At 39.1% G+C, this 72,089-nt stretch overlaps 2 long non-coding RNA genes across 2 annotated transcripts; both read right to left on the bottom strand.

Annotated features, from left to right (window-relative positions):
* Window positions 1-50,683: 50,683 nt before the first annotated feature.
* LOC148691290 (uncharacterized) lies at window positions 50,684-52,270 on the bottom strand. The gene is made up of 3 exons (XR_015955418.1): window positions 52,172-52,270; window positions 51,967-52,088; window positions 50,684-51,434 (listed from the first exon to the last, which is right to left on the bottom strand). It is a non-coding gene; the product is annotated as an uncharacterized LOC148691290 (long non-coding RNA).
* A 6,305-nt stretch (window positions 52,271-58,575) lies between these two features.
* Window positions 58,576-59,480, bottom strand: LOC148691289 (uncharacterized). Its single transcript, XR_015955421.1, has 3 exons — window positions 59,382-59,480; window positions 59,177-59,298; window positions 58,576-58,644 (listed from the first exon to the last, which is right to left on the bottom strand). It is a non-coding gene; the product is annotated as an uncharacterized LOC148691289 (long non-coding RNA).
* Window positions 59,481-72,089: the final 12,609 nt, after the last annotated feature.

Here is a 72,089-nt window from a genome sequence, read left to right as displayed (position 1 = left end):
AACTTAAGAATTGTAGCATTATCTAAAGACGTACCTTGATGGTTTTGGGCGGATTGGGGTTGGTTTTGGTCTTGGCCGTGGGGTTTGGTGTAAAACCCCGGGGGTTGCTGCCTAAAGCCTCCTTGTTGGTAAGGTTGTTGAGGCTCCCTCCACTTGAAATTTGGATGGTCTCTCCAACCCGGATTGTATGTATTGGAATATGGATCATTCCTTGGCTGATTTTGGCTTGGAAATCCAATGGCGTTTGCACTCTCCCATCCCCCATTCTCAATCAATTGAGGGCACTTTTCCGAAGGATGACCTTGAATAGAACATACGCCACATACAATTGGACTTTGGATCTTCATTCCTTCGGCCATCTGAGACACAAGAGAAGTAAGATTAGCTAATTGAGTTTGAATGTCGGATTGAGAACTTACCTCATTCACTTGTTGCCGTGGGGGGTCTCTTTGCCCAATTCCTTCGTATTGTTGTGCATTGAGAGCCCGGTTTGCAATAAGGTTCTTGGCTGCCATAGGGGTTTTATCCACCAACGCTCCTCCCGCCGAAGCATCAAGCATTTGTCTTTCAATGGGAAGAAGACCTTCATAGAAGTATTGAAGTAGAAGCTCCTCTTTCATTTGATGTTGAGGACATGATGCAACAAGGGTTTTAAAACGCTCATAGTATGTTGGAAAAGACTCCCCTTGACTTTGTTGAATTCCACTAATCTTCTTTCTCAAGAGAATGACTCTTGAAGTAGGAAAGAACTTTTCAAGAAACGCCCTCTTCATGCTCTCCCAAGAGGTGACCGTTCCGGGTGCTAGCTCGTATAACCAATCTTTGGCCTTCTCCAAAAGTGAGAACGGGAAAGCCTTCATCTTCAAAATGCTACCATCAACGTTAACTGGAGTCATGCTTGAACACACTACCTCGAACTCCTTCAAATGCTTGTTGGGATCTTCCATGGATAATCCATGGAATTTTGGAATGTGGTGCAACAAGCTTGACTTCAATTCAAATTCGTCGGTCTTGTCTTGAGCCGCCCTTGGGTATTGGATGCACAAGGGTGCGGCATTGGCCATTCCCGAAGCCGAAAGCTCCTTGATTGTACGGTTGTCCACTGCCATGGTTTCTTCCTCTTGTGCCGTGGGTTCTTCTTCCTCCCCTGGCGTTGGCTCTTCCTCCTCCTCAAGGTTGGGAGCCGTACTAGATTCTGCGTTCTTCTTCTTCTTCCTCAAAGTGCGCTCAAAATCGTCGTCGAAATCCAAGATGTTTGCACTAACGGGTTGAGAACTACGAGTCATAAACTAGTACCTATAAACAAGAAAAGAAATTAGGTCAGTAGCTAAAACAAAAAAAGAAAATACAAAGAAACAAAAAGAAACAACGGGGGATTAGCAAAATTGCTAATCCCCGGCAACGGCGCCAAATTACCAAGGAGAAGATGGAATTTACACTCTATAACCAGATTTGCGTCTCTAAACTCTTCTCTTTGTTAATTACATTCTGCCATGTTTAGTATGTTTAAGTGCTTTTTGTGTATTTACTTATGCTTTGTGTGAATCTATGCTTAAAACATTGAGGACAATGTTTGATTTAAGTGTGGGGGGGGGGGGGGTAACTAAGTATGTTGATGCAAATTCGTTGAATTTTATCACCCATAACTTCAAGTGTTGTTCCTTGCTGTTTTAAATATTTTTAAGGTGTTTTTAAACTGTTTTAGCGTGTTTTGTTTTATAACTCCGAAAATCACATAAAAATTTGAAAAACATTTTTTTGAAAAGCCTAAAAAGAGTGTTTTGAGTTGTTTTTGTGTCTTAGGGAACCTTCCAACGTTATGATGAGGATTTGGTTTGTAATTGCATGACTGTTAAAAAGAGTTATAAACATGGATGAAAGTTTGATTTACTCTTGGTATATGTTTAGTTATGGTTATAATGTATGACTTCACATGCAATCATAAAAGAAAAATTCGTTTTTGTAACATGCTTGAAGGAAGGAACTCATAATAACGCTACATCCCTGTGAGACTCGAGCCATTACCTTCTTTGGAGAGTTATTTTCTGTGATTCTTTGTTTTCTAAAGTTGTTGCATGATCTCATTATTCCTTGCTTGGTTGCTACTTAGAATGCAATTGTATCATGATAGAACTAAATGCTAGAACTTATATCCGTTTCATTCAAAGCATGTTATTGATTTGCATAACACATATTCAAGAAGAAGTTGTGTAGTGACCACCACCATAGCCAAATAGCCTTACTTCCCATACTTCGTATATGTTGTAAGTCTTAACCCCGTTGAGCCTCGTTTAACCTATTTTCTTTGCTAACCACATCAACCCTTACCTAGCCTAGATTAGGACCATCCGTACCCTTGTTCTTAAAAGATAGTGAGCATGACTTAAATGAATTCCTTTTGAGTACATTATGAAAGAAAATGAGTGTGGGGGAGAGAATATTTTGTTCTTAAGCGTTTATGTATGTTTTGAAAAAAAAAAAAAAAAAAAAAAAAAAAAAAAAAATTGTGAAAAGCATATGTGAAAGAAAAACAGAAAAGAAAAGAAAGAAAGGAAAAAGAACTTGTTCCCCCTTGATCAAAAGTTGAGTTTTCATTCAAAAGTGATTTCTACGTTAATTCAAATGCTTTGCTCGCTATTTCTTTAAGAACCTTTGTTTTCCATATACCTTCTTTGTTATCCACATACCCCAAGCCCCGTTACAACCCTTGACTTCTATCTTGAGTGTTGTGTATTTCAATTTGTGGAGTTTGGAATTGATATGAGCTTATGGTGTCACTGGTTCTCGCATCTAAGTAGTAGCATTCCATTCATGAGATCATATCTAAACATGCTTATTTAACTCCAGAAAATGCTTTCCTTGTTATAACTTATGTGAGTGTTCGTCTACATGTTTACATCAATCTTCTCACATATGACTAGATTAGGGTGTGTAGTTAGAAAATCTGAGTGAAAATCGAGTGCATATCTTGTAAGGAATTGAGCAAATTCTCTAAGGCATGTTACTACATTCAAAACATGGTTTTAAATGCTTAATTGTGAACTAGTATATGGTGACTATGATTAAGAATGTACTTAAGTGTGAAGATGACTAAAATCTGTGGGAATGATGATTTTTAACGTGTCATGTGCATTGGAAATCCCTAAGACAGTTGTTGGAAGGTTTAGGTTGTGTTTTACTTGTTTTGTTTCGTTTGGTTTTGTTTTGTTTTTCTTTCTGTTTTGCTCGAGGACTAGCAAAAGATAAGTGTGGGGGTATTTGATAGGAGCATATTCATGCGACTTAAATGGCTTGTTCTCGTGCATTTACGTTATGTTTCTCTAGTTATTTTAGTCCTTTATGCTTCTTTTGTGTGTTTTCAGGTTCTAAGGGCAAGGTATGCAAAAGAATGCCTTTTGGAGCCTTTTGGAGCAAATTAGAGATTGGAATGGATATCATATGCTTGGAGCCAAGAGGATGGACGAAATTAAAGACTTGAAGTAGGAAAGTTAAATCCTAAAAGACCTCATGTTTAAGCATCATTGAAGACTCCTACGCATTTTAGAACACAAAAACAACATTCCTTGCAACCTTAGGACATTGTCGTGTGTTTCCTTGTGTCCCCCTTCCTTGCCATGCAAGGAAGGGCTTTGTTCCCTATTTTAAACACTTAAAGCATTCACTTATCATATCATTCACTTATCACTCACCACATATCATTCATTTATCACTTAACATATCATTCATTTATCACTTATCACTTCCACTCACTTATCACTTATCAAACCATTCACTTGTCACTTCCATTCACTTATCACTTATCACTTCCATTCACTTATCACTCACCACATATCATTCATTTATCACTTAACATATCATTCACTTATCACTTATCATACTCATAATCATCTACACATTTCAACCATTTAAACACATGCATTCACACACATGCACATCATTCATTCTTCTTCCTAGCCATGCATCCCCTTAGCCATTTCCAACCACATTCTTCCACTTCCCACTTCATCATTACACCACCTAATCCACATGCACTCCCATCCATTTCATCATTGCATTCATCACCAAAGAACCAACAACAAAACCGTGCATTACTCATCAATTCCAGCCACATTCCACATGTTTTCACAACCTAATTCACATGCACATTCAGCCACCTTTCTCCCAAAAACAGTGCACATGCATACATTATTCATTCACTTTGCATTCCCTTTGCAATTACACCCCACATGTCCATTTAATCATTCAACCACATTCCCATTAACCACAAAACAAATCACACAACACACCAACACACATGCATCCTGAAATTCTTTGCCTTGCAATCACATGCATTTCCCTTGACATTTTCAGCCATCACACTTCATCATTACACCACCATTCACTCTTTAACCCACACACACTTCACACAAACAACATTCACATGCATTCACATGCATTTCCAACACAAAACACACTCAAAACCGTGGCCACCTTTGCATTTCAGCATTCCCATTTGCATTTTCAGATTTCCAGCTTTCCAACCTAGCCACATTCACATGCATTCACTCATAATCATTCACCAAACTTGCAGCCACATTTCCACCCACCTCCTAGCTGTCATGTTCCCTCCATTACTCCTATAAATACCCTTGCATTCATTCATTCAAAGAATATCTCATTCCATTGTAGATACCACAACACAAACACTCCATTCCTTCTCTAGCCGTGAGTTTCTCTCCATTTTCTGCACCATTTTCTCCACCACTCCTCACCTATTTCCATAACTCCTTTTCCATTCCACACTTCCATCCCCCAAACCAATTATCCCTAGACCTTATGCTACAATAAAGAGGAAGAGAAGAGGGCCTAAACGTTCATACAATTCAAGTTTGAGTTGTTGGAATGTTTAGGCGTTTCTTTGATTTCAATGTTTAATTTCAATTCTCTTTGTTTTGTATGAGGAACTAAACCCCCTTTTAGCTAGGGGGGGATTCGAAATATATGTTTATGCTTGCATTTTGATTTGATTACTTCTAATTGCGTTTCATAAGTTGTGGATTCAATTTGTTTAACCGTTTGATTGATAAATTATTTATGTATGTTTATTAAGAATGCGCGCTTAATTTTCATGCATGAATATGACGCTAGAATATAAGTGAGTTTCACCTAATCGTTATGAACTTATATTCACAAGTAGTGGAGGTTGCTTATAAACAATCGCGTTAAACGAATTCTTGGCATAAGTTTCATGCAATCATAGTAACGAATGCCTCGTCAACACTTATAGTTTTCATGATGCTTAATGATTCTTGCTTGTTTCTCTATTATGCAATTCATGTAGGGAACTTGTGAGGAATGCTATGGGTTGTCGTATGCAATCATCCAATTCATTAACTTAAGGAAAACTTGACGGTTAATTTAAGCGGACCTAATTAACCCGGGGTGTTGAGAATTCATGGTTTATTGAAATGCAATTGGAAATCATTTTATTATGCAAGTGTAACATGTATGGAGATGAACCCCTTAGCTAGCCATACCATCCATTCATTTCCGTCAAATCCATATTTACAATTTGTTTTGTTTCCAAGTATTCATTTTAGTTTAAATTCGTCCAAATCCAATTCCCCCCTATTTCGTTGAAATCTTAGTCTTAATCTTTCTTATTTTTAGTTTTGCTTTCTTCGAGCATTAAATAGTGTTTTATATTGTGTTTTTATGTTTTTAAGTCAATTTAGAAGGTTTTAGCAAGCCCTCCTAATCCCCGGTCTAGAACGATCCCTCACTTATCCATTCTACTACAATTGTCAAACGAGGGTTTAATTTGAGTGTCAAGTAAATCTCGCATCAGAAGCCATCGGAGCGGAAGCCATCGGAGCGGGAGGCATCGGAGCTAGAGCATTCCAGGCCTCAATACTTGGCCAAGCGCTGGATGACCCAGGAAAAAGGTGCCTCTGGAGATAAGCCGCAAGCCTTTGACGGTCACTTTGGATTCGACCCTCAGATTCGTGCAGCTCATCAAGCTTCCTCTTCATCCCCGACGAATAGTTATTTGCAAGCACATGCAAACTTCTATTCTCGTACTTAAGCTGCTGGATCTCTTGCTTAAGTCTTTCCACCTCTGCCATCAATGATTCCACCTGACGGGAGCGGGCAAGCAGGCGTTGGCCCATGTTGGACACAGAACTCGCACACTGAACACTAAGTGCGAGGGACTCTTGAACGGCCAACTCATCGGACCGTCCTGACAGCAGCCTACTATCTTTTGGAGTGAGGAGGTTCTTAGCTACTATTGTAGCTGTTGTGGCGTCCTGCATCACGGAGTCTTCACCTGTAAGAAGACCGTTAGAAGATAAAAAAGAAGGGCGCCATACGTTACCTTGACGCGGCGCGCCCGTATCACTGCTAAGGCTCAATTCCAAGCTAAGGTTCGATGAGTTTGCCATTTTTTAAAAGTGTTCAAAGAGAAGGGATGAAGTTAAATTTCAAAGGGCCAGAGTCGATTTTCAAGAATGGGAAATCTTCAGAGTGTGTTTGTTGTGTTGATCGATAGCTCAATAAAAAAGCCAAGGCGACGCGTCCACAGATTCAAAAAGCCGGAATTTCCGGCGTAATTTAGGCAACGCTTTCTCGGCTTTTCAGAAAACGCGTTCAACTTTGTCAAAAGATTTCTGACAAAGCTGAAAACACGTGGAGGCCATCATCGCAACTACACGTCTTTAGCCGACAAGCGCAAAGTTCGGCGACGCTTTCTCTACTTTTCAGAAAACGCGTGCAGCTTTGTCAAAAGGAGCCGCATCCGCACTACCACGTGTCGTTCAGAAATCGAAGGGGCGCCTGCTCAGAAATCGAAGAGGCGTCGTTCTGATATCGAAGAGACATTTGTCGACAAGGGTAAAAGAACAGTACCACCACTTGATATTATCTCTATATATGTCGACCTTCGTCTTTTATGGCAAGGCAGACCTGAAGAAAATGCCCAACTCTCCCTCACCTCTGAGGGCGCACTCCCAGCAAAGCCTTTCGAAATACTCAATTCTTTCTTCTTCCCCAAAGATGATACCAGATGCCTGGAGTACATATGACCCAGGAGGAAACGGCGGATTGAAGTGTGCTGATTCATTCACCGCTTCTTCAAAAGCAAAGGTATCTCATATCATCAAGGTCAAAAGCAAAAGTATCTCATATCATGCTCTTTCCCTGTCTTTTTCTTTGTCCTTGTTCTTACTCGCATGGCAAAGTAAAAGAAGCAATCAGCCGGCACTTGGAGTCAATCTTCCGATCTGGAGCCAACTGCCTGGAATCTATTCCTGATTGCTTACCTAGCGTTGCTCTCGAGTAGTCATCTTCAACGGTTGATACACTTCCGGAGAAGGGACCACTTCTGCAAAGGGGAGCGAGTAAGGCAAGTGAAAATGATACATTGAAGCATGTGGAGACAAACATAGGCTGAGTTATCCTCCAACCCTTTTCAATACGAATTGGAAAGATTGAACAAAGAAACAGACCAAAGGGGTAAGCTCAGACCTTCGGGGAAGACCAAAAGAATCCTCCAGCCCAGTAGCACAAAGGAAAATCAACAAGTGGAGGAGACCAAAAGAATCCTGCTGCCCAGTTCAAGAGTAGCACAAAGGAAAATCAACGATGGGCGGAAACCAGTTCAAGAGTAAGCCTGTGGAATCACAAAGATCAAAGCCTCAATGCAATCACCAAGGAGAAGAGGGAATTTACACTCCATAACCAGATTTGCGTCCCTAAACTCTTCTCTTTGTTAATTACATTCTGCCATGTTTAGTATGTTTAAATGCTTTTTGTGTGTTTACTTATGTTTTGTGTGAATCTATGCTTAAAACATTGAGGACAATGTTTGATTTAAGTGTGGGGGGGTAACTAATGTTGTTAATGCAAATTCGTGGGATTTTATCACCCATTACTTCAGATGTTGTTCCTTGCTGTTTTAAGGTGTTTTTTAAGTTGTTTTAGAGTGTTTTTAGTGTGTTTTGTTTTATAACTCCGAAAATCACATAAAAATTTGAAAAACATGTTTTAAAAAGCCTAAAAAGAGTGTTTTGAGTCATTTTTGTGTGTTTGTGTCTTAGGGTACCTTCCAACACAATGATAAGGATTTGGTTTATAATTGCATGACGGTTAAAAAGAGTTATTAACATAGAGAAAAGTTTGATTTACTCTTGGTATATGCTTGGTTATGGTTATAATATATGACTTCACATGCAATCATAAAAGAAAAATTCGTTTTTGTAACATGCTTGAAGGAAGAAACTCATAATAACGCTACATCCCTGTGAGACTCGAGCCATTACTTTCTTTGGAGAGTTATTTTCTGTGATTCTTTGTTTTCTAAAGTTGTTGCATGATCTCATTATTCCTTGCTTGGTTGCTACTTAGAATGCAATTGTATCATGATAGAACTAAATGCTAGAACTTATATCCGTTTCATTCAAAGCATGACATTGAATTGCATAACATATATCAAGATGAAGTTGTGTAGTTGCCACCATAGCCAAATAGCCTTACTTCCCATTTTTCGTATTTGTTGTAAGTTTTAACCCCGTTGAGCTTTGTTTAGCCTTTATTCATTGTTAACCCACATTATCCTAACCTAGCCTAGTTTAGGACTGTCCACACCCTTGTTCTTAAAAGATAGTGAGCATGACTTAAATGAATTCCTTTTGAGTACATTATGAAAGAAAATGAGTGTGGGGGAGAGAATGTTTTGTTCTTAAGCGTTTATGTATGTTTTGAGAGTCAAAAGAAAAGAAAAAATTCTGAAAAACATATGAAAAAGAAAAAAAACAGAAAAGAAAAGAAAGAAAGAAAAAAGAGCTTGTTCCCCCTTGTTGTTCAAAAGTTGAGTTTTCATTCAAAAGTGAATTCTAAGTTAATTCAAATGCTTTGCTCGCTATTTCTTTAAGAACCTTTGTTTTCCATATTCCTTCTTTGTTAGCCAAACACCTTTAGCCCCGTTTCAACCCTTATGCTTCTATCTTGATCGTTATGTGTTCAATAATGTGGAGTTTGGAATTGATATGAGCTTATGGAATCACTGGTTCTCATCCTAAGTAGTAGCATTCCATTCATGAAATCATATTCATGTCATTATCATAAATCCAGAAAATTCTTTCCTTGTTATAACATATGTGAGTGTTCGTCTACATGTTTACATCAATCTTCTCACATATACCTAGTGTAGGGAGTGTAGTCAGAAAATCTGTGTGAAAAACGAGAGTACATCTAGTGAGGAATTGAGGGAATTCTCTAAAGGCATGTTACTACATTCAAATCATGGTTTTAAATGCTTAATTGTGAACTAGTATGTGGTGACTATGAGTAAGAATGTACTTAAGTGTAAAGATGGCTAAAATCTGTGGGAATAATGATTTTTAACTTGTCATGTGCATTGGAAATCCCTGAGACGATTGTTGGAAGGTATAGGTTGTGTTTTGTTCGTTTTGTTTTGTTTTTGGTTTCTTTTGTTTTGTTTTGCTCGAGGACTAGCAAAAGATAAGTGTGGGGGAATTTGATAGAAGCATATTTAGGCGACTTACTTAGCTTGTTTTCGTGCATTTATATTGTTAATTCATAGTTGTTTTAGTCGTTTAAGCCATTTTCGTGTGTTTTTAGGTTCATATGGCTAAGGAAGCAAAAAGATGCATTTTGGAGCATTTTGGAGCAAAATTGGACTTGGAATGGATAGCTTATGTTTGGAGCAAAAGGAATGGACGAAATTGAAGGATTCCTAATCCATTGCAGCCACATGCATCTCCCATCACCATATCAGATTTCCATCATATTCACATGCATTCCATCCTTTAAAACATTCCACATGCACTCCCTTTAATTAATTAAGCCACATGCACTCCCATCCATTTAATCATTGCAGCCAACACATGCTTTCACATGCATTTTCAGATTGTCCCCTTGCACATGCAGCCACATATTCATTGCACATGCAATTTCAACCCACATGCATCCTTTAATCATTCAAACATGCAGCCACATTCCCTCCTAGCTGTCATGTTCCCCCCATTTCACCTATAAATAAGCATTCATTCTCATTCATATTCATTCACTCTTCCATATTCCAGAAATTCGTCAAAACCTCTCCACACCCTTGCAGCAGCCACCAAAACACTTTTCTCTTCCTCTTCAACACTTATAATTTTCATTTTCATGCAATCCATAGTAACGAATGCCTCGTCAACACTTATAATTTTCATAGAGCTTAATGATTCTTGCTTGTACCTCTTCTATGCATTCATGTTGAGGACTTGTGGGGAATGTTTTGAATTGTCGCATGCATCATCCAATTCAATAACGTTAGGAAGATTTGAAGGTTAATTAGTGCATCACGGTTAACTTGGGGTGTTGAGTATCATAGTTTATTGAAATGCAATTGGAAATCATTTTATTATGCAAGTATAACATGTATGGAGATGAACCCCTTAGCCATTCTATCATCCATTCATTCCATTCCATCAAATTCGTTTTACAATCTGTTTAGTTTATTAACTTGTTTTGTTATTTCAATTTTCGTATAAATCTAAATCCCCCTTTAATTTAATGTCCAATTTAGTTAGAAATCAATTTAGTTTGTGCTTTTAAGTGTTTTGATTCATTTTATTTCCCAATTTCGTCCAGATTCACCAAAGTGCTCAAAACTGCCCAGAAAGTGATTTTAAGGCAGTTTTGAGTGTTTTGGGTGATGTTTGAGTCTTTTGGTTTGTTTTAATGTTTTAAGTGTTTAGTTTTACATTCTTTAAGTTAGTTTAGTGTTTTATATTGTGTTTTTACGTTCTTGAGTCAAGTTATTACTTAATTTCGTCCAAATTTGTGTTTGTGCTCAAATCTGCCCAGAAAGTGGTTTTTAGGCAGATTTGAGTGTGTTTGTGTTGTTTTGAGTCTTTTGGTTTGTTTTAGTGTTTTAAAGTTTAGTTTTGCATTCTTTGAGTCTAGTATAGTGTTTCATATTGTTATTTTACGTTTTTGAGTCAAATCCAAGTGGTTAACAATCCCTCCTAATCCCCGGTCTAGAACGATCCCTACTTATACATATACTACAATTTGACGAAAAGAGGGTTTAATTTGTGTGCGTATAAATCTCGCATCACATGCCAAGGGGAGTTTTGTAAGCCGTACGATAGGCCCACAATGCATCGTCCAAGCGCAAACTCCAATCTCTTCTTGAGGGTCCCACGGTTTTCTCTAGGACTTGTTTGATCTCCCTATTTGAAACCTCAGCTTGCCCATTAGTTTGAGGGTGATAAGGTGTTGAAACCTTATGCGTAACGTTGTACTTCTTGAGCAAAGCTTCAATGGTGCGGTTACAAAAGTGAGAACCCCCATCACTGATTAAAACTCGTGGCATCCCAAACTGATGCGAAAATTAACTTAACACACAAATTAACCCTCTTTTGACAATTGTAGCATATAAATAAGTAGGGATCGTTCTTACACCGGGGATTAGGAGGGATTGCTAAACACTCTAAACTGACTCAATTAAATAAAACTGACCTTTAAAACACTTAACTCACTTAAAGAGACTCAAACAAGTTCACAAGACTCAAAATAGGCTAAAAACACTCAAAACTGCCTTAAAAACACAAACTGGGCAGTTTTGAGCCTAAACACAAACTTGGACGAAAATTGGTTCTAACTTGACTCAAAACTCTTAAAAACACAATCTAAAACATATTTGAACCAATTAGACACTCTAAGACAATTGGGGATTTGGTTTTGGACGAAAATCAAACAAACAAAACAATAATGTAAACTAGGCAGATTTGGCCGAAATTGATAGAATTAAGTGGATGGTGAGATGGCTAGGAAGTTTTTCTCCACACATGGCATACTTGCATACAACACAATCTTCAGTTGCTTATTCAATGAATATATGAACCTCAACACCCCAAGTTAATTAGGTACGCTTAAATTAACTCTCAGATTTCCCTTAGGCCATTGAATTGAATGGAATTAGTGCATTCCAATCAAATTATTCCTTAAAAGTTTTCTATATGAAAGCGCATAAAAGAAAGACAATCAAAGATCATTAGGTTCTATGGAAATCATTGGTGTTGACGAGGCATTCGTAACTATGAAAGCGCATGATACTTATGCCAAGAATTCACTTAACATAATTGTGACCAACAATCTTAACTACTCATTGATGCGAGAATTATACGCACACAAATTAAACCCTCTTTTTGTCAAATTGTAGTATAAGTATAAGTAGGGATCGTTCTGGACCGGGGATTAGGAGGGATTGTTAACCACTTGGATTTGACTCAAAAACGTAAAATAACAATATGAAACACTATACTAGACTCAAGGAATGCAAAACTAAACTTTAAAACACTAAAACAAATCAAAAGACTCAAACATCACCCAAAACACTCAAAACTGCCTTAAAATCACTTTCTGGGCAGTTTTGAGCACTTTGGTGAATTTGGACGAATTTATGTAACAAATTTAATCACAACACTTATAAACACAAACTAAATTGATTTCTAACTAATTCGACAAGAAAGTAAAGGGGGATTTTGGTTTTGACGAATTTAAATTAAAAGAACAGATTGTAAGTAAAAACAGATAGTAAAGATGAATGTGATGAAATGGAATGAATGGATGATAGAATAGCTAAGGGGTTCATCTCCACACGTGTTACACTTGCATAATAAAATGAATTCCAATTGCATTTCAATAAATCATTAATTCTCAACACTCCAAGTTAATTAGGTCTGCAAAATTAACTTTCGGATTTCCCTAGATTCATTGGATTGAATGGAATACACATTACAACCAAATTATTCCTAATCAAAGTCCCTAACTATGGAATACGCATGATAGAGACATTCAACAAAGATCATTAAGTTCAACGGAAATCATAAACATCGACGAGGCATTCGTTACTATGGAATACGCATGAAACTTATGCCAAGAATTCGTTTAATGCGATTGTTTATAAGCAACCTCCACTACTTGTGAATATAAGTTCATAACTATTAGGTGAAACTCACTTATATTCTAGCGTCATATTCATGCATGAAAATTAAGTGTGCACTCTCAATAAACATACATAAATAAGTTATCAATCAAACAGTTAAACAAATTGAATCCACAACTTATGAAACGCAATTAGAAGTAATCAAATCAAAATGCAAGCATAAACATATATTTCGAATTCCCCCCTAGCCTAGGGGGGTTTAGTTGAATTTAAACATTGGAATCAAAGAAACACCTAAACATTCCAACAACTCAAACTTGAATTGTATGAACGTTTAGGCCTTCTTCTCTTCCATTCCTCATTCGTACAAAACAAAGAGTATTGAAATTAAACATTGAAATCAAAGAAACACCTAAACATTCCAACAACTCAAACTTGAATTGTATGAACGTTTAGGCCCTCTTATCTTCCTCTTCGTTGTAGCACAAGGTCTAAGGATAGTTTGATGGTGTGAATGGTTTGGGGAGTGGTTGGAGTGGCTGCAATGGAGGAGAAAAGTGTTTTGGTGGCTGCTGCAAGGGTGTGGAGAGGTTTTGACGAATTTCTGGAATATGGAAGAGTGAATGAGAATTTCTGAATAATGGGAATCAGTTTTGTGGCTGCAATGGGTGCTTATTTATAGGTGGAGAAAGGGGTGAAAGTGCATGTGGCTGATTTGTGGTGCAATGATGAAAGGAAATGTGCATGTGGCTGATTTGTGGTGCAATGATGAAAGGAAAAGTGCATGTGGCTGATTTGTGATGCAATGATGAAAGGCAAAATGCATGTGGCTGATTTGTGGTGAGTGGGAATGCAATCTGAAATGGGAGAGCATGTGGATTAAAGGGGGAATGCATGTGGCTGCAATGGATGAATGATTATCAATGCATGTGCAATGTTTTGGGAGAAAATGGGAGTGCATGTCAATGATGGTGTTTGGTGCTGAAAATGAATGTGTTTGCATGTGAATTAAAGCTAGAGTGAATGATGATGAATGCATGTTGATTAAAGAGTGAATGGTGGCTGCAAAGTGAATGAATAATGAAATGGGAAAGCATGTGCAAGGTTTTGGTGTGAATGATTGAATGTGCATGTGGCTGCAATGGATTAGGAATCCTTCAATTTCGTCCATCCTCTTGGCTCCAAGCATATGATATCCATTCCAATCTCTAATTTGCTCCAAAAGGCTCCAAAAGGCATCCTTTTGCATACTTTGCCCTTAGAACCTGAAAACACACAAAAGAAGCATAAAGGACTAAAATAACTAAAGAAACATAACGTAAATGCACGAGAACAAGCCATTTAAGTCGCATGAATATGCTCCTATCACTCATGAATATAAGTTCCCAACGATTAGGTGAAGTTTCCTTATACCCTAGCATCATATTTATGCATGCAAATTAAGTGTGCACTCTCAATTCATATACATAAACAAGTTTTAATTAAAACAGATAAGTAAATTGAATTCATCATTCATGAAATCACAACTGAAAGTAATCAAATCATCATGCAAATATAACCATGGTTTCGAAATTCCCCCTAGCCAAAAGAGGGGATTAGTTCCTCATACTCGCAAAGCAAAAATTCTTGAAATTAAACATTGAAAACACAAGAAAGATTACACCTAGAACGTCCAGCAACTCCAAGTCGAATGGCATGCACGTCTAAGGGCTTTCCTCCTTCTTCCTTGCTGTGGCACTTGGTGTGGGTGGTGGTTTTGGGGGTTGTGAATGGTGTGTTCTTGTTTAGAAGGATGAATAATGGCTGATTATGGTGGTAGGGTGCGGCAGGTTATGTATGGAGGTGTATGGAGTGGATGAAGGATGAAGGATGAAGAATGGAGGCTAGGGTGTTGCGGCAAGGTGTTTTCTGTATAGCATAAGGGGTGGTACGAAATTTTGGCTGATTTTATGCTTATATAGTCCTAGGGTTAAGTAGATTAGGGTTAGGCTTAACAGATTTTATGGACTAGGGCCCTAGAATTCGGCTATAGGTAAGTTAAATCCACTTAGGAGAGGGTTTGGCCCAATTAGTTTCATAAAAGGATTTGTGTAACCCAAATCCACAAGGAATGAGGCCTAATAAATCAGAATCCAAAGGGAAAAAGGTTTAGGAAATTCGTCCAAAATTGGGCCTTCTAGAAACTAGGTGTTTTGTGGCTGATTTTGGGTTTTCTAGAAGAGATAAAAGGGGGAAGGGTGTTGCACCCTTTTAGGGTCAGATAAGGCTTCTAGAAATCATGTTTTTAGGTCCACTTGCAGCTAGGATTAAGGTGGAACAAGATTAGGTTAGGATAAGATAGGATAAGGTTTGGATAAGATAAGGTTGGATAAGGTTTCTGATAATGTTGGATAAGGTTTAGATAAGGTTTTGGATAGGGTTTCCTCTTTTGAGCTACTTCCTTATCCACTTTGTCCTTAGCTTAGTTCCTTCCTCTTCTTATCACATTTCTAGCCTCTTGAAGTCCAAATTCGTCCATCCATGTTGGCCCATATGCAAGCTATCCACATCGTGTCCAAAATTGCTCCAAAATGCACCAAAATGCATTTCCTTGGTACCTTAATCCATAGGACCTACAAACACACGAAATTGAGTTGTAATACGACATTAACTAAGAAATAATAGCCCAAATGCACAAGAATAAGCTAGTTAAGTCGCCTAAATATGCTCCTATCATAAACCTAGCAAAAATATTAGATTTCACAAAATCTGCAACAACCTTAGAATCGTTAGTACGGGTGGCTTTGGCTTCCACCCATTTGGAATCATAATCGACAGCTAGCAAGATGTAAGTGAAACCAAAAGATGGAGGAAAGGGGCCCATGAAATCGATACCCCAAACATCAAAAATTTCCACAAAGGAAAGAGGTTGTTGCGGCATTTGGTCCTTAGGCCCTATGTTACCTGTTCTTTGACACTTATCACAAGCTAAACAAAAGGTTCTTGCATCTTTAAACAAAGTAGGCCAATAAAAACCACATTCAAGACCTTTTAAAGCTGTCCTTTGGGTGCCAAAATGACCCCCACTAGCATATGTGTGACAAAAACTTAAAATTGAATGAAAATCTGATTCATGCACACATCTCCTTATAATCTGATCTGGGCAATGTTTCCACAAGTATGGGTCATCCCAAACATAAAATCTAGCATCCTTTTTAAGTTTATCACGTTGGAATTTGTTTAGGGTGCTAGGAACTTGCCTAGATACCAAATAATTGACCAAATCGGCATACCAAGGGGTACTTACCTGAATGGACAGAAGTTGCTCATCCGGAAACTTGTGTAAAATGGGGGTGGACTCTTCCTCACGCACCATTCTACTTAGGTGGTCAGCCACCACGTTTTCACACCCTTTCTTGTCTCGAATTTCAAGATCGAACTCTTGAAGTAGGAGCATCCAACGAATGAGTCTTGGCTTGGCCTCCTTTTTGGTGAGAAGATACTTCAAGGCTGCATGGTCAGTGAAAACAATTACTTTAGTACCAAGAAGATATGATCTAAACTTATCTAATGCAAATACAATAGCCAAGAGTTCTTTTTCGGTTGTGGAATAATTCAGTTGGGCATCATTCAACGTCCGTGAGGCATAGTAGATGACATGCGGCCTCTTGTCTTTTCTTTGCCCTAAAACAGCCCCTAGAGCATAATCAGATGCGTCACACATTAACTCAAAAAGGAGGCTCCAATCAGGTGGAACAATGATTGGTGCCGTGGTCAACAACTCCTTGAGTTGATTGAATGAAGCCGTGCATTCCTTGGTGAATTCAAACGCCACTTCTTTTTGTAGGAGACGGCAAAGAGGTTGTGCAACTTTTGAGAAATCTTTGATAAACCTACGATAGAATCCTGCATGGCCAAGAAAAGAACGAACCTCTCTAACCGAAGTCGGAGAGGGTAAGTGACGTACAAGATCTATTTTGGATTTATCAACTTCAATGCCGTTCTCAGAGATAATATGACCTAAAACTATGCCTTGTTTAACCATGAAATGACACTTTTCCCAATTAAGAACAAGGTTAGTTTCAACGCAACGTTTTAGAATCAAACTAAGATTATGCAAGCAACCATCAAAAGAATTACCAAAGACGCTGAAATCATCCATAAAAACTTCAATGATTTTCTCAACATAATCAGAAAATATGCTCATCATCCATCTTTGAAATGTGGCAGGTGCATTACATAAACCAAAAGGCATGCGACGATATGCAAATGTACCAAAAGGGCATGTGAAAGTTATTTTTTCTTGGTCCTCGGGTGCTATGACAACTTGATTATAACCAGAGTAACTTGATGGGTGATTTATACGCACACAAATTAAACCCTCTTTTCGTCAATTGTAGTATAAGTATAAGTAGGGATCGTTCTGGACCGGGGATTAGGAGGGATTGTTAACCACTTGGATTTGACTCAAAAACGTAAAATAACAATATGAAACACTATACTAGACTCAAGGAATGCAAAACTAAACTTTAAAACACTAAAACAAACCAAAAGACTCAAACATTACCCAAAACACTCAAAACTGCCTTAAAATCACTTTCTGGGCAGTTTTGAGCACTTTGAGTACTTTGGACGAATTTATGTAACAAATTGAATCACAAACGTAAAAACGTAATATAAAACACTAAACTAGACTCAAAGAATGTAAAACTAAACTTTAAAACACTAAAACAAACCAAAAGACTCAAACAGTACCCAAAGCACTCGAAACTGCCTTAAAAACACTTTCTGGGCAGTTTTGAGCACCTTGAGTACTTTGGACGAATTTGGGAAACAAAATGAAACAAAACACTTATAAACACAAACTAAATGTATTTCTAACTAATTTGACATTAAAGTAAAGGGGGATTTAGGTTTATACGAAATTAAACTAAAATGTACAGATTGTAAATTAAAGCAAAATGTAAATGTGAATGTGATAGAATGAATGGAATGAAGGCTAGCTAAGGGGTTCATCTCCATACATGTTATACTTGCATATTAAAACGATTTCCAATTGCATTTCAATAAATCATTAATTCTCAACACCCCAAGTTAACCGTGATGCACTAATTAACCTTCAAATCTTCCTAACGTTATTGAATTGGATGATTGCATACGACAACCCAAAACATTCCCCACAAGTCCCCTACATGATTGCATAATAGAGATACAAGCAAGAATCATTACGCTCTATGAAAATTATAAGTGTTGACGGGGCATTCGTTACTATGATTGCATGAAACTTATGCCAAGAATTCGTTTAACGTGATTGTTTATAAGCAACCTCCACTACTTGTGAATATTTGTTGTGCTGTTTCCTCCTAGGTCATATGTACTCCAGGCATTTGGTATCATCTTTGGGGAAGAAGAAAGAATTGAGTCTTTCGAAAGGCTTTGCTAGGAGTGCGCCCTCAGAGGTGAGGGAGAGTTGGGCATTTTTCTTCAGGTTTGCCTTGCCATAAAAGACGAAGGTCGACATATATAGAGATAATATCAAGTGGTGGTACTGTTCTTTTACCCTTGTCGACAAATGTCTCTTCGATATCAGAACGACGGCTCTTCGATTTCTGAGCAGGCGCCCCTTCGATTTCTGAACGACGCCCCTTCTCTTTCTGAACGACACGTGGTAGTGCAGATGCGTCTCCTTTTGACAAAGCTGCACGCGTTTTCTGAAAAGTAGAGAAAGCGTCGCCGAACTTTGCGCTTGTCGGCTAAAGACGTGTAGTTGCGATGATGGCCTCCACGTGTTTTCAGCTTTGTCAGAAATCTTTTGACAAAGTTGAACGCGTTTTCTGAAAAGCCGAGAAAGCGTCGCCTAACTTACGCCGGAAATTCCGGCTCTTTGAATCGGTGGACGCGTCGCCTTGGCTTTTTATAGAGCTATCGATCACCGCCAACATACACACTCTGAAGATTTCCCATTCTTGAACATCGTCTCCGGCCCTTTGAAATTTTAACTCCATCCACCCCTTCTCTTTGAACACTTTCGAAAATGGCAAACTCATCGAACCTTAGCTTAGATTTGAGTCTCAGCAGCGATCCGATTGCGCCCCGTCAAGGTAATGTATGGCGCCCTTCTTTTTTATCTTCTAACGGTCTTCTTACAGGTGAAGACTCCGTGATGCAGGACGCCACAACAGCTACAATAGTAGCTAGGAACCTCCTCACTCCAAAAGATAGTAGGCTGCTGTCAGGACGGTCCGATGAGTTGGCCGTTCAAGAGTCCCTCGCACTTAGTGTTCAGTGTGCGAGCTCTGTGTCCAACATGGGCCAACGCCTGCTTGCCCGCTCCCGTCAGGTGGAATCATTGATGGCGGAGGTGGAAAGTCTTAAGCAAGAGATCCAGCAGCTTAAGTACGAGAATAGAAGTTTGCATGTGCTTGCAAATAACTATTCGTCGGGCATGAAGAGGAAGCTTGATGAGCTGCAAGAATCTGAGGGTCGAATTTACAGTGATCGTCAAAGGCTTGCGTCTTATCTCCAGAGGCACCTTTTTCCTGGGTCATCCAGCGCTTGGCCAAGTATTGAGGCCTGGAATGCTCTAGCTCCGATGCCTCCCGCTCCGATGGCTTCCGCTCCGATAGCTTCCGCTCCGATGCCTCCCGCTTCTATGCCTTCCGCTTCTGCGCCTCGTAGTGGGGCTTCACGCAAACAACCTTTGTGAAGCTCCACCTTTCTCCATGTTTAGTATCTTTCTTTTTTTTTTTCTTTTTTTTTTTTTTTATTTTTTATTTTTTTTTATTAACATAAATAAAATCAAATGGCATGGAATTGGTCCTTGAATGGAAGGTGATACTTGAAGTGAACCGGCATTGGTTTGAATTCTAATGTAGGTGCCTGATTCAAAAAAAACAACAAGTTAGTATAAAATGTAATGGAATTTGAAAAAAATGACTTACTTGTTTTGTCTGACAAGAACTCAATGACAAACACCACTCCTTTGAAAGTTTCAGGGATATTGGACTTGGCCAGATTGCATGTGATGGTTATGACTTGTCCAATGTCATCAAATTCAACTTCTTTGGGCATTGTTGTCTCAAGTATATCCTCTTTGATGAATTCATGAAATTCCCTACTTTGCACCTTTGGAAGGTCTTCCAAGATGTCTTTTTCACTTTCTTCTTCCTTGGAATTCATGAACCTGCAAGGAATAGGGATATTAGGTGGAATGGGGTTAGAACTAATTGGAACAACCTTACTTGAATTAGATGGCGTAGGAGCAATAAGTGCTTCCAGCAAAGGTGCTTCAAATTCTCCCTTCGGTTTTACAATGGTTGAACTAGGGAGTTTGCCTTGGTCGCAAAATTGTCCTACGAACTCCGCGATCTGCCCAATTTGCTTTTCCAAGTGGTCCAACCTTTTGTCTTCTTGTCGAGCCTCATTGTCTTGATTTTGTGAGCCCTGCACCAAACAAATTAATTCGTTAAGCTTTTGATTATAATCTATTGACGAACTTAAGTTTGGTTGGGCATATTGAATATGAGGTTGTGGTGGCTACCAATATCCTCCTTGTTGAGCATTTTGAGGTTCCCACCACATAGAGTTTGAATGATCACTCCAATCCGAATTGTAAGTATTGGAAAACACGTTATTCCTTGATTGAAGATTCAATATATCAACTCTTTGCATTTGAGACCTTTCCATGAGCTGTGACAAAAGAGAAGCATTATCAAGTGCCATGTTGTTCTTCTCTAGTATTTGAATTCAACAAACAAAACAAAAATCAAAAACTAAAACTAAAATACATAACAGAAACAAACAATCCAAGAGAATAGCAAATTTGCTAATCCCCGGCAACGGCGCCAAAATTTGATGGGTGATTTATACGCACACAAATTAAACCCTCTTTTCGTCAATTGTAGTATAAGTATAAGTAGGGATCGTTCTGGACCGGGGATTAGGAGGGATTGTTAACCACTTGGATTTGACTCAAAAACGTAAAATAACAATATGAAACACTATACTAGACTCAAGGAATGCAAAACTAAACTTTAAAACACTAAAACAAACCAAAAGACTCAAACAGTACCCAAAGCACTCGAAACTGCCTTAAAAACACTTTCTGGGCAGTTTTGAGCACCTTGAGTACTTTGGACGAATTTGGGAAACAAAATGAAACAAAACACTTATAAACACAAACTAAATGTATTTCTAACTAATTTGACATTAAAGTAAAGGGGGATTTAGGTTTATACGAAATTAAACTAAAATGTACAGATTGTAAATTAAAGCAAAATGTAAATGTGAATGTGATAGAATGAATGGAATGAAGGCTAGCTAAGGGGTTCATCTCCATACATGTTATACTTGCATATTAAAACGATTTCCAATTGCATTTCAATAAATCATTAATTCTCAACACCCCAAGTTAACCGTGATGCACTAATTAACCTTCAAATCTTCCTAACGTTATTGAATTGGATGATTGCATACGACAACCCAAAACATTCCCCACAAGTCCCCTACATGATTGCATAATAGAGATACAAGCAAGAATCATTACGCTCTATGAAAATTATAAGTGTTGACGGGGCATTCGTTACTATGATTGCATGAAACTTATGCCAAGAATTCGTTTAACGCGATTGTTTATAAGCAACCTCCACTACTTGTGAATATAAGTTTGTAACTATTAGGTGAAACTCACTAAACGTAATATAAAACACTAAACTAGACTCAAAGAATGTAAAACTAAACTTTAAAACACTAAAACAAACCAAAAGACTCAAACAGTACCCAAAGCACTCGAAACTGCCTTAAAAACACTTTCTGGGCAGTTTTGAGCACCTTGAGTACTTTGGACGAATTTGGGAAACAAAATGAAACAAAACACTTATAAACACAAACTAAATGTATTTCTAACTAATTTGACATTAAAGTAAAGGGGGATTTAGGTTTATACGAAATTAAACTAAAATGTACAGATTGTAAATTAAAGCAAAATGTAAATGTGAATGTGATAGAATGAATGGAATGAAGGCTAGCTAAGGGGTTCATCTCCATACATGTTATACTTGCATAATAAAACGATTTCCAACTGCATTTCAATAAATCATTAATTCCCAACACCCCAAGTTAACCGTGATGCACTAATTAACCTTCAAATCTTCCTAACGTTATTGAATTGGATGATTGCATACGACAACCCAAAGCATTCCCCACAAGTCCCCTACATGATTGCATAATAGAGATACAAGCAAGAATCATTACGCTCTATGAAAATTATAAGTGTTGACGGGGCATTCGTTACTATGATTGCATGAAACTTATGCCAAGAATTCGTTTAACGCGATTGTTTATAAGCAACCTCCACTACTTGTGAATATAAGTTTGTAACTATTAGGTGAAACTCACTTATATTCTAGCGTCAAATTCATGCATGAAAATTAAGTGTGCACTCTCAATAAACATACATAAATAAGTTATCAATCAAATAGTTAAACAAATTGAATCCACAACTTATGAAACACAATTAGAAGTAATCAAATCAAAATGCAAGCATAAACATTTATTTCGAATCCCCCCCTAGCAAAGGGGGGGTTTAGTTGAATTTAAACATTGGAATCAAAGAAACACCTAAACATTCCAACAACTCAAACTTGAATTGTATGAACGTTTAGGCCCTCTTCTCTTCCATTCCTCATTCGTACAAAACAAAGAGTATTGAAATTAAACATTGAAATCAAAGAAACACCTAAACATTCCAACAACTCAAACTTGAATTGTATGAACGTTTAGGCCCTCTTATCTTCCTCTTCGTTGTAGCACAAGGTCTAAGGATAGTTTGATGGTGTGAATGGTTTGGGGAGTGGTTGGAGTGGCTGCAATGGAGGAGAAAAGTGTTTTGGTGGCTGCTGCAAGGGTGTGGAGAGGTTTTGACGAATTTCTGGAATATGGAAGAGTGAATGAGAATGAATGAGAATGAATGCTTATTTATAGGTGAAATGGGGAGAACATGACAGCTAGGAGGGAATGTGGCTGCATGTTTGAATGATTAAAGGATGCATGTGGGTTGAAATTGCATGTGCAATGAATATGTGGCTGCATGTGCAAGGGGACAATCTGAAAATGCATGTGAAAGCATGTGTTGGCTGCAATGATGAAATGGATGGGAGTGCATGTGGCTTAATTAATTAAAGGGAGTGCATGTGGAATGTTTTAAAGGATGGAATGCATGTGAATATGATGGAAATCTGATATGGTGATGGGAGATGCATGTGGCTGATTTATGCATCTGAATGCATGTGGCTGCAATGGATTAGGAATCCTTCAATTTCGTCCATTCCTTTTGCTCCAAACATAAGCTATCCATTCCAAGTCCAATTTTGCTCCAAAATGCTCCAAAATGCATCTTTTTGCTTCCTTAGCCATATGAACCTAAAAACACACGAAAATGGCTTAAACGACTAAAACAACTATGAATTAACAATATAAATGCACGAAAACAAGCTAAGTAAGTCCCCTAAATATGCTTCTATCATAACTGTTAAGTCACATTTTGCATGCATTTATATCTTCTTTATTTGGCATCTTTGTGATTGTTTTGGAGTAAACTAGTTGCGTTTTACATTGTTTTGTGTTAGTGTGCAGCCAAGTGTGTAATAATATCAATCGGAAGGCAAATGATGAAATGTGGTGCAATTCGACCACATTGGATGGTTCTAAACAGAAAGTGATGCATTGGAGTCACTTTGGGTGGTTCTAAACAAGGCAAAAACATGCAATCACATGCATGTCCACAACCTGCCCGTGCACTCCCATTTGGTTCCAAATCAGATTATGCACCTCTAAAACATCAAAACATGCATTCACATGCATGTCACAACCTTGTGCCGTGTATTCCCTTGCTTTGTCCAACTCCCATTACTTAAACCATTCAGCAATATTTACACCAAAACATGCATTCACATGCATGTTCAAACACTTTGCCGAACTCACATGCAATTCCATTTCCCTTTTGCAATCATCTTTACAGAAATTCACATGCATTGTGATTAAGCAAGTAATTCCTTGCATCCTTTATTCCAGAAATTCCATTTCATGCCATCATTTCTGAAATCCAACCCATTCCTTTGTCCATGCCGTGTGTTCTTCCCATTTTTAGACTTGTATAAACATTTTCTGGTGCTCCAATTGACCTTTGCAGGTTCCACTCCCTTGTGGCAGACTTTGCACATGCATTTTGATTAAACAAAACACATCCTTGCAGATCTTGTCCATGCCATGCGTCCACTATCTCAGAAACACAATCATTCCATCACTTATGCACTGCCATCTGAGTTAAACAAAGCCAAGATCCAATCTGATTGTCTCCCCATCATTAGACTCATTCAGAAATGCACCAAGACTTAGGGATTTTCGGACTGAGATCAGGGGGGATCACACACAGCCTATTACACTCCATTTTCTGTCCATAACACTCACTAATCTCCATCTCGGATCCATTCCATTACATACACCATTTTGCTCCATTTTCTGCCCATCATTCACTCTTAATTCGTCCTCTCCATTGCATTGCATTCTACATTCTTTTCCTTTCACAGAAACTGCTCATTTTCCCCCCTTTCCCATCCGCAAGGTTCCTTCTTCATTTTCAGTACATTACACACTCTAAAACCCCCCTACTTCACTCCATTCTCTGTCCATTTCTGTCCTCAGGGCAGAAACCATCCAAACCAAACCAATCTACTTCATCCGCACCACATTTGGAGAAGCAACACCAAGGAACTCTTCAAGGACTTCAACATCAGTTTTGGCTTCAAGGGTTCATTCTTATCAATTCTATGTTCATTCATGTTTCATATGTTTATGTTAAATCTTTTGTAGACATGAATTGTAACTAAGCTTCCTCTAGGGATTCGATGTAACCTTGCAAAGTTTGCTATGTAATTAAGTTAGAATGCTCAGTTTGTCTACCTAGTTCTTGATTCATTCTCTGTTATAATTGTGAATTTGTGGGTTGATTTGTATGCTTGATCGCCATTTGAGCTAACCACAAGTTATTTAGCCAAGATTAAAACATACATCATGTCTAATATTGGTGGATTTGTGAATGAATGAAGGGAAAGATTGGCAAACATCCTGCCAAGTGTTCCCTTTGGTTTAGTGAACGTTTCTTGTGCATTACATACTCTAGATTATGAACCAAAGTTGCACATCACAATTAGGTTCAAGATTATAGACATTTGATCAAATCCACACATCATATGGTTGATCATATCCAAGTGAAACAAACTCAAGAAATTTGTAGATGAATGAGTATAAACCAACTTAACAAACATGGATTTAATTGAGCAATGGTGAAATCGAATCCCTAGTTTCATTTCCATTGATACTATCTCATTATATTGGTTGTTGATTCATTGATTTGTGTTTACTTCATTCTCTTAGGCTTTCAAGTTAAAACAACAAATCTGCATAGTTTGATTAGTTTGATTCAAATCTGCCTATTTAGACTAGTTTGATTCATTTCTTAGATTTCTTGCAAACAAGTAGTTACATAGGTCCAATTAGTCCCTGTGGATTCGACACCCTTGCTTATGCCATTATACTAAATATATTCTTGCATTAGGAAGGAAATATACATCAACAGTAACCATCAAGAAAACAAGAGAAAGCATAACCCGCTAACCTTTCAAGCATTTGGTCAATGAACGGCAACGGGAAGTGGTCCTTCCTTGTGGTGGCATTTAGCTTCCTATAGTCGATACACACCCTCCAACCAGTTTGAATGCGCATAGGAACAAGCTCATTCTCGGCATTTTCCACAACCGTCACACCGGATTTCTTAGGCACACATTGGATAGGTGAAACCCACTTACTATCCGAGATTGGGTAGATGACTCCACAATCTAGAAGTTTGATTATCTCCTTTTTCACAACTTCCATCATCGGAGGGTTAAGACGGCGTTGAGCCTCTCTAGTTGGTTTGGCCCCCTCCTCAAGAAATATGTGATGCATGCACGTTGTAGGGCTTATACCTTTGATATCGGCCAATGTCCATCCAAGGGCAGATTTGAATTCTTTCAAAACATGGACTAGTTTCTCCTCTTCTTGGGCCGTGAGGGATGAGGAGATAATGGCAGGTAGGGTCTTATTTTCTCCCAAGAAAATGTACTTCAAATGGCTTGGTAATGGTTTGAGTTCGAGGACAGGTGCCTGAATGACGGACGGAAGCAACTTGTTAGTCGAAATAGGAATTGACTCACGATTAGGAAACTTACCATCATGCGTAGGCAACAACTCAAGGGCAGCAACCATCTCCCTAACTTCCTCACTAGGAGGCACGGCATAGTGTGCTTTAGGTGTGCCGGGGGTTAACCTAGGTGTTAACTCCTCGTTGTTGTGTTCCATGCCTCACCTCGTTGTTGCGTTCCATGCGTTCCATGGCCTCTCCTTCCTCACCTCCTTCGTCAAACTCAGATGTAGAGCTAGGAGACGGTGGGTTAGGGCTTTGTTGATTCTTTTGCTTCCTCAAGGTCCGCTCAAAATTATCGTCAAAGTCAAGGATGTGCTCACGAACAGGTTTTGAACTCCTAGTCATAAACTAGGACCTATAAACAAAAACAAAAATAAGGTCAGTAACTAAAACGAAAATATATGAAAAAGAAATAAAAGAATTAACGAGGGATTAGCAAAGTTGCTAATCCCCGGCAACGGCGCCAAAATTTGATGCGAAAATAGTTAAGCACACAAATTGACCCTCCTGTTGTCAAATTGTAGTAAGGATGCAAGTAGGGATCGTTCTGGACCGGGGATTAGGAGGGCTTGCTAAAACCTCTAAACTGACTTAAAAACATAAAAACAAAGTTAAAAACGTTCACAAAGACTCAAAGGACTCGAAACAAGTTCAAAAGACTCAAAACTGCCTAAAAACACTAACTAGGCAGTTTCTGACCTTAAACACAATTTTGGACGAATTTAAGATTATAGGTTGATTCAAAACACTTTAAAACAGAAACTAAACAGATTCTAAACACTATAGAACAAGAAAGTAAAGGGGGGTTTTGATTTGACGAAAATTGAAATAACAAAACAAGTTATAACACTAGGCAGATTGTAAAACGAATTTTGGAAACAAGATGATGGATGGATTAGTTAGAGGTCCATTCTCCACACATGACATATTTGTATATGAATCGATTTTCCAATTGCTTTTCACTAACTATGATGCTCAACACCCCAAGTTAACCGTGATGCACTAATTAACCCTCAGATTTCCTTATGTCATTGAATTGGATGATGCATGCGACAATTCAAATCATTCTCCAACGGTCCTCAACATGAATGCATAGAAGAGATACAGTGAGAGATCATTATGCTCCAGGAAAATCATAAGTGTTGACGAGGCAATTGTAACTATGAATGCATGATACTCTTGCAAAGAATTCAATTAACGCGGTTGTGACTAGCAACCTTCACTACTCATGTTTATAAACTTGTGACGATTAGGTGAAACTCGTTTATAAACTAGCATCGAGTTCATGCATGAAAACTAAGTATGCATCCTTAATCAACATACAAAAACAAGTTTTGAATAAAACAGATAATTGAATTGCAATCACAACTTAACAAATCACAATTGGAAGAAATCAATTCATATTTCAAACATGTTCATGGCTTCGAACTTTCCCCTAACTAATTAGGGGTTTAGCCACTCATGATTACAGCAACCTTAGAGAGTAATAACAAAGTAAACATTGAAAACAAGAACGAAGTACACCTAAGAACGCTCCAATTTGCAAGCATGAAACGTTCAAGGCCTCCTTCCTCTCCTAATTGCTGCGGCACAAGGGTTTTGGTGAGTTTAGGGGGTTATGGATGATGTAGAATGATGGATTTAGGTTTGGGATGGATGTAGGGGACGGCAAGGAGTTGTTTTGGGCAAAAAATATAGAGAATGGTGAAGTATGGATGTGTTAGAGGGAAGGGATGAATTTCTGGCGTGAATGGTGAATGAATGAATGTTTTGTGGCTGCAACAAGGAGGTTTATTAATAGGATTTCAGGAATTAAAACCCTAGGTTATTTAGGTAATCAGAAATTAAGTCAAAAGCTCTTTGAAATAGGAAATCAAATCAGAAATTTAAGGGAAAGTGGTGAATAGGTGCGGCAAGGGAATAAAACACAAAAGGAATGTGTTTTAATGCAAGGAAATAGGAAAGAACTATCTCCCTTGCACGGCAAGGGTTTGTAAGAAAAGGGATGCTTTTTATTTCTGAAATTAGGCAAGAATTTTGGTATAGAAGGGTATGTGAGTTATGGCTGAGCTAGGTATGAAATAGGAATGTGTTTAAATGGTTTAAAACAGGGAACAAGGCCCTTCCTTGCACGGCAAGGAAGAGGAAAGGTCAAGGGAAGTGCACGGCAAGGCTTTTAAGAAAGGGATTGTGACATAATCTTGCAGATTTTGGGAGAGAAAAGGAAGGTAACTCACGGCACAATTTAGGACATGTCTAGGGCTTCTAGAACATGTGATTTAGGCAACCAACATTATTTGGAAACTTGCACAATTGGAAACCTTTCAAGAATAGAAACTCCCCATAATGGAAACTGGTTTCCAAATCTTGATTCCTCCTTCTTCCTTCGATTCTAGGCTCACTTGGTCTTCAATTTCGTCCAACACTTTGGCTCCAAGCACAAGCTATCCATCCTTAGCCCAAAAATGCTCCAACAGGCTCCAAAATGCACTTCTTTGCTCCTTTAGCCCTTAGAACCTGAAAACATACGAAAATGGCTTAAAAGACTTAAAGAACTAAGAAATAACAACGTAAATGCACAAGAACAAGCCAACTAAGTCGCCTAAATATGCTCCTATCACTGGTTTAAGAACGATGCCTACTTACATATCTACTACAATTGTCACAAGAGGGTTTAATTTGTGTGTTAAGTAATTTTCACATCAAATTTTGGCGCCGTTGCCGGGGATTAGCAACTTTGCTAATCCCTCGTTATTTCTTTTTATTTATTTTTCGTTTGTTTTCTATCTTAGTGATAGGAGCATATTCATGCGACTTAAATGGCTTGTTCTCCTGCATTTACGTTATGTTTCTTTAGTTATTTTAGTCCTTTATGCTTCTTTTGTGTGTTTTCAGGTTCTAAGGGCAAAGTATGCAAAAGGATGCCTTTTGGAGCCTTTTGGAGCAAATTAGAGATTGGAATGGATATCATATGCTTGGAGCCAAGAGGATGGACGAAATTGAAGGATTCCTCCTCCATTGCAGCCACATGCACATTCAATCATTCACACCAAAACCTTGCACATGCTTTCCCATTTAATTATTCATTCACCTTGCAGCCACTCCACATGCATTTCTAGCTTTTCCTTTGCATTCCCCCTTTAATCAACACATGCATCCACTCACCAAGAAATCATTCATTCCACATGCACCCAAAACACCACCAGAAATCATCATTGCCGTGGGTACCTATCCCATTTCAGATTGTCATTCCACTTCATTGCACATGCATCTTCATAATTCAACACATGCATTCATTATTTATTTACTTTGCATCCTTTAATTTAATCACATGCACATTCAAACAAACACAATCATTCCAGCCATACATTGCATTTTCAGATTGTTCCTCCATCATTGCACCACAATGCAGCCACATGCACTTGTTCCTCTAACATTTCAGCCACTTGCACTCCCATTCTCTCCCAAAACCGTGCACATGCCTTCTCCTTGCATTTCCAGCCATTCCACATGCTATTTCAGCCACATGCACTCATAATCATTCAACCAACATGTGCACATGCAACCTAGCTGTCATGTTCCCCCCATTTCACCTATAAATACTCATTCATTCACACTCATTCATACACAATTCATTCACAACAGAAATTGGTCCCTTGGGGCCGTGCCCTTCACAAACACCATTCATTCCATTCATACACTTCATCCATTGCAGAAATGTAGACCATAAACCCCCCTTTGTGCCGTGAGTCTTCCCTACAAATCCAAACACCATCCTTCCATTCCTCCACCACTACCCAAACCATTCACACCATCAAACTATCCTTAGACCTTGTGCTACACCGAAGAGGAAGATAAGAGTGCCTAAACGTTCATACAATTCAAGTTTGAGTTGTTGGAATGTTTAGGTGTTTCTTTGATTTCTATGTTTAATTTCAATACTCTTTGTTTTGTACGAATGAGGCATGGAAGAGAAGAGTGCCTAAACGTTCATACAATTCAAGTTTGAGTTGTTGGAATGTTTAGGTGTTTCTTTGATTATCTTTGTTTTGTATCATAAGGAACTAAACTCCTCCTTGGTTGGGGGGTGATTCGAATATATGTTTATGCTTGCATTTTGATTTGATTACTTCTAATTGCGTTTCATAAGTTGTGATTCAATTTGTTTAACCGTTTTATTGATAACTTATTTATGTATGTTTATTGAGAGTGCATGCTTAATTTTCATGCATGAATATGACGCTAGAATATAAGTGAGTTTCACCTAATAGTTACGAACTTATATTCATAAGTAGTGGAGGTTGCTTATAAACAATCGCGTTAAATGAATTCTTGGCAAGAGTTTCATGCATTCATAGTAACGAATGCCTCGTCAACACTTATAATTTTCATAGAGCGTAATGATTCTTGCTTGTACCTCTTCTATGCATTCATGTTGAGGACTTGTGGGGAATGTTTTGAATTGTCGCATGCATCATCCAATTCAATAACGTTAGGAAGATTTGAAGGTTAATTAGTGCATCACGGTTAACTTGGGGTGTTGAGAATTCATGGTTTATTGAAATGCAATTGGAAATCATTTATTATGCAAGTATAACATGTATGGAGATGAACCCCTTGGCTAGCATCCATCCATTCATTCCATTTCATCACATTCATATATACTATCTGTCTTAATTCGAATCTGTACATTTTATTTAATTTCGTATAAAACTCAATCCCCCTTTACTTTATTGTCCAAATTAGTAGAAAGTGTTTTAGTTTATGTTTATAAGTGTTTTGATTCATTTTGTTACATAATTTCGTCCAAATTCACCAAAGTGCTCAAAACTGCCCAGAAAGTGATTTTAAGGCAGTTTTGAGTGTTTTGGGTGATGTTTGAGTCTTTTGGTTTATTTTAATGTTTTAAGTGTTTAGTTTTACATTCTTTGAGTTAGTTTAGTGTTTTATATTGTGTTTTTACGTTCTTGAGTCAAGTTATTACATAAATTCGTCCAAATTTGTGTTTGTGCTCAAATCTGCCCAGAAAGTGGGTTTTAGGCAGATTTGAGTGTGTTTGTGTTGTTTTGAGTCTTTTGGTTTGTCTTAGTGTTTTAAAGCTTAGTTTTGCATTCTTTGAGTCTAAGTTAGTATTTCATATTGTTATTTTACGTTTTTGAGTCAAATCCAAGTGGTTAACAATCCCTCCTAATCCCCGGTCCAGAACGATCCCTACTTATACATATACTACAATTTGACGAAAAGAGGGTTTAATTTGTGTGCGTATAAATCACGCATCACTTAGTTACTGATTTTTTTTGTTTCATTGTTTTCAGGTACTAGTGTATGACTCGAAGTTCCCAACCTGTTCATAAGAATATTTTGGACTTTGACGACGATTTTGAGCGGACCTTGAGGAAGCAAAAGAATCAACAAAACCCTAACCCACCATCTTCTAGCTCTACATCCGAGTTTGACGAAGGAGGTGAGTGATAGGAGCATATTTAGGCGACTTACTTAGCTTGTTTTCGCGCATTTATATTGTTAATTCATAGTTGTTTTAGTTGTTTAAGCCATTTTCGTGTGTTTTTAGGTTCATATGGCTAAGGAAGCAAAAAGATGCATTTTGGAGCAAAATTGGACTTGGAATGGATAGCTTAAGTTTGGAGCAAAAGGAAGGGCTTTGTGACCTGATTTGCAAGCTGTGAAAACAAGAAAAAAAACGCTCAAAACACATGCCATATGTGGAAATACCATTTACATCAGATTTGAGCCATTTAACTTACCTTAAATACTTACCTTGTTTGTCATCCTCTCAGCCATATTTTAAAGTAATGAAAACCTGATTTGGAGGTGGAAAATGAGGAAACAAAGTTCAAAACAAATGCCATTCTCTTTGAATCAGATTCTAGCCTTTTATACACACTTCATTCCAGCCACTCCACATGCATTTCCAACCCACATGCACCTTTAATCATTCAACCATGCAGCCACACATTCACCCACATGCATTTCCACCCACATGCTCTCCCAATTCATCATTGCAGCCACATATCCATCCCACTTAATCATTTCAGTCACCAAAACACCCACATGCATTCCTAATCACCCTTCCACACAACTTGCCTTCATTCATTCAAAAAATACATCCCTTGCCGTGGCTTTCCACCATTCCACACCATCATTTCAGCACATGCACTTCCCCCTTTCTTTAATCCATTGCAGCCACATGCAATTCCCACTCCAGATTTTCAGCCATCCCAATTCATCATTGCACATCAACATATTTCAGCACACTCCACATGCATTTCCACAATCACATTCACTTCATCATTGCACCACAAATCAGCCACACATTCACCCACATGCACCCTTTCATTTCTGTCAAAGCACATGCACTCCCACCCTTTAATCACATGCACAAATCAGCCACATGCATCTCCCATCACCATTTCAGATTTCCACCAAGTTCCTAGCTGTCATGTTCCCCCCATTTCACCTATAAATAAGCATCCATTGCATTCATTCTCATTCGCTCTTCCATATTCAGAAAACCATCTCATATACACATCCATTCACGCCAGAAATTCATGCTCTCTCTCTAACACAGCCATACTTCACCATTCTTCATATTTTCTGCCCAAAAACACTCCTTGCCTTCCCCTACATCCATCCCTACCCTAAACACATCATTCTACATCATCCATAACCCCCAAAACTCACCAAAACCCCTTGTGCTGCAGCAACTAAAGGAGAAGAGGCCTAAACGTTCATACAATTCAAGATTGAGTTGTTGGGATTTTTAGGTGTTCTTCGTTCTTGTTTTCAATGTTTACCTTGTTATTACTATCTAAGTTTGTTGTAATCATGAGTGGCTAAACCCCTAATTAGTTAGGGGAAAATTTGAAGCCATGAACATGTTTGAAATATGAATTGATTTCTTCCAATTGTGATTTGTTACGTTATGATTGCAATTCAATTATCATGTTTATTAAAAACTTGTTTTTGTATGTTGATTAGGGATGCATACTTAGTCTTCATGCATAAACTCGATGCTAGTTTATAAACGAGTTTCACCTAATCGTCACAAGTTTATAAACATGAGTAGTGAAGGTTGTTAGTCACAACCGCGTTAATTGAATTCTTGGCAAGAGTATCATGCATTCATAGTTACAATTGCCTCGTCAACACTTATAATTCTCATAGAGCATAATGATCTCTCATTGTATCTCTTCTATGCATTCATGTTGAGAACCATTGGAGAATGATTTGAATTGTCGCATGCATCATCCAATTCAATAACATAAGGAAAATTTGAGAGTTAATTAGTGCATCACGGTTAACTTGGGGTGTTGAGCATCATAGATAATGAAAAGCAATTGGAGAATCGATTCATATATAAATGTGTCATGTGTGGAGAATGGACCTCTAACTAATCCATCCATCATCTTGTTTCTCAAATCCGTTTATACAATCTGCCTAGTTTATTAACTTGTTTTATTTAATTTAATTTCGTCAAAACCTTAATCCCCCTTTACTTTAGTGTCCAACTTAGTTAGAAAGTGTCTTAGTTTGTGTTTTTAAGTGTTTTGATTCAATTTGTTACACAAATTCGTCCAAATTCACCAAAGTGTCCAAAACTGCCCAGAAAGTGTTTTTAAGGCAGTTTTGAGTGTTTTGGGTGATGTTTGAGTCTTTTGGTTTGTTTTAGTGTTTTAAAGTTTAGTTTTGCATTCTTTGAGTCTAGTAAGTGTTTTATATTGTGTTCTTACGTTTTTGAGTCAATTTCACATTGATTAGCATCCCTAGTTAATCCCCGGTCTAGAACGATCCCTATTTGCTCATTTACTACAATTGTCATCCATAGGGTTTAATTTGTGTGTTTAACTATTTTCGCATCAGTGAGGAAGGAGAGGCCACGGCACAGTTTGTGGAGGAAGTACAAACCATGGCCGTGGACAATCGAACCATCAAAGAGCTCTCTGCCTCAGGTATGGACAATGCCGTTCCTTTATGCATACAATACCCCGCGGCAGCTCAAGGTAAGACGGAAGAATTTGAACTTAAGTCTAATTTATTACATCATATTCCTAAATTCCATGGGCTGTCCATGGAAGATCCTAACAAACATCTTAAGGAATTTGAAGTAGTTTGCTCAAGTATGACACCCATCAACGTGGATGGGAGTATTTTGAAGATGAAGGCCTTTCCATTCTCCCTTGTGGACAAGGCCAAAGATTGGTTATTTGAATTGGCCCCCGGAACTGTCAATTCTGGGGAAAGTATGAAACGTGCATTCTTAGAGAAATTCTTTCCCACTGCAAAGATCATTCTCTTGAGGAAACGAATTAGTGGCATCCAACAAAATCAAGGTGAGTCGTTTCCATCTTATTATGAACGTTTTAAATCACTTGTTGCTTCATGTCCACAGCATCAAATGAAGGAGGAGCTGCTCATTCAATATTTCTACGAGGGACTCCTTCCTATGTAACGTCAAATGCTAGATGCCTCGGCGGGTGGTGCATCAGTGGACAAGACTCTGGTGGATGCCAAAACTCTAATTGCAAACCGAGCACACAATGCTCAACAATATGAAGGTGTTGGACAAAGAGAGGGCCCACGACAACAAAGTGTAAATGAGGTAAGTGCAATTTCTGACATTCAATCACAATTGGCTAATCTTACTTCTCTTGTGTCTCAGGTTGTCAAGGGGTCAAAACCACAAGAAAACCAAGTGTGTGGCGTGTGTTCAATGCAAGGGCATCCATCCGAGACATGCTCTCAGTTGATAGAGAATGGAGGATGGGAATCTGCCAATGCCATTGGTTTCCAAGGCCAAAACCAACCCAAATATGATCCGTACTCCAACACCTACAACCCCGGGTGGAGAGATCACCCTAATTTCAAGTGGAGAGAGCCCCAACAATCTGCACAACAAAGGGGATTTCAACAAAATCCCTCTAGGTTCCCACAGCCATACCAATCCAACCAACCACCATCGTCCCAAAACAACTCAGGTTCGTTTTTTGATAATTCTCAAGTTATTCAATTGCTAACTACATTGGCACAGGGGCAAGAAAAACAAGCAAAGGACATGCACAATTACTTCAATGAGGTGCAAAATCAAGCTCGAGAGGTGACTGAGTTGAAGAGACAAGTGGGACAAATGGCTGAATTCATGGGGCAATTTAGTAGAGAACAAGGTAAGTTACCAAGTTCAACGCAGGTGAATCCAAAAGGTGGATTCGAATCTGCAAAAGCCATAGTGTTGAGAAGCGGAAAAGAAGTTGGGGCAGGTTCTTCATCAAAAACAGGTCACAAAGAGGATGAAAAACTGCATTTTGAAGAGGGGGAAGTAACCAAACCCACGGCAAGGGTGGAACTCCCTTTGCCGCAAGTTTCTAGTGACCCTAAACCATCCAATCTGTCCAATAAAGGTAAAAACGTGTTAAGTTCAGTTCCTACTAATGTTTTTCCTCCGAATGTGCCTTTTCCTAGCAGGTTCATGCAAACAAAGAAAGAGGAAGCAGAAAAGGACATTCTCGAGACGTTTCGGAAAGTTCAAGTCAACATCCCTCTTTTGGATACAATCAAGCAAGTCCCGAGGTACGCCAAGTTCTTGAAGGAACTTTGCACTAATAAGAAGAAGATTTCGACCAAGGAGGTTGTAAAAGTGGGTGAAAACGTCTCAGCCATCTTGCAAAGAAAATTGCCCCCTAAAAGCAAGGATCTGGGTAGTTTTACAATTCCATGTGTCATTGGTAACACTCGTTTTGAATCTGCCATGTTAGATTTAGGTGCATCAATAAACGTCATGCCATATTCAATTTATGCATCTATGAATCTAGGAGCATTGAAAAACGATGGTGTTATTATACAATTGGCCGATAGATCTAATGCCTATCCAAAGGGAGTTTTGGAAGATGTTTTAGTGCAGGTCAATCATTTAATCTTTCCGGCGGATTTCTATGTGCTTGAAATGGATGAATCAGACCATGCCCCTTCATTGCCCATCCTTCTTGGAAGGCCATTCATGAAAACTGCTCGTACGAAGATTGACGTATATAATGGCACTTTGACAATGGAATTTGATGGGGAAGTTATTAAGTTCAATCTTTCTGATTCTATGAAGTACCCTAGTGAGAATCATTCGTGTTTTGCTATTGATATAATTGATTCTTTGGCGTAGGACCATTTGGACAATTTGAAGGACGATGCACTTGAATTGGTCATTGCACAAGGAAGGGACATGCAAAACATCGAAACAACCACCAAGGAACCCCACGGCATGCATGAGGAATCCTTGGCCGTGCCCCCTAGTGAGGATATGATTGAGATGGTGGCTGCCCTCGAGTCATTGCCATCACATTCAGGTAAGTTTTTGGACCCTATTTTAAGTTCAGTTTCGGCTAATAAAATGCTTCCCTCAGTTGTGCAGCCACCTACACTTGAACTTAAGCCGTTGCCTAGTCACTTGAAGTACGTGTTCTTGGGAGAGGATGAGACATTGCCCGTTATCATCTTATCCTCACTCACGGCACAAGAGGAGAACAAATTGGTGCAAGTGCTTAAAGAGTACAAAACGGCAATTGGATGGACTTTGGCCGACATAAAGGGAATCAGCCCTACTATGTGCATGCATCGCATACTTCTAGAGGAGGGGTCCAAAACAACTCGAGAGGCTCAACGCCGTCTCAACCCTCCAATGATGGAAGTAGTGAAGAAAGAGGTAATCAAATTACTTAATTGTGGAGTAATTTATCCTATTTCTGATAGCAGGTGGGTTTCGCTCGTGCAATGCGTTCCAAAGAAGTCTGGAGTGACTGTGGTTGCAAATGCCGAGAATGAGCTTGTTCCTACGCGCATTCAAACTGGTTGGAGGGTGTGCATTGACTATAGGAAGCTAAATGCCACCACAAGGAAGGACCACTTCCCATTGCCGTTGATTGACCAAATGCTTGAAAGGTTAGCGGGTTATGCTTTCTATTGTTTTCTTGATGGGTACTCTGGTTATAATCAAATTGTCATAGCACCCGAGGACCAAGAGAAAACAACTTTCACATGCCCTTTTGGTACATTTGCATATCGTCGCATGCCTTTTGGTTTATGTAATGCACCTGCTACATTTCAAAGATGCACGATGAGCATATTTTCTGATTATGTTGAGAAAATCATTGAAGTTTTTATGGATGATTTCAGCGTCTTTGGTGATTCTTTTGATGGTTGCTTGCATAATCTTAGTTTGATTCTAAAACGTTGTGTTGAAACTAACCTTGTTCTTAATTGGGAAAAGTGTCATTTCATGGTTAAACAAGGCATAGTTTTAGGTCATATCATCTCTGAAAATGGCATTGAAGTTGACAAATCCAAAATAGATCTTGTACGTCACTTACCCTCTCCGACTTCGGTTAGAGAGGTTCGTTCTTTTCTTGGTCATGCAGGATTCTATCGTAGGTTTATCAAAGATTTCTCAAAAGTTGCATGATGCGTGATTATACGCACACAAATTAAACCCTCTTTTTGTCAATTGTAGTATATGTATAAGTAGGGATCGTTCTAGACCGGGGATTAGGAGGGATTGTTAACCACTTGGATTTGACTCAAAAACGTAAAATAACAATATGAAATACTAACTTAGACTCAAAGAATGCAAAACTAAGCTTTAAAACACTAAGACAAACCAAAAGACTCAAAACAACACAAACACACTCAAATCTGCCTAAAAACCACTTTCTGGGCAGATTTGAGCACAAACACAAATTTGGACGAATTTATGTAATAACTTGACTCAAGAACGTAAAAACACAATATAAAACACTAAACTAACTCAAAGAATATAAAACTAAACACTTAAAACATTAAAACAAACCAAAAGACTCAAACATCACCCAAAACACTCAAAACTGCCTTAAAATCACTTTCTGGGCAGTTTTGAGCACTTTGGTGAATTTGGACGAAATTGGGAAATAAATTGAATCAAAACACTTAGAAACATAAACTAAGACACTTTCTAACTAAATTGGACAATAAAGTAAAGGGGGATTGAGGTTTATACGAAATTAAATTAAATTGCACAGATTGTAAATTAAAGCAAAATGTAAATGTGAATGTGTGATAGAATTGAATGGAATTGAAATGAATGAATGCTAGCTAAGGGGTTCATCTTCACATATGTTACACTTGCATAATAAAATGATTTCCAATTGCATTTCAATAAACCATGAAACTCAACACCCCGGGTTAACCGTGATGCACTAATTAACCTTCAAATCTTCCTAACGTTATTGAATTGGATGGGTTAGCGCATACAACAATTCAAAACATTCCCCACAAGTCCTCAACATGAATGCATAGAAGAGGTACAAGCAAGAATCATTACGCTCTATGAAAATTATAAGTGTTGACGAGGCATTCGTTACTATGGAATACGCATGAAACTTATGCCAAGAATTTGTTTAACGCGATTGTTTATAAGCAACCTCCACTACTTGTGAATATAAGTTCGTAACTATTAGGTGAAACTCACTTATATTCTAGCGTCATATTCATGCATGAAAATTAAGTGTGCACTCTCAATGAACATACATAAATAAGTTATCAATCAAACAGTTAAACGAATTGAATCCACAACTTATGAAACGCAATTAGAAGTATTCAAATCAAAATGCAAGCATAAACATATATTTGAATCACCCCCTAACCAAGGGGGGTTTAGTTCCTCATGGTACAAAACAAAGAGAATCAAAGAAACACCTAAACATTCCAACAACTCAAACTTGAATTGTATGAACGTTTAGGCCCTCTTATCATCCATTCCTCATTCGTACAAAACAAAGAGCATTGAAATTAAACATTGAAATCAAAGAAACACCTAAACATTCCAACAACTCAAACTTGAATTGTATGAACGTTTAGGCCCTCTTATCTTCCTCTTCGTTGTAGCACAAGGTCTAAGGTGAGTTTGATGGTGTGAATGGTTTGGGGAGTGGTGTTTGGATTAATAGGGAAGGCACGGCACAAGGGTGGTTTGATGTCTACATTTCTGCAATGGATGAGTTTATGGAAGAGTGTTTGGAATGGATGAATTTCTGGCACAAAGGCCTTATTTCTGTGGTGAATGGATGTGAATGAGAATGAATGCAATGGATGCTTATTTATAGGTGAAATGGGGGGAACATGACAGCTAGGTTATGATGATGAATGCATGTGCAAAGTTGGTTGAATGATTATGAGTGCATGTGGCTGAAATAGCATGTGGAATGGCTGGAAATGCAAGGAGAATGCATGTGCACGGTTTTGGGAGAGAATGGGAGTGCAAGTGGCTGAAATGTTAGAGGAACAAGTGCATGTGGCTGGTGCAATGATGGAGGAACAATCTGAAAATGCAAGGTATGGCTGGAATGATTGTGTTTGTTTGAATGTGCATGTGATTAAATTAAAGGATGCAAAGTAAATAAATAATGAATGCATGTGTTGAATTATGAAGATGCATGTGCAATGAAGTGGAATGACAATCTGAAATGGGATAGGTACCCACGGCAATGATGATTTCTGGTGGTGTTTGGGTGTATGTTTGAATGGTGCATGTGGGTGAAGGTGTGGCTGCATGGTTTAATTAATGGGAGTGCATGTTTGAATGATTAAAGGGACATGTGGGGTGGCTTGTGCAGCTAGGTTATGATGAGTGGGAAGTGCATGTGGCTGATTTAATGGAGGAACAAGTGCATGTGAAATGTTTGTGGTGAGTGAATGTGCATGTGAATTAAAGCTAGAGTGATGATGATAAGTGATAAGTGATTGAGTGTATGATATGATAAGTGGTGAATGATATGTGATAATAAGTAATGATATGTGGGAGTATGGCTGAAATGAAGGAGTGGAATGTTGGAATGTTATGCACGGCTAAGGAAATTGGAAAGGTTTAAATGTCCTAAAACTAAAGGGAACAAGGTTCCAACACTTTGGTCTTCAATTAGGTCTTCAATTTCGTCCAACACTTTGGCTCCAAGCATAAGCTATCCATCCTTAGCCCAAAAGTGCTCCAAAAGTCTCCAAAATGCATCTTTTTGCTCCTTTAGCCCTTTGGACCTACAAACACACGAAAATAGCTTAAAGTACTAAAATAACTAAAGAAACATAACGTAAATGCATGAGAACAAGCCATTTAAGTCGCATGAATATGCTCCTATCATTGCACAACCTCTTTGCCGTTTCCTACAAAAAGATGTGGCGTTTGAATTCACCAAGGAGTGCACGGCTTCATTCAATCAACTCAAGGAGTTGTTGACCACGGCACCAATCATTGTTCCTCCTAATTGGAGCCTCCCTTTTGAGTTAATTTGTGACGCCTCTGATTATGCTCTAGGGGCTGTTTTAGGGCAAAGGAAAGACAAGAGGCCGCATGTCATCTACTATGCCTCACGGACGTTGAATGATGCCCAACTGAATTATTCCACAACCGAAAAAGAACTCTTGGCTATTGTATTTGCATTAGATAAGTTTAGATCATATCTTCTTGGTACTAAAGTAATTGTTTTCACTGACCATGCAGCCTTCAAGTATCTTCTCACCAAAAAGGAGGCCAAGCCAAGACTCATTCGTTGGATGCTCCTACTTCAAGAGTTTGATCTTGAAATTCGAGACAAGAAATGGTGTGAAAACGTGGTGGCTGACCACCTAAGTAGAATGGTGCGTCAGGAAGAGCCCATTCCCATTTTAGAAACGTTTCCCGATGAGCAACTTTTGTCCATTCAGGTTAGTACCCCTTGGTATGCCGATTTGGTTAATTATTTGGTATCTAGACAAGTTCCAGCACCCTAAACAAATTCCAACGTGATAAACTTAAACAGGATGCTAGATTTTATGTTTGGGATGACCCATACTTGTGGAAACATTGCCCAAATCAGATTATAAGGAGATGTGTGCATGAATCAGATTTTCATTCAATTTTAAGTTTTTGTCACACATATGCTAGTGGGGGTCATTTTGGCACCCAAAGGACAGCTTTAAAAGTTCTTGAATGTGGTTTTTATTGGCCTACTTTGTTTAAAGATGCAAGAACCTTTTGTTTAGCTTGTGATCGATGCCAAAGGACAGGTAATATAGGCCAAAGAGATCAATTGCCGCAGGTACCCATTGTTGTTGTTGAAATTTTTGATGTGTGGGGAATTGATTTTATGGGTCCGTTTCCTTCATCTTTTGGTTTCAATTACATATTACTTGCTGTTGATTATGTTTCAAAGTGGGTGGAAACGAAAGCCACTCGAACTAATGATTCTAAAGTTGTGGCATAACTCACATACCCTTTTCTATTCCAAAATTCTTGCCTAATTTCAGAAATAAAAAGCATTCCTTTTCTTACAAACCCTTGCCGTGCAAGGGAGATAGTTCTTTCCTATTTCCTTGCATTAAAACACATTCCTTTTGCGTTTTATTCCCTTGCCGCACCTATTAATGATAGGAGCATATTTAGGTGACTTAACTAGCTTATTCTTGTGCATTTGTGCTATTATTTCTTAGTTAATGTCGTATTACAACTCAATTTCGTGTGTTTGTAGGTCCTATGGGTTAAAGTATCAAGAAAGTGCATTTTGGAGCTATTTTGGACACTAGGTGGTGAGCTTGCATGTGGGCTAACATGGATGGACGAGTTTGGACTTCAAGAAGGTGGAAATGTGATAAGAAGAGGAAGGAACTAAGCTAAGGACAAAGTGGATAAAGAAAGTGCAAGAAAAGAGGAAACATTATCCAAAACATTATCCAACCTTATCCAACATTATCCAATTATCCAAAACATTATCCAAACCTTATCTTATCTTATCCTATCCAAACCTTGTCATGTCTTACTCCTAATTGCATGGGGACCTAAATGGATCATTCTAGAACCTATTTCTAGAAGCACCCTAGTCTAGAAGGCCCAAATCTGCCACAAAACCTATTCTTTCTAGAAACCCTAGAAAAGTGGCGCCCAAACCTTTCTAGAAGGCTTTACCTTGCCTTGCAAGCCAAGAAACCCTTCCCCTAAATCAGCCGCACCTTCCTAGGCCCAATTCCTTTGGGATTCTGAATTCCAAGGCCTAATCCTTGTGGATTTGGGTATACAAATCAGTTTATAAAACTATGTGGGCCAAAAACCTCTTCCTAAGTGGATTTGACAACCCATGGCCGAATTCTAGGGCCCTAATCCACCAAATCTGTTAAGCCTAACCCTAATCTACTTAACCCTAGGACTATATAAGCATACTTTGAGCCAAAAATTCGTACCACCCTTATGCTAGACAGAAAACCCTTGTGCCGCACCTCTATTCTCCATTCTAAGCCTCCATAGACCTCCCTACACATCCATACATCTCTGCCGCACCCTTCCCCACCATAATCAACCATCCTCCATCCCTCCAAACAAGAAAACACCATCCAAAACCACCAATTCCAGCACCCACACTTTGTGCCGCAGCAAGGAGGAGGAAGAGGAGCCAATCTGTGCATTGAATCCATCTTGGAATTGCTGAGCATTTAGGTGTATTCCTTCTTATGATTTCAATGTTTAAATTCAATACTTTTTGTTGTGCAAGCATGAGGAACTAATCCCCCCTTTGGCTAGGGGGGAATTTCGAAACCATGGTTATATTTGCATGATGATTTGATTACTTTTAGTTGTGATTTCATGAATGATGAATTCAATTTGCTTATCTGTTTTAATTAAAACTTGCTTATGTATATGAATTGAGAGTGCACGCTTAATTTGCATGCATAAACATGATGCTAGGGTATGAGGGAACTTCACCTAATCGTTGGGAACTTATATTCATGAGTAGTTAAGATTGTTGGTCACAATTATGATAAGTGAATTCTTGGCATAAGTATCATGCGCTTTCATAGTTACGAATGCCTCGTCAACACCTATGATTTCCATAGAACCTAATGATCTTTGATTGTCTTTCTATCATGCGCTTTCATATAGAAAACTTTTAAGGAATAATTTGATTGCAATGCGCAAATTCCATTCAATTCAATGACCTAAGGGAAATTTGAGAGTTAATTTAAGCGTACCTAATTAACTTGGGGGTGTTGAGGTTCATAAATTCATTGAATAAGCAACTGGAGATTATTTTGTATGCAAGTATGCCATGTGTGGAGAAAAACCTCCTAGCCATCTCACCATCCATTTAATTCCACCAATTTCGTCAAAATCTGCCTAGTTTAAATATTTGTTTTGTTTTGTTTATTTTCGTCCAAAACCAAATCCCCGTTTATTCTAGAGTGTCTAATTGGTCCAAATATGTTTTAGATTGTGTTTTTTTAGAGTTTTGAGTCAAGTTAGAACCAATTTTCGTCCAAGTTTGTGTTTAGGCTCAAAACTGCCCAGATTGTGTTTTTAAGGCAGTTTTGAGTGTTTTTAGCCTATTTTGAGTCTTGTGAACGTAGTTGAGTCTTTTTACGTGAGTTTAAGTGTTTGAAAGGTTAATTTTAGTTATTTGAGTCAGTTTAGAGTGTTTAGCAAGCCCTCCTAATCCCCGGTGTAAGAATGATCCCTACTTATTTATATGCTACAATTGTCAAAAGAGGGTTAATTTGTGTGTTAAGTTAATTTTCGCATCAATTAACCACTTTCCCTTAAATTTCCGATTTGATTTCCTATTTCTAGAAGCTTTTGACTTAATTTCTGATTACCTAAATAACCTAGGGTTTTAATTCCTGAAATCATATTAATAAACCTCCTTGTTGCAGCCACAAGGGAGTCATTCAATTCACCATTCACGCCAGAAATTCATCCCATCCCTCTAACACATCCATACTTCACCATTCTCCATATTTTCTGCCTAAAACCAACCCTTGCCGTCCCCTACATCCATCCCAAACCTAAGTCCATCATTCTACATCATCCATAACCCCCTAAACTCACAGAACCTTTTGTGCCGTAGCAAAGGAGAGGAAGAAGAGTGCTTGAAGATTCTAGCTATTGAACATTGGATCGTTGGAGTATTTAGGTGTTCTCTTTCTTATATTTACAATGTATAAATCTGTTTTCCTTTGTTTTGTGAACATGAGGAACTAAGCCTTTTGGCTAGGGGGCTATTCAATACCATGATTATGCTTGCAAGATGAATTGATTACATCCAATTGTTATTTCATAAGTTGTGAATTCAATTTGCTTAACTGTTTGATTGATAACTCATTCTTGTGTGATTGATTAAGGTGGCCACTTAGTTTTTCATGCAGGGATTTGAAGCTAAAATATAAGGGAATTTCACCTAATAGTTATAACCTTATATTTACTAGTAGTGAAGGTCGTTTATCGACGATTGCGTTAAGTGAATTCTTGGCAAGAGTTTCATGCTTTTCATAGTAACAATTGCCTCGTCAATACTTATAGTTTTCATGAAACTTAATGATCTTTGATTGTACCTTTATTGTGCTTTTCACGTAAGGGACTTTTAGAGAATGTTTTGAGTTGTTGTATGCGCATTCCCATCCAATTCAATAACTTAAGGAAAACTTGAAAGTTAAAAAAGTGTTGTTCACGGTTAACTTGGAGTATTGAGTTTCATGGTTTATTGAAAGAAGCAATTGGAAATCAATTTGAATGCAAGTGTATTATGTGTGGAGAAGAACCCTCTAGTTAGCCCATCATTCATCAATTCACCTAATTTAGTCTAAAGAATCTGTTTTCTTTGTCTTTGTCTTAATTTACTTAATTTTCGTCAAAACCAATTCCCCCATTAATTTAAAGTGTAGATTAGTTAGAAATGAATTTAGTTGGTGTTTTTATGTGTTTTGAGTCAAGTGATAACTCAATTTCGTCCAGATTTGAGTAAAGTGTTCAAAACTGCCCAGAAAGTGTTTTTAAGGCAGTTTTGAGTGTTTGTTTGCTGTTTTGAGTCTTTTGGTTCGTTTTGGTGTTTTATAGTTTAGTTTGGCATTCTTTGAGTCTAGTTGAGTGTTTAAACTTTGTTTTTACGATTTTGAGTCAATTTAGAGTGATTTAGCAATCCCTCCTAATCCCCGGTTTAAGAACGATCCCTACTTACATATCTACTACAATTGTCACAAGAGGGTTTAATTTGTGTGTTAAGTAATTTTCACATCAGGAAAGAAGGGGAAAGGCACGGCAAGGGCTTTAAAGTGGGCTAGGACCTTTGTTTTGTGTCCTAAAGTGCATACAAGGCCTTCAAAGTGGCTAGAAAATACGGACGTTTAAGATTAGGAAAGGTTACCAAAACGGGAAACCTAGGGTTAACTTTCCTACTTCAAGTAGGAAACCTTATTTGAGTAGGAATCCTCGTTTGAGTAGGAATTCATCGTTGGAGTAGGAATTCATCGTTTCTTCAAGAAACTCATTCATTCCTCTTTTGCTCCAAAAGACTCCAATTTGCATCTTCTTGCACACTTTGGCCTTATAATCTGAAAATACACAAAAGTGACTTTAAACACTAAAATAACTAAGGAAACACAACATAAATGCACGAGAACAAGCTAATTAAGTCGCATGAATATGCTCCTATCAAATTCCCCCACACTTAGCTTTTGCTAGTCTTCCCCCACACTTAGCTTTTGCTAGTCCTCGAGCAAAACAAAACAACTAAAGAAAATAAGACGAAACAAAACAAACAAAACAAAACCTAAACCTTCCAACGTTTGCCTCAGGGATTTCCAATGAAACATGATATGTCAAAGATCATTACTCACATAGCTTTTAGTCTTCCTTCCCCTCGAGCACATACTTAATCATAGTCACCATTCACTAGTTCGCATTTAATCACTTAAAACACATTTTGAATGTAGTAACATGCCTTAGAGAATTCCCTCAATTCCTCACTAGTTATGCACTCAATTTTCACTCAGATTTTCTGACTACACACCCTACAATAGTTATATGTGAGAAGATTGATGTAAACATGAAAGACTAGTACTCACATACGTTATAACAAAGAAAGCAATTTCTGGAGTAATTAAACATGTTTAGATATGATCTCATGAATGGAATGCTACTACTTAGATGCGACAACCAGTGACACCATATGCTCATACCAAATTCAAACTCCACAATTGAATTGCACAACACTCAAGATAAAAGTCAAGGGTTGTAACGGGGCTTGGGGTATTGGCTAACAAGGAAAGATAGGGATAAACAAAAGTTCTTTAAGTAATAGCAAGCAAAGTAATGAAATTGAGACTTAGAATTCACTTAGAATGCAGAAATCAACTTTTAGACAAATAGGGGAGATTCAAACAACTCTTAGGGCCTAATTCATTGTTTTGGGCCCTTACTTCAACACCCAATACTTTGGAACTCTTTTTTACCTATTTTCAACTCTTTTTCACTTCTTTTTTCTTTTTCTTTTTTTTTTCTTTTCTTTTCTTTTTTTTTTCTTTTCTTTTCTTTTTTTTTTTTTCTTTTTTTTTTTTTCATGCCTATGGCACATAACTCACATCAATAATCCTTCCCCCACACTTATTTTCTGCAACACATTAATCAAAAGCAATTCATTCATGCTTACTATGCTTCAAGAACAAGGGTACGGATGGTCCTTGATAGGAGCATATTTAGGCGACTTACTTAGCTTGTTTTCGTGCATCTATGTTGTTAATTCATAGTTGTTTTAGTAGTTTAAGCCATTTTCGTGTGTTTTTAGGTTCATATGGCTAAGGAAGCAAAAAGATGCATTTTGGAGCATTTTGGAGCAAAATTGGGCTTGGAACGGATAGCATATGCTTGGAGCCAAAGTGTTGGACGAATTTGAAAGCCTTGTATGCACTTTGGACATAAAACAAAGGGCCTAGCCCAATCAAACAATCCTTTGAGCCATGCAAAACCTCTAGCCCAATCAACAACCCTTAGCCACATGCATTTCCACCTTCCTACTTCATCATTTCATCATTGCACCACCATTCACACACACATGCACTTACTCTTTCATCATTGCACCACCAATTCAACACATGCATTTCCACATTCCTACTTCATCATTTCATCATTGCACCACCATTCACACACACATGCACTTACTCTTTCATCATTGCACCACCATTCACACACACATGCACTTACTCTTTCATCATTGCATCACAAATTCAACACATGCATTCACACACCAACAACCTAGCTCTTTTTCCATCATTATTTCATCCACATGCACTCTCAATCATGACAACCACATTCACTCTTAAACAATCACCCACATATTCTCCCATTCCCCCTATAAAAACCCATGCATTCATACACAAAAATCACATCTCATTTTCATACACAACACACCACAAACACATCCAATCTTCCCTTATAATCCAAACACCACTCATCCATTTCCATAATTCCCCAATCCATTCAACACACCAACAACATCCCTTAGACCTTGTGCTACGACGAAGAGGAAGATAAGAGGGCCTAAACGTTCATACAATTCAAGTTTGAGTTGTTGGAATGTTTAGGTGTTTCTTTGATTCTCTTTGTTTTGTACCATGAGGAACTTCCTCTTTCGACATCAGTTTTGCTTCAAGGGTTCTTTCTTCTTAATCCTATGTTCACTCATGTTATATATTTTGATGTCAAACCTTTTGTAAACATGAAGTGTAACTAATCTCTCTCTAGGGATTCGATGTAGCCTTGCAAGAGTGCCATGTAGTTAATTCAGAATTCTCATTTAATCTATCTATTTCTTGTTTCATTCTCCGATTTAATTGTGACTTAGTGTGTTAATTTTAGTGCTTGATCATCATTTGAATTAACCACAGGTTGTTTAGCCAAGATTAAAGCACACATCATGCATAATCTTGGTGGATATGTGAATGAATGAAGGGAATGTTTTGCAAACATCCTGCCGAGTGTTCCCTTTGGTTTTGTGAAAGTTTCTTATGCACTACATATTCTTGATTAGGAACCAAAGTTGCACATCACAATTAGGTTCATGATTAGGGACATTTGATCAAGTCCACACATCATATGGCTGATCATATCTAAGTGAAACAAACCCAAGAAATAAGTAGAGGGATGAGTATAATCTGACTTAACAAGCATGGACTTGGCTTAGCAATGGTGAAATCGAATCTCTAGCTACATCTCTATTTGTGCTATCTCATTTCATTAGTTGTTGATTCATTTATTTGTGTCTATGATAGGAGCATATTCATGCGACTTAAATGGCTTGTTCTCGTGCATTTACGTTATGTTTCTCTCGTTATTTTAGTCCTTTATGCTTCTTTTGTGTGTTTTCAGGTTCTAAGGGCCTAGGGAGCAAGAAAGTGCATTTTGAGGCCATTTGGAGCATTTTTGGGCATGGATTGGATAGCTCATCCATGGAGCCAAGAGGATGGACGAATTTGAAGGCCTTGTATGCACTTGAAGACACAAAACAATGGCTCTAGCCCAATCAAACACATTATGCCATACAAACCAACCTATTTTAGGCCCATTCTATGTACTTAAACCCTAGCCCTTTAAACCATTCACTTATCACTCACCACATATCATTCACTTATCACTTAACATATCATTCATTTATTTCACTTCCATACTCCTCTTAATTCCACATGCATTCTCACACATGCACATCATTCACTCACATTTCCACCATTCATTCTTTATTCCTTTCCAAACATCTCACATGCATTTCCACCTTCCTACTTCATCATTTCACCACATTCTCCCTCTTTAACTCACATGCATTCATCATAATTCACAACACAAAACAACTTCATTGCCGTGGGTTCCCATTTCCTTTCCAAACATCTCACATGCATTTCTTCATTATTTCCTAACCCTACATGCATTATTTATTGCATCTTCACATGCATTCACACACACTTTACACATTCAAACCGTGAGCTCCCATTCCTATATGCCATTTTCAGATTTCCACCCACTAACCTAGTCATCAACACATGCACTTCCACCTTTCATCCACAATGATTCATGATTCATTCACTTTGCATCCTTTAAATCACATACTTTTCCATCATTAATTAGCCACTTGCATCTTAAACAAACAACCATATGTTCCCTCCACTACTCCTATAAATACCCTTGCATTCATTCATTCAAGATCATCTCATTCCATTGTAGATACCACAACACAAACACTCCATTCCTTCTCTAGCCGTGAGTTTCTCTCCATTTTCTGCACCATCTTTCCATTTCCATCACTCCTCACTCCATTCCACATTTCCATAATCCCCCAAACCTCACCTTAGACCTTGTGCTACAACAACGAGGAAGAGAAGAGGACCTAAACGTTCATACAATTCAAGTTTGAGTTGTTGGAATGTTTAGGTGATTCTTTGATTTCAATGTTTCATTTTAATTCTCTTTGTTTTGTACGTATAAGGAATGGAAGAGAAGAGTGCCTAAACGTTCATACAATTCAAGTTTGAGTTGTTGGAATGTTTAGGTGTTTCTTTGATTTCAACGTAATGAGGAACTAAAACCCCCTTTAGCTAGGGGGTGATTCGAAATAAATGTTTATGCTTGCATTTTGATTTGATTACTTCTAATTGCGTTTCATAAGTTGTGGTTCAATTTGTTTAACCGTTTGATTGATAACTTATTTATGTATGTTTATTGAGAGTGTACACTTAATTTTCATGCATGAATATGACGCTAGAATATAAGTGAGTTTCACCTAATAGTTACGAACTTATATTCACAAGTAGTGGAGGTTGCTTATAAACAATCGCGTTAAATGAATTCTTGGCATAAGTTTCATGCGTATTCCATAGTAACGAATGCCTCGTCAACACTTAAAGTTTTCATGATGCTTAATGATTTTTGATTGTATCTTTATTGTGCTTTTCACGTAAAGGACTTTTGGAGAATGTTGTGAATTGCGTTGCGCTAACCCATCCAATTCATTAACTTAAGGAAAACTTGACGGTTAATTTAAGCGGACCTAATTGACCCGGGGCGTTGAGAATTAATGATTTGTTGAAATGCAATTGGAAATCTTTTTATTATGCAAGTGTAACATGTATGGAGATGAACCCCTTAGCTATTCTATCATCCATTCATTCCATTTCATCAATTCCATATTTACATTCTGTTTTAATTTGTTCATTTAATTTAATTTCGTATAAACTTAAATCCCCCTTTGACACACCCCGACCGAGATCAGGGCGTGCTGGCCGTCACACGAAGGTGACGTAACCATGTGCGCGTGCGGAAGCTAATTAAGAAGGTAATATAAAAGTACGAATAGTTAAAAACCTAATAACACACAAAGTACTAGTGTATGTGAGACACAATTCAGAGCAAGTCTACAACAGTCCAAAAGGAAAAGATACGACATATGTACACCCGAAGGTGACCCTACAATGGTGAGTGTCTGTCAGAAATTGCCGGGACGCCCTCTGGGGAAAACCACCGAACCTTCTAGACCACTAGAACCTGGAGGGGCGCAAAAACAAAAGCGTGAGTGGGCAAAAACAAAGTTCTTTGAAAACTCTTTAGCAAAATACGTTCTAACCCCTCGCCGTAAAACCTGTATACTTCCCAGAAAATGAACATATATACGTATGTATAGATATGTCAATCATGTCCCATGATATGCCATTCATGCTCACAATATGCCATTCATGCTTGAGAATATGCCACAATAGAATCTCATAATAAATGTAAATGCTCAAGCGTAAATCACATCACAATATATAATCTGGCAGCCGGGAGTCACCTAACGTGACATGTACCGCTGCACCTAGAGCTCCACGCTCAACTCAATCACTGAATCTGCACACGAGTCGGAACCACCTAACGTGGTCTGCACGACAAGCTGGGTGTAATATATATGTATGCTCTAGTGCTACGATCACGTGAAGCTGTGCGATAAATCGCGGGTCACCTACAAGTCGGAACCACCTAATGTGATCTCTACGACAGGCTTGCACCTAACTTGGATCCAAGACGAGCATGCGGTGCTGGTGAACATACACGTGAAGGCTGTGCCCTGGCCCTGGACGGGAGCACTAACACCGGGGGTGCAGATTATGAGCTCTCTAAGCATTTCAACTACTATTGCATAATAAACAGGAATGTATAACCACCTGAATACCGCTTACCTGGCACTTACCTGTGCATCCACAGCACCAAATACACATGTATATATGTATGTATGTCACCAATAATACATGCAATGATGCGTAAACAACATTCATATAATGCATGGCATAAAACAATAACCTTTTCTATTTAATTTCTGGGAATTAATATGTATATAGGTATATACGGAAAACAAAAGCCCACTCACTGATAATTAGAAGGGTCGTAGCCCCCCTGCCTCGAGTGTGTACGCTCGTCCTCGGAAAACGAATCACCTATACGCGACAAAGTTACGAAAACATTAATTTAAAAGCACCTAAGCAACTTCTCGTAATAACTTCTCATACATTGCTCAAATTGGACAAATGAATATACCAATGTGATCTACACAACCTCAGGATCACACCCATATTTTTAGAAAAATTTTTGGACCACGCACGCGCCCCCACGCGCCTGACCCCGCACGGACCTACGCGCCCCCACGCGCGGCCCACGTGCACTGCACACTGACGGTGTCAACAGACGCCGTCAGGAATATTCCGTTAACTGACGGAATATTCCGTCAAATCTAACCAGATTCCGTCCACTGCCGTTAGGAATATTCCGTTAGACTTAACGGAATATTCCTCTTTCTTCTCCGGCGAACCTCCGGCGCCGGCGACGGCGCCGGAAAACTGGGTAATTTTCAAACCTTGTTTTCTCCTTCGTTTTTCAACCAAATTTCACGTTCTTTATACCAAAATGAAGCCTAGGACTAGTAGAACAACGTTAGACTAGTTTTAAGGCCTAAAAATTGCTAGATCATACCTGTCTTCAACTTCAAGAATCGGCCAACTTCGTACAGGACGATCCCGACGTCCAAATTCACCCAACGAACCACTCCGAGGCTCCTTGGGACCTCACAAACACATCTACAAGCTTAGAATCTCCTAAAACAAGCTAGATTAGGTTTGCATGAACAGTGCAATAATCGGACCTCGTTGAAACGACGTGAAAACAACGATATCCTTACCTGAAAATGGCACCTTTGAACTCCTCTCAGCTCCACGAACACGATGGTGGTCTTGGTTTCTTGTTTGGTGAAGATTTGATTAGGTTTGTATGTGTCCGTGTGTAGAGGAAGAAGAAGAAGGTGAACTCGGGGAGGACGAGAGAGAGAGAGACAGAGAGACAAAGAGTGAGGGAATGAGGGAGAGAATCCCGGGAGAAAAGAGAGTGTATGAGTGTGTGTGGTCCCACCACATCACACAACACAAAACTAATCGTACACGAACGAACTAGGGGTAATAACGTAAATTTAAATGTACGTTTCTTTAGTTTCGGGACGGGATGTTACAACCTACCCTCCTTAATAGAATTTCGTCCCGAAATTCAAAACAACCTCAATACACCCCTAATAGTCAAAGAATAATCTAGGATACAAATCCCTCATTCGTTCTTCTGTCTCCCATGTAGCTTCTTCAACCGAGTGACTCCTCCACAAAACTTTCACCAAATTCACCGTCTTGTTCCTCAGAACCTTTTCTTTCCAATCTAAGATCGTTAACGGTTCCTCGTCGTACGTCAAATCTGGATTTATCTCTAACGGTTGAGGAGGTATCACATGCAATGGATCAGCAACGTAATGTCGGAGCATAGACACGTGAAAAACGTTATGCACTTTAGCCAACTCCGGAGGCAACTCCAACCTATAAGCTACCTCACCAACTTTTTCTGTGACTATGTACGGTCCGATATACCTGGGACTCAACTTCCCTTTCTTTCCAAACCGCACAACACCTCTCCACGGTGAAAGCTTCAGAAATACCCAATCTCCGACCTCATACGTTCTGTCCGTAGCATGCCGATCTGCTAAACTTTTCTGTCTGTCCTGAGCTGCTTTCAGGTTAGACCTAATTACCTGAACATTTTGAGTCGTCTCCTCGACAATCTCCGGACCTACCAAGACTCTCTCGCCAACCTCTGACCAACATAACGGAGTGCGACAAGATCTACCATACAAAGCTTCGAATGGCGCCATGCCAATGCTCGAATGGAAACTGTTGTTGTAAGCAAATTCCATCAAATCTAACCGCTGGTGCCAAGCATCACTAAACTGTAACACTGATGCTCGCAGCATATCCTCCAAGGTCTGAATAGTTCTCTCTGACTGTCCGTCTGTCTGTGGATGATATGCTGTACTGTATAGTAGTCTCGTACCCAAAGCTTCCTGAAAAGCTACCCAAAACTTCGATGTAAATCGTGGATCACGATCCGAGACAATACTTACAGGGACACCATGGTACTTCACAACCTTTGAGATAAACAACTCTGCTAACCGGCTCAAAGAGTACTTCTCTCTCACTGGAATGAAATGTGCCGATTTAGTGAGTCGATCAACGATCACCCAAATGCCATCAAAGCCATTATGTGTACGCGGCAACTTGTACACAAAATCCATAGTGATATTTTCCCATTTCCACTCTGGAACGGGAAGCGGCTGCGATAGCCCAAATGGCTTCTTTCTTTCTGCTTTAACCTGTTGACAAACAGCACACCTGCTCACATACTCAGCTATCTCCCTTTTCATACCCGGCCAATAGTAAAATGGTCGAATGGTATGATACATTTTAGTTGCTCCTGGGTGCATGGCATAAGCCGAGATATGAGCTTCATCGAGAATTTCCTTCTTCAATTCCACATTACTAGGCACGAACATTCTACCCTCTAACATCAACATGCCATCAGAATCACGAACTCTGAGATCTCGCCTCCTTCCTTGATCTCGAGCTCGGATTAGTTCTTGAATCTGTTCATCAGCTACCTGAGCTTCAAGCACCCGATCAACTAAGATTGGCCTAACTTGAAAATTAGCAAGTAATGCCACTTCTCGATCTTCTGCTTCTAACCTTACTCCCGTAGCACGTAAGTCCACCAAAAGAGGAATACGACTAGCGTACAACGCATTGATACGGCCATGTGACTTCCTGCTAAGTGCATCGGCTACTACGTTCGCACGACCAGGGTGATAATCAATCGTGCAATCGTAATCGCTGAGCAACTCCAACCACCTCCGTTGACGAAGATTAAGTTCCTTCTGGGTGAAGAGATACTGAAGACTCTTGTGATCTGTGAAGATCCTACACTTTTCCCCATAAAGATAGTGTCTCCACAACTTCAATGCAAAGATAATAGCAGCCAACTCCAAATCATGTGTAGGGTAATTCATCTCATGGGTTTTCAACTGCCGCGAAGCATAAGCAATCACCCTACCATGCTGCATCAATACACATCCCAGACCATTCAAGGAAGCATCGCTATAAACCTCGAAATCACCGCTATCGTCCGGGAGTGCCAAAACAGGTGCATTAGTAAGACAATGCTTCAACTGCTGGAAACTTTGCTCACACTTATCATTCCACTCAAACTTAACATCTTTCCTTGTTAACCTCGTCAGTGGCAAGGCAATTACCGAAAAATCCTTAACGAATCTCCGATAATATCCCGCCAAACCAATGAAACTTCTCACCTCAGTGACGGTTCGTGGTTGCTCCCAACTCTCTACAGCTGCAACCTTCTGAGGATCAACAAGAATACCTTGAGCAGAAATGATGTGCCCCAAAAACGCGACTTGATCTAACCAGAACTGGCACTTGCTAAACTTAGCATACAATTGGTGTTCTCTCAACCTCTTCAACACCAAAGTAAGATGTCGGACATGCTCCGCTTTTGACTTAGAATACACCAGAATATCGTCAATGAAGACAATGACAAATCTATCCAGGTAAGGTTGAAATACCCGGTTCATTAAATCCATAAAAGCTGCTGGTGCATTCGTCAACCCAAACGGCATAACCAAAAACTCGTAATGACCGTAACGAGTCCTGAACGCCGTCTTAGGAACATCATCCCTACTAATCTTCAGCTGATAGTACCCAGACCTCAAGTCTATCTTAGAAAATACACAAGCACCTCTCAGCTGATCAAACAAATCATCGATACGAGGCAATGGATAACGGTTTTTAATCGTCACCCGATTCAATTGTCTGTAGTCGATACACAGCCTCAAAGTCCCATCTTTCTTTTTCACAAATAACACTGGAGCGCCCCAAGGTGAAATACTAGGCTGAATAAATCCCTTATTCACTAATTCCTGTAACTGCACTTTCAATTCCCTTAACTCAGCAGGAGCCATACGATAAGGAGTTAAAGAAATAGGATTGGTACCTGGAAGCAACTCAACATTGAAATCCACGTCTCGATCCGGGGGTAAACCAGGTAAATCCTCAGGAAAAACATCAGGGAAGTGTCTGACCACTCTCACATCCTCAATTCTACTAGGAACGGTCTCCTCTAGCACCACATGAGCTAGATACCCCTGACAACCTTTAGTCAACAACTTCTTCGCTCGCAAAGCCGAAATAACGCCGTGTCTTACTCCACTCTGTTCACCCACAAAAGTAACCTCGGGTAATCCAGGGCGGTGAAACGTAACTACTTTCCCGTAACAATCAATGTTGGCACGATAGAAGTGCAACCAATCCGTGCCCAAAATCACATCAAAATCGACAATATCTAACGGGATAAGATCAGCGGGCATAACGACACCCTCTACTATCACTGGACATCCTGGGTACATACAATCTACAACACATCTCTCTCCTCTAGGCATAGCGAACTCTAAATCGTACCCTAGAGGTGTGGGGCAAGGTTGCGTTACTTGAGCAAATGTATGAGAAATAACGGAATGTGTAGCTCCACAATCAATTAAGACTCTAGCAAAATAACCAAGAATGTTTAACGTACCCATAATCAAGTCCGGGTTGTTCTGAGCATCCTGCAGGGAAATATTGTGAATACGCCCTTGGCCCTGCTGTCGTCCGCCACGACCTCTGCTCGCTTGAACACCGCGACCTTGAACTCCACGCCCCTGACTGGGCTGACCCATTTGTCTCGAAGACCCGGCACTACTAGTAGCAATCTCACCCTGCTGATATTGTCCTCCTTGGTACCATTGAGAACCACCCGTTGGAGCTGGAGGATACGGCATGTAATTGCTGGGATACGAGGGATAACCACCTTGTGAATACGGGTCCTGGGGGTACTGATACGGTCCCGGAGCATAGGGAACAACATCACCCTGATAGTGATAGGCACCACCTCTACCTGCTTGCCCATAAGTACTCGGACCTTGGATTTGCCGAATCGGTGCAGGTGGCGGCAGAAAGGTCTGCTGCGGCTTCTGCTGCTGACCCTGGGGACAATCCATCGCTCTATGTCCCAACCGTCCACACGTGAAACAAGCACCGCTGATCTGCCTGCACTCGCCGAAGTGTCGGTTATTACACCTACGGCAAAATGGGGGTCGGTTTCGGCCACCATCACCTTGTCTCTGGCCTCGAGCACTTCCATAAAATCTACCTCCACGTCCTTGTCCAGAGGCACTGAAACCACCACTAGACGAACTCGAGCTGGCACCACCCTTTTTAAAGTTCTGAGTCTGGCGAGGCCCAAGCGACACTTGACCTTTCCCCTTATCATCTTTCTTTTCGTCACTGTCACTAGACATATTCTCTGAGTCCTCTATTCTCAACAGTATCTCATAGAACTCCTGGTAGGACTCACAGTGAGTAGTAGTGGCCATAGAACGCCATCTCTTTCTAGTGCCCAAGCGAAAACGACGAAGCATCTCCGCCGGATTACCAGCGACATCAGGATAGTAACGAGATAAATCAGTGAACTTACGATAATACTCGTTAGCCGTCATTTTTCGCTGTTTTAACTCAGTGAATTCCTGTTTCTTACGGTCGATATACTCAGGAGGTACAAATCTCCTTTGAAACACGTCTTTGAAAACATTCCAATCGGTCCTCTGAGCTGGAGTCAACCTACGAAGTTCTTGCTCCCACCAAGCTGCAGACTCCATCTCCAGAAACCAAGAGGTTGTCTCAACCCACCTATCCATAGGAAGGTTCCCCTGGTTATGCAACACACGAAAAGTCTTCTCTATGTGTTCTAACCAACGTTCTGCGCCTTCGTGACCCTCATTACCTTTAAACTTATCCAACTTCAGGTTATACATAGTTTCCAGAGGAGTCCTCTGGGGAGGGCGCATCACTGTTTGAAGGGCTGTGGCAATCACTTCCCCCAACTGAGTAAGATCAGGAAAACTAGACTCATCTGAGCGACGTGGTTCCCGACGAGGCGGCATGATTCTGACAGAAGACACCAACTATTAGAATACTCACAAAGACACAGGACTGCCAAACCTAGGCTCTGATACCAAGCTGACACACCCCGACCGAGATCAGGGCGTGCTGGCCGTCACACGAAGGTGACGTAACCATGTGCGCGTGCGGAAGCTAATTAAGAAGGTAATATAAAAGTACGAATAGTTAAAAACCTAATAACACACAAAGTACTAGTGTATGTGAGACACAATTCAGAGCAAGTCTACAACAGTCCAAAAGGAAAAGATACGACATATGTACACCCGAAGGTGACCCTACAATGGTGAGTGTCTGTCAGAAATTGCCGGGACGCCCTCTGGGGAAAACCACCGAACCTTCTAGACCACTAGAACCTGGAGGGGCGCAAAAACAAAAGCGTGAGTGGGCAAAAACAAAGTTCTTTGAAAACTCTTTAGCAAAATACGTTCTAACCCCTCGCCGTAAAACCTGTATACTTCCCAGAAAATGAACATATATACGTATGTATAGATATGTCAATCATGTCCCATGATATGCCATTCATGCTCACAATATGCCATTCATGCTTGAGAATATGCCACAATAGAATCTCATAATAAATGTAAATGCTCAAGCGTAAATCACATCACAATATATAATCTGGCAGCCGGGAGTCACCTAACGTGACATGTACCGCTGCACCTAGAGCTCCACGCTCAACTCAATCACTGAATCTGCACACGAGTCGGAACCACCTAACGTGGTCTGCACGACAAGCTGGGTGTAATATATATGTATGCTCTAGTGCTACGATCACGTGAAGCTGTGCGATAAATCGCGGGTCACCTACAAGTCGGAACCACCTAATGTGATCTCTACGACAGGCTTGCACCTAACTTGGATCCAAGACGAGCATGCGGTGCTGGTGAACATACACGTGAAGGCTGTGCCCTGGCCCTGGACGGGAGCACTAACACCGGGGGTGCAGATTATGAGCTCTCTAAGCATTTCAACTACTATTGCATAATAAACAGGAATGTATAACCACCTGAATACCGCTTACCTGGCACTTACCTGTGCATCCACAGCACCAAATACACATGTATATATGTATGTATGTCACCAATAATACATGCAATGATGCGTAAACAACATTCATATAATGCATGGCATAAAACAATAACCTTTTCTATTTAATTTCTGGGAATTAATATGTATATAGGTATATACGGAAAACAAAAGCCCACTTACTGATAATTAGAAGGGTCGTAGCCCCCCTGCCTCGAGTGTGTACGCTCGTCCTCGGAAAACGAATCACCTATACGCGACAAAGTTACGAAAACATTAATTTAAAAGCACCTAAGCAACTTCTCGTAATAACTTCTCATACATTGCTCAAATTGGACAAATGAATATACCAATGTGATCTACACAACCTCAGGATCACACCCATATTTTTAGAAAAATTTTTGGACCACGCACGCGCCCCCACGCGCCTGACCCCGCACGGACCTACGCGCCCCCACGCGCGGCCCACGTGCACTGCACACTGACGGTGTCAACAGACGCCGTCAGGAATATTCCGTTAACTGACGGAATATTCCGTCAAATCTAACCAGATTCCGTCCACTGCCGTTAGGAATATTCCGTTAGACTTAACGGAATATTCCTCTTTCTTCTCCGGCGAACCTCCGGCGCCGGCGACGGCGCTGGAAAACTGGGTAATTTTCAAACCTTGTTTTCTCCTTCGTTTTTCAACCAAATTTCACGTTCTTTATACCAAAATGAAGCCTAGGACTAGTAGAACAACGTTAGACTAGTTTTAAGGCCTAAAAATTGCTAGATCATACCTGTCTTCAACTTCAAGAATCGGCCAACTTCGTACAGGACGATCCCGACGTCCAAATTCACCCAACGAACCACTCCGAGGCTCCTTGGGACCTCACAAACACATCTACAAGCTTAGAATCTCCTAAAACAAGCTAGATTAGGTTTGCATGAACAGTGCAATAATCGGACCTCGTTGAAACGACGTGAAAACAACGATATCCTTACCTGAAAATGGCACCTTTGAACTCCTCTCAGCTCCACGAACACGATGGTGGTCTTGGTTTCTTGTTTGGTGAAGATTTGATTAGGTTTGTATGTGTCCGTGTGTAGAGGAAGAAGAAGAAGGTGAACTCGGGGAGGAAGAGAGAGAGAGAGACAGAGAGACAAAGAGTGAGGGAATGAGGGAGAGAATCCCGGGAGAAAAGAGAGTGTATGAGTGTGTGTGGTCCCACCACATCACACAACACAAAACTAATCGTACACGAACGAACTAGGGGTAATAACGTAAATTTAAATGTACGTTTCTTTAGTTTCGGGACGGGATGTTACACCCTTTACTTTAATGTCAATTTAGTTAGAAATCGTTTTAGTTTGTGTTTTTTTTAAAGCATTTTGAGTTTTTGGTTTGTCTTAGTGTTTTAAACTTTAATTTTGCATTCTTTGAGTCTAGTTTAGTGTTTTAAACCTTATTTTACGTTTTTGAGTCAGTTTCCAAGAGATTTGCATTCCCTCCTAATCCCCGGTCCAGAACGATCCCTACTTACATACTTACTACAATTGATAAAAAGAGGGTTTAATTTGTGTGCGTATAAATCTCGCATCAAATTTTGGCGCCGTTGCCGGGGATTAGCAAATTTGCTAATCTCTTGGATTGTTTGTTTCTGTTATTATTTTAGTTTTAGTTTTTTATTTTTGTTTTGTTTGTTGAATTCAAATACTAGAGAAGAACAACATGGCACTTGATAATGCTTCTCTTTTGTCACAGCTCATGGAAAGGTCTCAAATGCAAAGAGTTGATATATTGAATCTTCAATCAAGGAATAACGTGTTTTCCAATACTTACAATTCGGATTGGAGTGATCATTCAAACTCTATGTGGTGGGAACCTCAAAATGCTCAACAAGGAGGATATTGGCAGCCACCACAACCTCATATTCAATATGCCCAACCAAACTTAAGTTCGTCAATAGATTATAATCAAAAGCTTAACGAATTAATTTGTTTGGTGCAGGGCTCACAAAATCAAGGCAATGAGGCTCGACAAGAAGACAAAAGGTTGGACCACTTGGAAAAGCAAATTGGGCAGATCGCGGAGTTCGTAGGACAATTTTGCGACCAAGGCAAACTCCCTAGTTCAACCATTGTAAAACCGAAGGGAGAATTTGAAGCACCTTTGCTGGAAGCACTTATTGCTCCTACGCCATCTAATTCAAGTAAGGTTGTTCCAATTAGTTCTAACCCCATTCCACCTAATATCCCTATTCCTTGCAGGTTCATGAATTCCAAGGAAGAAGAAAGTGAAAAAGACATCTTGGAAGACCTTCCAAAGGTGCAAAGTAGGGAATTTCATGAATTCATTAAAGAGGATATACTTGAGACAACAATGCCCAAAGAAGTTGAATTTGATGACATTGGACAAGTCATAACCATCACATGCAATCTGGCCAAGTCCAATATCCCTGAAACTTTCAAAGGAGTGGTGTTTGTCATTGAGTTCTTGTCAGACAAAACAAGTAAGTCATTTTTTTTCAAATTCCATTACATTTTATACTAACTTGTTGTTTTTTTTGAATCAGGCACCTACATTAGAATTCAAACCAATGCCGGTTCACTTCAAGTATCACCTTCCATTCAAGGACCAATTCCATGCCGTTTGATTTTATTTATGTTAATATAAAAAAAAAATAATAATAAAAAAAAAAGAAAAAAAAAAAAAGAAAGATACTAAACATGGAGAAAGGTGGAGCTTCACAAAGGTTGTTTGCGTGAAGCCCCACTACGAGGCGCAGAAGCGGAAGGCATAGAAGCGGGAGGCATCGGAGCGGAAGCTATCGGAGCGGAAGCCATCAGAGCGGGAGGCATCGGAGCTAGAGCATTCCAGGCCTCAATACTTGGCCAAGCGCTGGATGACCCAGGAAAAAGGTGCCTCTGGAGATAAGACGCAAGCCTTTGACGATCAGTGTAAATTCGACCCTCAGATTCTTGCAGCTCATCAAGCTTCCTCTTCATGCCCGACGAATAGTTATTTGCAAGCACATGCAAACTTCTATTCTCGTACTTAAGCTGCTGGATCTCTTGCTTAAGACTTTCCACCTCCGCCATCAATGATTCCACCTGACGGGAGCGGGCAAGCAGGCGTTGGCCCATGTTGGACACAGAGCTCGCACACTGAACACTAAGTGCGAGGGACTCTTGAACGGCCAACTCATCGGACCGTCCTGACAGCAGCCTACTATCTTTTGGAGTGAGGAGGTTCCTAGCTACTATTGTAGCTGTTGTGGCGTCCTGCATCACGGAGTCTTCACCTGTAAGAAGACCGTTAGAAGATAAAAAAGAAGGGCGCCATACATTACCTTGACGGGGCGCAACCGGATCGCTGCTGAGACTCAAATCTAAGCTAAGGTTCGATGAGTTTGCCATTTTCGAAAGTGTTCAAAGAGAAGGGGTGGATGGAGTTAAAATTTCAAAGGGCCGGAGACGATGTTCAAGAATGGGAAATCTTCAGAGTGTGTATGTTGGCGGTGATCGATAGCTCTATAAAAAGCCAAGGCGACGCGTCCACCGATTCAAAGAGCCGGAATTTCCGGCGTAAGTTAGGCGACGCTTTCTCGGCTTTTCAGAAAACGCGTTCAACTTTGTCAAAAGATTTCTGAGAAAGCTGAAAACACGTGGAGGCCATCATCGCAACTACACGTCTTTAGCCGACAAGCGCAAAGTTCGGCGACGCTTTCTCTACTTTTCAGAAAACGCGTGCAGCTTTGTCAAAAGGAGACGCATCTGCACTACCACGTGTCGTTCAGAAAGAGAAGGGGCGTCGTTCAGAAATCGAAGGGGCGCCTGCTCAGAAATCGAAGAGGCGTCGTTCTGATATCGAAGAGACATTTGTCGACAAGGGTAAAAGAACAGTACCACCACTTGATATTATCTCTATATATGTCGACCTTCGTCTTTTATGGCAAGGCAAACCTGAAGAAAAATGCCCAACTCTCCCTCACCTCTGAGGGCGCACTCCCAGCAAAGCCTTTCGAAAGACTCAATTCTTTCTTCTTCCCCAAAGATGATACCAGATGCCTGGAGTACATATGACCCAGGAGGAAACAGCACAACAAATACATGTGCTGATTCATTCACCGCTTCTTCAAAAGCAAAGGTATCTCATATCATCAAGGTCAAAAGCAAAAGTATCTCATATCATGCTCTTTCCCTGTCTTTTTCTTTGTCCTTGTTCTTACTCGCATGGCAAAGTAAAAGAAGCAATCAGCCGGCACTTGGAGTCAATCTTCCGATCTGGAGCCAACTGCCTGGAATCTATTCCTGATTGCTTACCTAGCGTTGCTCTCGAGTAGTCATCTTCAACGGTTGATACACTTCCGGAGAAGGGACCACTTCTGCAAAGGGGAGCGAGTAAGGCAAGTGAAAATGATACATTGAAGAATGTGGAGACAAACATAGGTTGAGTTTTCCTCCAACCCTTTTCAATACGAATTGGAAAGATTGAACAAAGAAACAGACCAAAGGGGTAAGCTCAGACCTTCGGGGAAGACCAAAAGAATCCTCCAGCCCAGTAGCACAAAGGAAAATCAATGATGGGCGGAAACCAGTTCGAGAGTAAGCCTGTGGAATCATCAAGATCAAGCCTCAATGCAATCAACAAAGAGAAGAGGGAATTTACACTCCATAACCAGATTTGCGTCCCTAAACTCTTCTCTTTGTTAATTACATTCTGCCATGTTTAGTATGTTTAGTTGTTGTTTGTGTGTTTACTTATGTTTTGTGTGAATCTATGCTTAAAACATTGAGGACAATGTTTGATTTAAGTGTGGGGGGGTAACTAATATTGTTAATGCAAATTCGTGGGATTTTATCACCCATAACTTCAAATGTTGTTCCTTGCTGTTTTAAGGTGTTTTTAAGTTGTTTTAGAGTGTTTTAGTATGTTTTGTTTTTATAACTCCGAAAAGCACATAAAAATTTGAAAAATTGTTTTGAAAAGCCTAAAAAGAGTGTTTTGAGTCGTTTTTGTGAGTTTGTGTCTTAGGGTACCTTCCAACACAATGATAAGGATTTGGTTTGTAATTGCATGACTGTTAAAAAGAGTTATAAACATAGAGAAAAGTTTGATTTACTCTTGGTTTATGCTTAGTTATGGTTATAATGTATGACTTCACATGCAATCATAAAAGAAAAATTCGTTTTTGTAACATGCTTGAAGGAAGGAACTCAAACAAACGCTACAACCCTGTGAGACTCGAGCCATTACCTTCTTTGGAGAGTTATTTTCTGTGATTCTTTGTTTTCTAAAAGTTGTTGCATGATCTCATTATTCCTTGCTTGGCTGCTACTTAGAATGAAATTGTATCATGATAGAACTAAATGCTAGAACTTATATCCGTTTCATTCAAAGCATGACATTGAATTGCATAACATATATCAAGATGAAGTTGTGTAGTTGCCACCATAGCCAAATAGCCTTACTTCCCATATTTCGTATATGTTGTAAGTTTTACCCCCGTTGAGCCTTATTTAGCCTTTATTCTTTGTTTACCCACATTATCCTCACCTAGCCTAGTGTAGGACAGTCCACACCCTTGTTCTTAATTGATAGTGAGCATGACTAAAATGAATTCCTTTTGAGTACATTATGCAAGAAAATGAGTGTGGGGGAGTAAAAGTTTGTTCTTACGTTTATATGTATGTTTTGAGATTCAAAAGAAAAAGAAGAAAAAAAAAGAAAAAAAAAAAAAAAAAAAAGAAAAAGAAAAAAAAAAAAAGGAGTGAAAATAAGTAAGAATGAACTCACGAGCGTTGATGGTTGAAGAAAGGGTCCAAAAAAGTTGAATATGGCCCTAAGTTTTGTGTGACTTTCCCTTGGGTGTTCAAAGTTGACTTCTGCGTTCTTAAGGGAATTCTAAGTGCCTAAATCAATACTTTGCTCACTATTGCTTTAAGAATGTTTGTTTATCCTTCACCTTTCATTGTTAGCCAACACCTTTAGCCCCGTTACACCCCTTTGACTTCTATCTTGATCGTTATGTGTTCAATAATGTGGAGTTTGAAATTGATATGAGCTTATGGAATCACTGGTTCTCATTCTAAGTAGTAGCATTCCATTCATGAGATCATATTCATGTCATTATCGTAAATCCAGAAAATGCTTTCCTTGTTATAACATATGTGAGTGTTCGTCTACATGTTTACATCAATCTTCTTACATATAACTAGTGTAGGGTGTGTAGTCAGAAAATCTGTGTGAAAAACGAGTGCATATCTTGTAAGGATTTGAGCAATTTCTCTAAGGCATGTTACTGCATTCGAAATGTGTTTTAAATGTTTAATTGTGAACTAGTATGTGGTGACTATGATTAAGAATGTACTTAAGTGTAATGATGGCTAAAATCTGTGGGAATAATGATTTTTAACTTGTCATGTGCTTTGGAAATCCCTGAGACGTTTGTTGGAAGGTTTAGGATGTGTTTTACTTGTTCGTTTTATTTTGTTTCTGGTTTCTTTTGTTTTGTTTTGCTCGAGGACTAGCAAAAGATAAGTGTGGGGGTATTTGATAGGAGCATATTCATGCGACTTAAATGGCTTGTTCTCGTGCATTTACGTTATGTTTCTCTCGTTATTTTAGTCCTTTATGCTTCTTTTGTGTGTTTTCAGGTTCTAAGGGCCTAGGGAGCAAGAAAGTGCATTTTGAGGCCATTTGGAGCATTTTTGGGCATGGATTGGATAGCTCATCCATGGAGCCAAGAGGATGGACGAATTTGAAGGCCTTGTATGCACTTGAAGACACAAAACAATGGCTCTAGCCCAATCAAACACATTATGCCATACAAACCAACCTATTTTAGGCCCATTCTATGTACTTAAACCCTAGCCCTTTAAACCATTCACTTATCACTCACCACATATCATTCACTTATCACTTAACATATCATTCATTTATTTCACTTCCATACTCCTCTTAATTCCACATGCATTCTCACACATGCACATCATTCACTCACATTTCCACCATTCATTCTTTATTCCTTTCCAAACATCTCACATGCATTTCCACCTTCCTACTTCATCATTTCACCACATTCTCCCTCTTTAACTCACATGCATTCATCATAATTCACAACACAAAACAACTTCATTGCCGTGGGTTCCCATTTCCTTTCCAAACATCTCACATGCATTTCTTCATTATTTCCTAACCCTACATGCATTATTTATTGCATCTTCACATGCATTCACACACACTTTACACATTCAAACCGTGAGCTCCCATTCCTATATGCCATTTTCAGATTTCCACCCACTAACCTAGTCATCAACACATGCACTTCCACCTTTCATCCACAATGATTCATGATTCATTCACTTTGCATCCTTTAAATCACATACTTTTCCATCATTAATTAGCCACTTGCATCTTAAACAAACAACCATATGTTCCCTCCACTACTCCTATAAATACCCTTGCATTCATTCATTCAAGATCATCTCATTCCATTGTAGATACCACAACACAAACACTCCATTCCTTCTCTAGCCGTGAGTTTCTCTCCATTTTCTGCACCATCTTTCCATTTCCATCACTCCTCACTCCATTCCACATTTCCATAATCCCCCAAACCTCACCTTAGACCTTGTGCTACAACAACGAGGAAGAGAAGAGGACCTAAACGTTCATACAATTCAAGTTTGAGTTGTTGGAATGTTTAGGTGATTCTTTGATTTCAATGTTTCATTTTAATTCTCTTTGTTTTGTACGTATAAGGAATGGAAGAGAAGAGTGCCTAAACGTTCATACAATTCAAGTTTGAGTTGTTGGAATGTTTAGGTGTTTCTTTGATTTCAACGTAATGAGGAACTAAAACCCCCTTTAGCTAGGGGGTGATTCGAAATAAATGTTTATGCTTGCATTTTGATTTGATTACTTCTAATTGCGTTTCATAAGTTGTGGTTCAATTTGTTTAACCGTTTGATTGATAACTTATTTATGTATGTTTATTGAGAGTGTACACTTAATTTTCATGCATGAATATGACGCTAGAATATAAGTGAGTTTCACCTAATAGTTACGAACTTATATTCACAAGTAGTGGAGGTTGCTTATAAACAATCGCGTTAAATGAATTCTTGGCATAAGTTTCATGCGTATTCCATAGTAACGAATGCCTCGTCAACACTTAAAGTTTTCATGATGCTTAATGATTTTTGATTGTATCTTTATTGTGCTTTTCACGTAAAGGACTTTTGGAGAATGTTGTGAATTGCGTTGCGCTAACCCATCCAATTCATTAACTTAAGGAAAACTTGACGGTTAATTTAAGCGGACCTAATTGACCCGGGGCGTTGAGAATTAATGATTTGTTGAAATGCAATTGGAAATCTTTTTATTATGCAAGTGTAACATGTATGGAGATGAACCCCTTAGCTATTCTATCATCCATTCATTCCATTTCATCAATTCCATATTTACATTCTGTTTTAATTTGTTCATTTAATTTAATTTCGTATAAACTTAAATCCCCCTTTACTTTAATGTCAATTTAGTTAGAAATCATTTTAGTTTGTGTTTTTTTTAAAGCATTTTGAGTTTTTGGTTTGTCTTAGTGTTTTAAACTTTAATTTTGCATTCTTTGAGTCTAGTTTAGTGTTTTAAACTTTATTTTACGTTTTTGAGTCAGTTTCCAAGAGATTTGCATTCCCTCCTAATCCCCGGTCCAGAACGATCCCTACTTACATACTTACTACAATTGATAAAAAGAGGGTTTAATTTGTGTGCGTATAAATCTCGCATCAGTCTACTTCATTTTCTTGTGCTTTCAAGTTACAACAACAAATCTGCCTAAATTGATTAGTTTTATTTCTCTTATAGAGTTTTTGCAAAACAAGTAGTTGTTTAGGTCCAATTAGTCCCTGTGGATTCGACACCCTTATTTGTGCCATTATACTAAAAATATTCTAGCACGAAGAAGGAAAACTTCAACACCATTTCATCAATTTCATATTTACATTCTGTCTTAGTGTTTTAACGTTTAGTTTCGCATTCTTTGAGTCTAGTTTAGTGTTTTATATTGTTTTTACGTTTTTGAGTCAGTTTCCAAGTGATTAACAATCCCTCCTAATCCCCGGTCCAGAACGATCCCTACTTATACTTATACTACAATTGATAAAAAAAGGGTTTAATTTGTGTGCGTATAAATAACCGCATCAAATTTTGGCGCCGTTGCCGGGGATTAGCAACTTTGCTAATCCCTTGGATTGTTTTATTTTCGTTTGTTTTTATTTTTCCAGATTCTTAATTTTGTTTTGTTTCTTGTTTTAGGTACTAGTTCATGACTAGGAGTTCTCATCCGATTCGTGGACATATCCTGGAGTGATTGGGTTCTTCGTCCGGCTGCAAGACGTAAAAGAAAGCGCTACTTGGGAGGCAACCCAATGCATTGAATAAAACAAAGCATGTTCATAATAAAAAAAAAATAAAAAAAAAGAGATACTAAACATGGAGAAAGGTGGAGCTTCACAAAGGTTGTTTACGTGAAGCCCCACTACGAGGCGTCGGAGCGGAAGGCATAGAAGCGGAAGGCATAGAAGCGGGAGGCATCGGAGCGGAAGCCATCAGAGCGGGAGGCATCGGAGCTAGAGCATTCCAGGCCTCAATACTTGGCCAAGCGCTGGATGACCCAGGAAAAAGGTGCCTCTGGAGATAAGCAGCAAGCTTTTGACGATCACTTTGAATCCGACCTTCAGATTCTTGCAGCTCATCAAGCTTCCTCTTCATGCCCGCCGAATAGTTATTTGCAAGCACATGCAAACTTCTATTCTCGTACTTAAGCTGTTTGATCTCCTGCTTAAGACTTTCCACCTCTCCCATCAACGATTCCACTTGGCGGGACCGAGCAAGCAAGCGTTGGCCCATGTTGGACACAGAGCTCGCACACTGAACACTAAGTGCGAGGGACTCTTGAACGGCCAACTCATCGGACCGTCCTGATAGCAGCCTACTATCTTTTGGAGTGAGGAGGTTCCTAGCTACTATTGTAGCTGTTGTGGCGTCCTGCATCACGGAGTCTTCACCTGTAAGAAGACTGTTAGAAGATAAAAAAGAAGGGCGCCATACATTACCTTGACGGGGCGCAACCGGATCGCTGCTGAGACTCAAATCTAAGCTAAGGTTCGATGAGTTTGCCATTTTTTCAAAAGTGTTCAAAAAGATGGGGTGGATGGAGTTAATTCTCAAAGGGCCGGAGTCGATTTTCAAGAATGGGAAATCTTCAGAGTGTGTTTGTTGTGGTGATCAATAGCTCTATAAAAAGCCAAGGCGACGCGTCCACCGATTCAAAAAGCCGGAATTTCCGGCGTAATTTTGGCGACGTTTTTTCGGCTTTTCAGAAGACGTGTTCAACTTTGTCAAAAGATTTCTTCTTTTCAGAAAACACGTGGAGGCCATCATCGCAACTACACATCTTTAGCCGACAAGCGCAAAGTCCGGCGACGCTTTCTCTGCTTTTCAGAAAACGCGTGCAGCTTTGTCAAAAGGAGCCGCATCCGCACTACTACGTGTCGTTCAGAAAGAAAAAGGGCGTCGTTCGGAAATCGAAGGGGCGCCTGCTCAGAAATCGAAGAGACGTCTTCAAAGATCGAGGAGGCGCCACTATTTCAAAAAGCCGGATTTGCGGGATCAAAACGTTTGTCGACAAGGGTAAAAGAAGACTACCACCACTTGATATTATCTCTATATATGTCGACCTTCGTCTTTTATGGCAAGGAAAACCTGAAGAAAATGCCCAACTCTCCCTCACCTCTGAGGGCGCACTCCCAACAAAGCCTTTCGAAATACTCTAATTCTTCTTCTTCCCCAAAGATGATACCAGATGCCTGGAGTACAGATGACCCAGGAGGAAACGCTGGATTGAAGTGTGCTGATTCATTCACTGCTTCTTCAAAAGCAAAGGTATCTCATATCATCAAGGTCAAAAGCAAAAGTATCTCATATCATGCTCTTTCCCTGTCCTTTTCTTTGTCCTTGTTCTTACTCGCATGGCAAAGTGAAAGAAGCAATCAGCCGGCACTTGGAGTCAGTCTTCCGATCTGGTTCCGACTGCCTGGAATTTATTCCTGGTTGCTTACCTAGCGTTGCTCTCGAGTAGTCATCTTCAACGGTTGATACACTTCCAGAGAAGGGACCATTCCTGCAAAGATTGAACAAAGAAACAGATAAAAGGGGTAAGCTCAGACCTTCGAGGAAGACCAAAAGAATCATGCTGCCCAGTTTAAGATTATGTAGCACAAAGGAAAATCAACGATGGGCGGAAACCAGTTCAAGAGAAAGCCTGTGGAATCACCAAGATCAATGCCTCAATGCAATCACCAAGGAGAATAGGGAATTTACACTCCATAACCAGATTTGCGTCCCTAAACTCTTCTCTTTGTTAATTACATTTTGCCATGTTTAGTATGTTTAAGTGCTTTTTGTGTGTTTACTTATGTTTTGTGTGAATCTATGCTTAAAACATTGAGGACAATGTTTGATTTAAGTGTGGGGGGTAACTAATGTTGTTAATGCAAATTCGTGGGATTTTATCACCCATAACTTCAAATGTTGTTCCTTGCTGTTTTAAGGTGTTTTTAAATTGTTTTAGAGTGTTTTAGTGTGTTTTGTTTTATAACTCCGAAAATCACATAAAAATTTGAAAAAAAAAATGTTTTGAAAAGCCTAAAAAGAGTGTTTTGAGTCGTTTTTGTGTGTTTGTGTCTTAGGGTACCTTCCAACACAATGATAAGGATTTGGTTTGTAATTGCATGACGGTTAAAAAGAGTTATAAACATGGATGAAAGTTTGATTTACTCTTGGTATATGCTTGGTTATGGTTATAATGTATGACTTCACATGCAATCATAAAAGAAAAATTCGTTTTTTGTAATATGCTTGAAGGAAGGAACTCAAACAAACGCTACAACCTTGTGAGACTTGAGCCTAAACATTCTTTGGAGAGTTATTTTCTGTGATTCTTTGTTTTCTAAAGTTGTTGCATGATCTCATTATTCCTTGCTTGGTTGCTACTTAGAATGCAATTGTATCATGCTAGAACTAAATGTTAGAACTTATATCCATTTCATTCAAAGCATTGAATTGCATAACATATATCAAGATAAAGTTGTGTAGTTGCCACCATAGCCAAATAGCCTTACTTCCCATATTTCGTATTTGTTGTAAGTTTTAACCCCTTTGAGCCTTGTTTAGCCTATGTTCTTTGTTAACCCATGTTATCCTTACCTAGCCTAGAATAGGACCATCCATGCCTTTGTTCTTAAAGCATAGTAAGCATGACGGAAAATGAATTCCTTTTTTTATTAATATGTTGCAGAAAATAAGTGTGGGGGAAGGATTATTGATGAGAGTTGTTGTGCCATAGGCACGGCTAAAAAAAAAAAAAAAAAAAAAAAATTTGAAAAAAAAAAAGAAAAAGAAAAGAAAAATAAGAGTTGTTTGAATTTCCCCTATTAGTCTAAAAGTTGTTTTCCGCGCTCTAAAGGGAATTCTAAGTGCCTAATTCAATACTTTGCTCACTATTGCTTTAAGAATGTTTGTTTATCCTTCACCTTTCATTGTTAACCAATACCCTAGCCCCGTTACACCCCTTTGACTTCTATCTTGTTCGTTATGTGTTCAATAATGTGGAGTTTGGATTTGATATGAGCTTATGGAATCACTGGTTCTCATTCTAAGTAGTAGCATTCCATTCATGAGATCATATTCATGTCATTATTGTAAATCCAGAAAATGCTTTCTTTGTTATAACATATGTGAGATACTAGTCTTTCATGTTTACATCAATCTCTCACATATAACTAGTGTAGGGTGTGTAGTCAGAAAATCTGTGTGAAAATAGAGTGCATTCTAGTAAGGAATTGAGTAAATTCTCTAAAGCATGTTACTACATTTGAAATGTGTTTTAATTGCTTAAATGTGAACTAGTATGTGGTGACTATGATTAAGAATGTACTTAAGTGTAAAGATGGCTAAAATCTGTGAGAATAATGATTTTTAACTTGTCATGTGCATTGGAAATCCCTAAGAGGGTTGTTGGAAGGTTTAGGTTGTGTTTTACTTGTTTAGTGTCGTTTTGTTTATTTGTTATTATTTTGTTTTGCTCGAGGACTAGCAAAAGCTAAGTATGGGGGAATTTGATAGGAGCATATTTAGGCGACTTACTTAGCTTGTTTTCGTGCATCTATGTTGTTAATTCATAGTTGTTTTAGTAGTTTAAGCCATTTTCGTGTATTTTTAGGTTCATATGGCTAAGGAAGCAAAAAGATGCATTTTGGAGCATTTTGGAGCAAATTGGGCTTGGAACGGATAGCATATGCTTGGAGCCAAAGTGTTGGACGAATTTGAAAGCCTTGTATGCACTTTGGACATAAAACAAAGGGCCTAGCCCAATCAAACAATCCTTTGAGCCATGCAAAACCTCTAGCCCAATCAACAACCCTTAGCCACATGCATTTCCACCTTCCTACTTCATCATTTCATCATTGCACCACCATTCACACACACATGCACTTACTCTTTCATCATTGCACCACCAATTCAACACATGCATTTCCACCTTCCTACTTCATCATTTCATCATTGCACCACCATTCACACACACATGCACTTACTCTTTCATCATTGCACCACCATTCACACACACATGCACTTACTCTTTCATC

The sequence above is a fragment of the Pyrus communis genome, chromosome 14, assembly GCF_041283825.1.
Source record: "Pyrus communis isolate YQ-2024b chromosome 14, ASM4128382v1, whole genome shotgun sequence".
Classification (NCBI taxonomy): domain Eukaryota; kingdom Viridiplantae; phylum Streptophyta; class Magnoliopsida; order Rosales; family Rosaceae; genus Pyrus; species Pyrus communis.
This window is presented reverse-complemented; position numbering and strand designations above follow the sequence as displayed.